The sequence below is a fragment of the Empidonax traillii genome, unplaced genomic scaffold (genome assembly GCF_003031625.1).
Source record: "Empidonax traillii isolate 1590-97213 ecotype Southwest subspecies unplaced genomic scaffold, ASM303162v1 scaffold129:size1329583, whole genome shotgun sequence".
Taxonomy (NCBI): Eukaryota; Metazoa; Chordata; class Aves; order Passeriformes; family Tyrannidae; genus Empidonax; species Empidonax traillii.
In genome coordinates, this window is record NW_020955322.1 from 896434 (window position 1) to 967696 (window position 71263).

The 71263-nt window shown below is 40.7% G+C and overlaps 2 protein-coding genes across 3 annotated transcripts in view; both read left to right on the top strand.

Moving 5' to 3' along the window:
* The window catches only part of PLSCR1 (phospholipid scramblase 1), a 15813-nt gene extending 15554 nt beyond the window's left edge, over window positions 1-259 (top strand). Inside the window, exon 9 of the mRNA XM_027883592.1 lies at window positions 249-259. The gene's annotated coding sequence lies outside the window, so the exon portion shown is untranslated. The remainder of the gene's footprint in view (window positions 1-248) is intronic.
* Window positions 260-10594: 10335 nt separating this feature from the next.
* PLOD2 (procollagen-lysine,2-oxoglutarate 5-dioxygenase 2) lies at window positions 10595-56501 on the top strand. 2 transcript variants are annotated; one of them, XM_027883589.1, is made up of 20 exons: window positions 10614-10737; window positions 25187-25278; window positions 26752-26888; window positions 32350-32513; window positions 33664-33776; window positions 35729-35792; window positions 36579-36676; window positions 38018-38119; window positions 41030-41155; window positions 42054-42175; window positions 47986-48090; window positions 48353-48478; window positions 49697-49838; window positions 51050-51112; window positions 52438-52551; window positions 52947-53012; window positions 53511-53615; window positions 54305-54451; window positions 54683-54808; window positions 55284-56501. In XM_027883589.1, exons 1-20 carry the CDS (start codon window positions 10629-10631, stop codon window positions 55437-55439), a joined length of 2277 nt encoding a protein of 758 aa, XP_027739390.1. In that variant the 5' UTR covers window positions 10614-10628; the 3' UTR covers window positions 55440-56501. The 2 variants fall into 2 exon arrangements, with proteins under 2 accessions (XP_027739389.1, XP_027739390.1); XM_027883588.1 differs by lacking the exon at window positions 51050-51112 and having other exon boundaries at window positions 10595-10737.
* The last annotated feature ends 14762 nt before the right edge of the window (window positions 56502-71263 follow it).

Consider the following 71263-nt stretch of genomic DNA (forward strand, 5'->3'; position numbering starts at 1 on the left):
TAATCTAATGCATGTTCTTTTTTGACTGTAATATGAGTGTATGTAAGAGGAATGCAGTGAGTGTGCCATTCTGGTCAGAACACCTGATTAAGTGTCTCTTCTCATGTTAAAATATAAGAACTATAATTTTTTTCTCCCAAAAGAAGAAAGAAAAGAAGCCACAAAGAATGATGAAGATGCTCCTGTTAATCTAGCAATTTTAGGTAAGGTTTTTATATTTTCATATATGATGGAATTTTCTAAATAAGATACTTGAATTAATTGTTATATTAGATTTAGTTAGACATTGCCCTGTTTAGTGGACATTTCTGTGGCTGTGGAGCAGTAACTAAGTTTCTTCCAAGTCCCATCAGTTCCATGGTAATGATGGAGTTGATCAGAAGTGCAAAAGATTGCTTTGGTTTAAAAGTTTACATATACAGCTTCCCAATGAGTTGTGGTGCAAGACTAAGCGTTTATTCCATACATTTAAAGTCTCTAGAAGGCTGGAAAGCATTTACAGGAATAATTAAAAGTAGGTTTCTGCACCACTGAAAAGGCCCAGGGATGGGATCTCGGGGCAGGTGGGGAGGACCAGGGTGTTGTCAGAGGGGCTGCAGGTCCTGTTCTCAGTGATGTGTGCTGTCCCACAGTGACTTTTCATGAGCAGGCCCCTTAGCCACAGCATACGTGGAGAAACAAAGCATATTTGCTAGTACCTGTTTTCTGAATCTTTGCTTGCTGCCAAATTCTTTCCAGTGGGTTATGGGGAGACCACGTCACAGAGAGGTGCTGCTCCCTTGCTCTCATCCACCCGTCATCTAAATTAGGTGTTTTGTAAATGTTTAATCACCCAGGTGTCAAAGCCTTTCTCTGCCCAGTCATGCTCTCTGGTTCTGGAACCCCAAAATGATGGGAATCCCAGGCTGAGGTTTGCGTGGAGTTAGAGGTGGATGGACAATGCAGAATCAAGCCTGCTCCATAATGAGGGACTGATAAATCATGTCTGTTTTCCTCTACAGTGCAAAGAGGGAAAAAAGCGAAGGGATGACCTAATTTAGGCGTTGAGATGAATGGTGTGACAGAAGAGTGTTCCTAAAAACGCACATAAAATGTAAATCCTTTTTTCCTGTGAGTGCCTGGGCAGCAGTTGACTTCTGTGACTCACTTAAGAGAAATTCCATGGGAAAAAGGTTAGGCTTTCTCTGGGATGAAAAGAACCAGAGTAAATGATACAAATGGTGATTGTAAAGCAGATCCCTGCCTAATGTCCCATCTGCACTATGTGAAAAAGCAAACTCAGGCAGTAAAGTTTTAATTGCTGCAGGAGGTTCCCTGTCTGTGAGAGGTGAACAGCACAGACCCCCAGAGACAGAGCTCAGATCTGAGGGCCAGCCTGGGAGTGCTGATGCTTTTCAGAGGAGAAAAGAGGTGCACCTTGTCAGGGGCTCTTGGCCTGCCGACTGAAAAACCACAGACACTGAACCAGTAGCTTTTCCCTCGCTCGGGTTGGTTGCTGGTCTGACGTGGAATAACCTACAGTGGAGTCCCAGCCAAAACCTCTTCCCCAAGTGGCTGCAGGGAGAAGCAGCCAGAGTGGAAAGACTGTGTGGATGGCCTACGTGCAGTTCAGTTCTGATGCAGAGAGTTTGTTTATGGAGGCTGATGTTCAGCTACACCATCGGCTGCCTCAAATAGCCCTGGAGCGCAGGGGGAAGAAAAAGCTAAAATTCTTTTTGAGAACTAGAGGATTGTTTATAGCAATTCAGCAGAAAGAAATGCATATTGATATACAGCAATCTGGGCTGCTTTTGAGCAGCCTAAGGAAGGTATGAAGAGCAGGATTAAATGGCCTACTCTCACTAAAACAACAAGAATCTTCATTCTCTCTGACTTTGATTTGGAAAAAAGATACATGAGATATCAAGGACAGACAGAGGCTGCTACTGAGATTTTACAGAATCTCAGATTTTACAGAACCTGGCTTCAGTGGTGTATGAGTTTTCTTGAATTTCTCTGATTTAAAGGGGAATTTTTTCCGCCTTTATATTGTCTTTGTTTTGCTTTGGAAATTGTGTCATAGTTCTGTCTCTGGCTTTGGTAGCTGCTTGGAGTCTGGCCCAATTTAAAGATTATATTTTTTTTTTTTTTGGAAGCAAGTGGTTTCTATTCTTTAGACTGGAAAGCTGGGAATGCTATCACTATTATCTCTTGGGGGATGAACCTTAAAACTGAGTAACATGAATAGCCTGTGGGAATAATAATACCTCACAACAGCTTTATACTGTGATTTGAGGGGTCCTGATGGCTCAGTAAATATTTAATAACAGTCTCAGCATCCTCATTCAGATTGCTAGCCCCCTACTATCCCAGGTGGTGCTCAGGAGGCTTTTGCAGGCTGTCACCACAGTGCTGTGCACAACGTGTCCGACACTCTTCTGGAGTCAATAAAACCAGATTTACTAAACTGATAGCAATAATAAAATCAAATTAATAATAATCTACTAGGATTACTTCATGTTTCCTGCTGAGGAAAAAAGTGTTTACTAAATATTTTTTTTTCTTGGAAAAACCCCCAAAGATGGGTATAATAGGGATGTGTTGTTTAGGAAGGCAAGGTTGAAAAATAAGGTTGAAAAAAACGCAACAGAGCTAAAGATAGTCATGTGTCCCTGTCATGCAGCACAGAGAGTGAGATATGCAGGGACCTGTAGGGCTTTTATACATGCACCTCTTTTCTTTGCTGTGACAACAGGATGGATTTTACCTGGCCATTTCCTAGGAGTGTCCTGGGGATGTGTGCTCTGTGCCTACCCACTTTCCTGCCTCCTTTAGGTACCCTGGAATGGAGGCTGCCTGCATGCTATATCTGAGGATACTGTTAAGCTGAGTATTGTAATTTTCGTTCTTCTAAACCCTACAGAAGTGATTTTGGCTGCAGGAAAATATACTACACATATTCTCTTGGTGGAGTGAAAAAAAGACTGAGGAGGAGGGAAAAGCTGGAGAAGACAGAGACACAGGTTTGCCAGTGGGTGTAAATTAGTCTGTGTGCCATCTTGGCCACTTTGTTAATTCTGTTTGGGATTTTATAAACAGCCATCCACAGTGCTGGAGCACTGCAGGGCTACCTGTGACTCTTGCTATTTATCCATCACACTGTTCCTCCCCACTCTGGAGGAGGTTGCTGCTCCTTCCAATACATAAAGTGAGTTTGTTTAGTTTAGTTTACTTTAAACAGGAAGGAATTTCATTCCACCACATTCCCTAATGTAGACTCAATCTGTATGTTGCCTTGAACAGCACAGGCTTTGGATTATCTGGAAGTGAAGCAGCCAGATCACCTCTGAAACTGCCCTCCTAAAGCCCAGACTGTGGGAGCAGGATGTACTGCCAAGGTCAGGCTTTGCCAGCCTTGACAAGTCAGCAGAATTATTTTAGTTAGAGACTTCATCTTCCTGAGCATCCAGACTAAAGAAGCACAGTTGCAGTCTCTGAGAGCTTATTTAAAATAAGATTCAAAGTAGCCATCCTCCTGGCTTCTGCTGAGTGATGTGCTAAAAATAATTAAATTTCCAAATCTTCTGAAAAGAGTCCTCTTGAGGATCTATTGGGAGTTCTCAGTTTAATCCAGTCATTCCATTAACAGCAGATAGGTGAGTTGTTTTGAATGCAGAGTGGATAACATTCATCAAGACTGTGCAGCTGTTCAAAGTTTGCCTCTTCTGTGCCCCTTTCCGTGGAAGTTCAGAATGGTCAAGCTCCCAGTCTCAAAAAAAGGCAGGCGTGCTTTTGCTCACTGGCCTGAAAAATACAATTGAGAAGAAGCATCTGGTGTACTGGATGTATTTCACAGTACACAGCCTGTGACCTAAAACTTTTTCATGGCATCAGTAACTCCTGGCCATTTTAGGGCTAAAGGTCTGGATTTGTTTTGCTCTCACGCTTGCCCTGTCAGTGACTGAGTGAAGGGATTAAGTCCCCAAGTGTGGGTTAACAGTTGTGAACCCTGCTCTGCAAAGAAAGTTTTCTGGTACTGATCTGAACCTAACCTCCCTTTATATCCCCTTTTACCAAAAAAAACCCTATGTGCACACACAATGCAAGATGGGAGAAAAGGACGAGGAAAAAACCCTGAAAGGTGTAAAGCTCCTAAATGTTTCTAAGTTTGAAAGCACATTCTCCTACTGATTCAGCCATGAGATTTTCTTGCTTGCTTGCTTATGCCAAGGATGCTGCTCAAAACCTCAGCTTTCCTGGTAACTGTATTTAGCTGTTCATTTAAAGATGCTATTTTTACTTGCCACACCTTGTTTTTATTGGCCTCCACCTTTTTACCCTATAAAAGGGTTTTTTTGTCAGGAGGCAAAATAGTTAGGTATTGCAAAGCCATATAATATTTTGACCAATGACTAAATTGGGAAAGATCTGTGGTTCTTAGCTTTTCCTCACCTTGCCTGTGGCTGCTCTTCCACACACTGCCTGCTGAAAAGTGGGAGCTGAAAGGCTCTGTGCAAGCAGCAAAATAATGGTCAGTGCTCCTCCTCTCTTTCTCTCTTGAATCCAGTGCTCCAGAAATGCTGCCAGAAGTTGTTTTGGGGCCATCTGGGATTCCTCATTTAGATCATACAGAAAGTATGAAATACGACTGATTTAATGGCAGTGTTGTTATAAATCAAACTAAATTACTAAAAAGACCTACCTGTCAAAATTAGGTTTTGTCAGACAGCAGTTTCTATTTACCTTATACGAGTCAGCTGGAGGAAATGAGATCATTGTGGACAGACAGAACAGACACAAAACTCCCAGAGCAGGGGCAGGAAAAGAAACTTTGACCAAAACCATTCCAGTAACAGAGAATATGGAATCTGATGTCTTCCCATAGGGGAATACTTGTGGGACGTGCTTCTCTGCTGCAGCGGTTTCCCCAAATTGCCACTCTAGAACTCTCCCCTGGTCTTCTGAAATCTCAAAAAAAGTAGGCTTTAGGTCAGCTATTGTAAAGCCCATAGTGACCTGCCCTGCTGTGTGGATCATCCACGTGTGACACACACTGTTCAGTGCCACAGGCGTGGGCAGAGGGACGCTGTTTGTTGACAGACACAAAGCTTCAAGTGCCTCCCAGCTTCAGAAAATTTCTTACAGGCATTTTTCTGCCAGTTTCTATGAATCCCACAGTAAATGTTTAAAATTAGTTTTCTTTTTGCCAGTTTTCTTGATTGTCGATTCTTTTTCTATTCTGTTCTTTTCTGCATCCCAAAATAACAAAAGCAACATTTTACATTAGTCATTATGATTAATTGCGCATTTCAGCACCTCTCATTTGAGACTCTGGGAAGCATTTTATAGTTTACTGGGTGATGGGAGTGAAATCTTTACAAGATCCACCATGATCAGCTTAGTCTGAAGATTTAATTCTTATTTTCTTTGCCTATATAGATCACATAAACATGAATGCAATGAAAGTGGAAAAAAAATGGGGATCAGATATTTGTGTCCACCAGAAACAGTGACAAAGGTCTAATGCATCTGGTTTAAGGCCAGGCCAGCAGGATTTAATCTCTTTTGCTGCTCACTGAGTTCTGCTGCACAGGATAGGCCCTTGAGGCTGGAGCAGTCGTGTCATAATGCCAAAGGATGGACCACAGGCAAAAACTTTGCACGGCTTTTCGTGAGCACTCGTGTCCTGCTGCTCCCATCTCAGGACAGGAATGCAACTCTCCTTGTAATTTCAAAGCCACTCGTTCAATCTCTTTGAGTAATTATGGGATGACAGCCGATTATACCCTGAAAATGCTTGCTAACACTATTAATCTTTTGCTCATATGGGCCATTTATAGCTGTAATTATAAATGAGTGAGTAAAATGAGGTAATTTCTGATTGGTTGGTTTGGGAAGGGAACTGTGACTGTGGCCCAAAGGGTTCACTCAGTGCTCAGCAGCAGAAGGTGCTGAGCCTCCAGCAGGCTCAGCATCCCTGAGGAGCACTCAGCACATCTTGGCAACGGGCTGGGTCACACCCACAGCAACACGACTGGGGCAGCAGCAGCTCAAAGAAATGTTCTGATTGAAATTGAGGAAAAATTAAAGGGAGGCAACCAAAGAGAAACTATTTTCAGACAGCAAGACTAGAATTTCAGTTGCATGTAGCCTGATTCTTTGGAAATAAATTGTCTATGGAAGATATCTTATTAGGGTTGGAGTACTTAAGAGGCCCTTATTACAGGTTTTTATAGACATAATAAGTCAAGCAGTGTGATGCACATTCTAATGCCATATTATTGCCAGATGGACTTTCACATTCATATCAATGTTTCTGTGAAAAAAAAAAATTCTAATTTAATTCTACTGTTTTGTTGGCTTGTGGTCAAATTCAAACCACTTCAGGCATCTAAACGAAACATATCTGAAGAAGGTTTCTTCCTATGCCTGAAAAGCAATTTTTAATTTTTTTATTACTTTATAATGTCATTTTCTATTACTGTTATATTATACTGCTGCTGGGGAAATGTTGTTAATTACTTCTGTCACGTGGCTTTCCACAGACCAATCTGGTTATTTGTCTTTTGTTTTAATTACTGTATAATGAACAATTTCATTGTTATGAGATTATAGAAGGAAGTTTATGTGACCAACACTTTTCCATCGTAGCGTTTATGGAAAAGATATTCTAGTGGGGGTCCAGAATAAAAGAATAGCTTCAGAGGCCTTAGATGCAAGATGAGGTGAGGTTTAAGGACAAGCAAAGCACAGCAGGAGCAAAGACTGTTTTTTATAAAGACAGTGAAATGAAGAGCAGTCAGAGGATGTGAAAGAGGTCCACAAGAAGTGTCTGTGGTTTAGAAGGCAAATTCCTGCAACAGGACCTCCCTCCCTTTGGCTGCAGTGGTGGGCTGGTAATGGTAACTCTCTCTGATAACTCTCTCTGTTTCCATTCCATGTGGCACCATCTACATGCATTTTGAAATATAAAATTGGTGGTGGTTTGGGGAAGATGTAAGCTGCCAACCCCATGATAATTTCCCACAGACAATCAAGGAAGAGATCTATGGATAGGCAGATATGGACAGGGAGTTACCAAGACCATAAAAGAACTCTCTAAACATCTGAGAAAGAGGCACTGAAGGAATTGAGATTAGAAACAATTCAGGAAGCTGTTGTCTTCTGCAGAGGTCCTGTAGAATTTTGCCCAAATACCTGCCAGCTGAATCCTAGATATTAGTGCTGATCAGTTGAAAATGCACAGGCTCTGAAGAAAAAAAAAAATTACAAATTTGGCAACTGATTAACAAGTTAGAAAATCACTTTTCACAGTTACTTTCAGAAGTGAGGACTTCTTGCAAAGCTGTTGTTGTTTTCCTCACTACTACTGTAGTTTTAGGACAAGAAAATTCCTTGGACTCCCACGTTCAGAACCCCAAAGCTGAAATTCTCTCCTCTCCTCCATGTCTACTTAGCCAAACTGATTCATTTCTTAGAATCATGAAGAAATGGCTTTGTTGCAGAGGAGAAGGAAAAAGGCTTGATAAAGTAAAAAGTCAAAAGAACAAATAGTGACAAGAGCAAGAATGTGGCCCTGTTTTCTGGGACAGATGTAGGAATTGTTTCTGCAGATAACCTCTGTAGCATAACAGGTATATTTGCACATTACATTACACACTGCCTGTGTTATTCTTTAAAACTATTTTGGTTTGAGGGTAAGTTCCTACTTAGCAGTTCAGGCATTTAAATGATGAGTTGCTATAACAGTAATACAGAATTGAAGCAACAGCATCAGGAGAGCTGAAGACCCTGCTAACTACCAGCTGCAGTTCATGCCTTGAAGTTGGTATTTGTGGACAAAAGTAGCATTTCCAGCCCAAGTGTCTGTGAAGGCAGGGCGAGACAGAGCCCTTGGGCACTGCACAGCTGGTGGAGCTCAGTTCTGGAGTTTCACAAACATTTTCCATCGCCCAGTGTCCGAGTGAAGCCTCTGGGGGGAGGGAGATGTCTTGACCACATCTGTCACTTTGAAAGAGCGTTTTGGGTAGCTTTTAGTTCTGTTTTCTCTCTGGGGACAAAGCTTGCATTTTCTAAGAACAGTTGAAAATGAAACTAGCCTTCAGGAGACCAAGGAAAATGACAAGAAAATGTGTAAGTTTCTAGTCCGAGTCTGGGCTTGCACTTACAGGTATGACCTGTGTTTATATCACAGTTCTCTCAACCCATCTTCCTCATACATTAGGAATCTGGCTTTTCCAGCAATTTCCTTTCCTTTCATTGTTGCACATTGACAGAGTTCTTTCACTAATTCTTTTCATTCTTCCCTGCTACTGTTTACGTGTGTATTTTGATAACAAAATGCCTCGTGGGATCTCTCTTGGCTGCTCCCTCCTCTTTATGCCTGTTGGTTTTCACCTAACAGCGCTGTTTCAGGACCTGTGTATATTCTGTGGTGAAACTAGCTGCTTGTGACAGAGGTGAGGTGCCAGGCTGATCTCAGAGCACTGTGATGTACGTGACAGTCAGCTGCTGATTTGACTCTCAGTTCTCAAGGCTGAAGCTTCATCTGCTTCCCGTCCCACCCATGGGAGCCATGACATCATCTCCATGGTATTCTGAAATGTTACCCAACGGTCCTGTCTTTTTCCTCTCAGACTTTATTGACCAAATCAGTCATTTCTTTCAGGGGTGATGGTATTAAGTGTGTTCTACATGTCTTTTCTGATTTAATCTCTTCTCGATGTGTTTCTACTTTTTTTCAGCTTTGTAATTACACTTTCTTTATATCTCCTAGTACAAGAGTTACGATTAAGCTGTTATGGATCTGAGGTGAGATTTGATCTGTTGAGGACCTCTTTTGAAATGCTTGTTGAAACATTTAACCTTAAAACTATAGCTGTGATATATTAATTATTTTTCCCATCGCCATTTTTCATAAGCAAAATTTCTTGAACTTGTTTAAAAAACACAAACCAAAGATTTAGTGTCATCCCATCATGGACATGAGCATAAATGTGGTTCTACTGTTTACATTCAAAAGATATTTGTAATCTGGCGAATTTCTGTGTGCCTGGCAGAGGAGGCAGGAGAAAGTATATCATGAGTTACTGCCCAAGAATCGGAGGATCTTTTTTGTTTCTCCGTAGTTTGCAGCTGCACCATCGTCAATTGCATGATTATATTTTCAGTTCCCAATGCTGCTTTCAGGGGCCTCTATGTTATATATATATATATATATATATATCCTTCAGACCAAAGACCCAGTCTTTTTCTTCGGTTTGCTCTCCCTCCCTCCCTGCTGTGTGTGCTGCCTCATCCAGAAAGCATGAGCTCTCCCAATTAAATGTAAAAGTATCTGGGCACATAATGCAAGCTCTGATTTCTGCCCTGGGTTCCATATGAAAGCACACAGTTCTTACAGCTGCAGTAGCCCAGGTCAAGTTTTCCCTTCTTTCCCCCTTTTTTTCTTTTCTCTGTGGCTCCAAGAAAGCACATCTGTTAAGCCCATAGACACATTTAGGATAAAAAATGAGGTGTCTTTGATGATTATATAGGTGGATCTCACATACATGACTGTTGCTTTCACCACTAATTTTTGGTTTGGATTATGCCTTTGGTCTTCAAATAGTATTTCCAAGGTGTAAATTCACACTGATTCCAACAGGCTGACATCTGTTCTAATAATTTTACATGGCTTTTAAAGATTTATGGCAGTTTTTTTGAATATACTTTGTATCACAGTGAGAGTGGAGTGGATCAGTACACCTCATTAACCATGGCTGCGCTTGCCTTCAGTGATTTTTTTGGGCGTTTCTTTAATGTTAAAAGTGTAAGAGTTTTGCGTGTTAAGACTGGACAAACAACCTGTGTCTTTATGGAAAGCTGAATGCTGAGGTGATGGAGTATTTGACAGGTGTGTCTTCCACCAGGAGAGCGGATGAGCAGCGCGGTCCCGATGCCATCAGGGCGCACATGAGAAAGGGTCGCATCGTTTCTGTTGGCTCATGGAGCGGCAGCTTCGAGTGCTCACAATCGCCCGAACAGAATTTAATTTTCAGAAATAGGTTTACGGGGACATAACAGCCAGTGAAAGCTCCGAGCAGCTGTCTGGAGAGGCAGGCGACTGGAATTGCCCCTGGCGGCCAGCACTGGCAGCCGGTCCGGCCCCGCACCCGGCTGGTACCTACGAGGGGACACAGCGCGGGCAGAGCCGGGTCTCGCTGCTCCCGCCAGCCCTGCTCCATCCCTGCAGCTTCCTCTCCATCCCTGCAGCTGCCTCTCCATCCCTGCAGCCCCCGCTCCATCCCCGCAGCTCCCACACCTCCGGCGCGGGGCCGAGGCGGGGCTTGGCCGCTCGCCCCTCCCCAGCAGCAGAAGCAGCAGCAGCAGAAGCAGCAGCACCACCACCACCACCCCCGTGCTCCGCCAGCGGCTCCTGTTGCGCCGCCGGTGCCCTCGCCGCCCCGGCCCTCCCACCGCCGTATAAAGCCCGGGGCGGGCGGCAGCGCCGCTCGTTCCTGCCCGCTGCGGAGGAGGAGGAGGAGGAGGAGGAGGAGCAGCAGCGGTTCCACGGCCCCACTGCCGCTCTCCCCGCTGGTTTTCCACGCCCGCCGCTCTCCCCGCGGTCGGGCCGGCGGCGCGGGCAGGCCGGGGGTGCGGAGGGGAAGATGGCGAGGAGCGGGGCCCGCTGGCCGCTCCTGCTCCTGCCTCTGCTGCTGCTGCTGCTGATGGCCCTGGCGCTGCGGGCGGCGGCCGAGCGGAGCCCCGGCCCCGCAGGTGAGCTGGGTGCGGGGCGGCGGTGGGGATGCGATGGCGGGGGATGCGCTGCGGGCCGGGCGGCTCCGGCGGCTTTGTGCCTCCCGGCTCGGTAACCCCTGCCAGCGAGGGAGAGCCCTCCCGGCTCGGGGGAGGCTGGGACCCGCCGCTTCCCCGGTTATTTATTTATTTCCCTCGCCCCGCACGGTAACTCGGAGCCGCTCGGCCGTGCGGGGAGCGCTCCCCAGGTTGCGAGGAGAGGAACCCCTCGGCTTGAAGGTGCCTTAACCCGCCCAGGGGGTCATAGAGAAAAAAAAAAAAAAAAGAGAAAGGATTCCTTAAAGGGAATTGAGCCTCCCAGGCTTTCGCCTTGCCCGCCCCCCCCGTTTTCCTCCCTCTGCCTGAGACAAGGTGTTGATGAACATGTTTTTCCAGGCTGGGGAAAGCAATCGCGTCAGTCGCTGTTTCTCTGAGCTGTAGCAACCGCTGATGAAGTTTCCTGCTCTGTGCTAAAGTCAGCTGGAGACTCGCTCCAGTGCCCCTTCTCGCCCCGCAGTGTCCGCCTTGCCTTTCACTTGTGTTCTCTGGTAGCTTTAACTTCAAGGGACAGGGAGGTAGAAGGAAATTTTATGTTCAGCATGTAAAATAAAGGAACGTATACAGGAAATTCCCTCAGAGGTGTCCAAGCACAGGTATTGCCCATCGATATGCCAAAACATATTTTTTGCTCTAATACTTTTTTAAGAGTCCGTAGTTCTGATTTCTATTCTAAGCGTACAAAGGTATTTCATCTCACTAGATTATTACCATATGATATCCAAAATAGTTTCATTTCTTGGCTTGTTTAGTCGGGAGTGTAATCAAGTTATTTTTAATATCTAGCTTAATTTTTCAGCGTGCTTAAGGAGGCTTCTTTATTTGAGAAGCATGTTTTGTCAGCAAGTTCTTCTATATGAAAACTGCTGACTTGGTTGATAACTAGTAAAAAGTTAAAATAGTTCAAAAAAATGGTGTTGAAGAATAGCAGACTCCACTCAATGAACTTCTCATTTCCAATTTTCTTGGTACTTTGCTACTTTTGGTCACTCAGAGGATTTATCTGAAGGCTGTGGTGTGGATGCTGTCTATCAGAGGGGTGTGAACATTACCATTCAGCCTTTCCTGCCCCTCAGAGATGCCTCCTACAGGGACAGTTCTGAGCAAAATGTTGAGCTCCTATACCTGTTTTCAGGGCAGTGATTGCAAGTCAAGCTCATTTGGAAATCAGTTATTGCACACACAGTTATATTTTCACAAACATATCTATTTAAATAATGCTTTTTTTAACTGTGCTTGAAAGTGGGATCTCAGGCTGATAGAAGCTAATAGCTGGCATGGTAAGGACTTTTCTTTAATCCTGCTGCTGTTCAAATCTGTGAAAAGCAGAGTGCCTAAGCCAGACAGCACTGTATGATTCAGCAACCCAAAAATAGACTGCTATGTCTATATCAATAGTAAAAATGATGCAGTGCAAGAAAGCACCGATAAGTTTATATATAGGTGTTCACACAGGAAGACCTTAATTCTTTTTAGTTTAAACATGAGTAGCCTGAACTGTAGAAATCTCTGCTGAGCTGAAACCACTCCGTGAGTAGTTTCTTGACCCCAGACACTTCCTGCTGTGTTACGTGTTTTTATTCCAGTTTTAACCCTTAAATGTTTTCCCCGAGTATGCGCTGTATTGCCTGAAGAGAGGAGGACCTTATGATGCCTCTAGTTCTAGAAATCTGTATTTTAATTTCTAGTCTCTTGATACTTTGTACAGTTTGGTGTAAAGCAGCAGGCGAAGACACAATTTGCATGTCGGTTTTTAACACGGTCCATTCGTGTTGCTTGCTTGAGACAGAAACTCTAACAAGAGTGTCTGGAGCTGACTGCCAAGCTGCATCTTCATTTCTTAATAAGACTATTCAAAAAGTCTTTGGAAAGAGCTGCCTGTTGCCCAGCGCTGGTTACAGTGGGAGTCAGTGTGTCCCCGTGGCAAACAGTGTTTGCAGAAACCTGTCCTGCCTTCCTTCCTTGGCCACAGGTTTGTGTTTTGGGCAGTTGCAGAGAAGGGCACTGTTGAACTCTGAAACACTGGCCCCTGTGTGGTGAAGATGCAAAGTTTCTGTGTTAAAACATCAATATTGAAATATTTCCATTGCACCACGCTTGCTGCATGCACATTGCTGATCGTGGCACACAGAAAGGCAGTGGAAATGACATTTGCCATTGCCTGAGAGGCAGGCACTGCTCTTGGCAACAGACACACGATATTCTCACCTAGTATGTTTTATCAACCAGCAGTTAGCATGGGAAAGGAGTATTGTGCCACTGAGTCTGTTCCCCAGGGCGGCTGTGGGGACTGGGCTGGAGCTGAGGTGGGGGCCGGGTTGTAACGGCGGCAGACGGGCATGTTTTGGGGTGGGTCCGCGGTGTCTGCGTGTGCTCCTGAAGTGGGAGGGGTGGGCTGGGGGGAAGAGGGCTCCAGCAGCGTGGGTGGCTTTCCAGAGAAGCCTGGCCGGGAGCTGGGGCAGCACAGCTGGCTGTGGGAGCGCTGGGAGCAGTGGGCTTTCCTCCACCTCGGCTCTGTCAGCTGCTGGTCACAAAGGCTTCCAGCAGTGACTGCTGGCTGGCCCAGCTCTGGGAAGACTCACTTGGAGATGCAGCATGTACTGTTGCCCTTTGTGTTGACTCTTTTGGGCTCAGCCAAAATAGTATCTACGAGTGATAGCCATCAATAGGACTTTCCTTCTGGGTTGCCTGTGGTGCCCAAACAAGAGATTTTGGTCATTCATTTGGCCGTCTTGACATAATTATTAGAAGTACTGACAGACTCAGCCTGCTTGGTGGAGGAAAGGCCATAAATACAACCCTCTATGCCTGCCACCTCCTCTCTGCCCAATCTTCAGTCTCTTGCTTCTTTGCTGGTGCTACTCTTGTCACCGCAGTTCCTAAAATTCCCTTTCCTGTGTTGTGGAAAAACCTCCTCTGGGTCTCTTGGGGCTGTGCCCTTTTTGTGGGGATTGTAGGAAAAAGGTGCCACCTGCCCCTGAGAGGTGAATGGTAAAAGCAGAGATGGGTGAGCCCAGAACTGACCCTGCTTCAAATGCGAAGTACCTATTTCAAAAGATGCCTTTAGCCTACAGCTTTGAAATCAGTAGTGAATGACAAATGTAGCAGTGTGTAGTGAGGGGTGGGGGTGTTTGGAAATAAGTTAAAAGTAAGAAAATATGGCTGTGGAGGTGCAAAGCAGCAAAGTTGTTCTTTCATCACATATTTTTCCTATGAAATACTCATCCTTGAAGACACCCAAAGTTTGCAGTCTGAGTTCTGTGTAGCACTTGTTTTAGAGGCTGCACAATGCCAGTATCTGTGGCAAAAGAAAAGAAAATGTAGACTTTTTTGGTCAGGCTTTTCTGTCTTTCTGTAGGCAGAGGGAATACTGAGGCTGTGGAAGCAGGCCACAGAGATGGATGTGGCATTGCTTCTCTCTCTGATATACAGGGGACTTAGTGCAACTTTGACTGTAAAATGCATTTCTAATTAAAGCAAGAAAAACAGTTGTGACTTTTATCATCGGCATTAGATGCTGTAAACTGCACTGTGAAGGTGCAGTGGGATGACTGCCATGATTATCTGAGCCAGGGGTGTTTGGTGTGAAATGTGTCCCTGGCAGGGGTCTAAACTAATATTATTTCTCAAGGTTTTCTTTATGATGGTGGCGCATTCTGGAGGGTCATTATTTATGTGCAAGTTCTTGGCTTTTTTCCTCCCTTCTGCTTACTTAAGCAAAAGTGACTCAGTCTCTTCATAGGGAAGTGTTTAGTTTGTCTGTTGAATTAACACTGTTATGTTGTGTAATCAAAAGCAGTATCTTTCCATTTGTGTAGAGCTGCCAGTCTGAATTACAAATTACTTGACATGCTGCTCAAGTGAATCTCCTTGTCATGGAGAGTAAGGATGGTTGCAATAAGGGCATTTTTGTTTCTATTTGTGTTGTCAGGGTTTTTTTATAGTTTTTGAGGGGCCAGTTGCAAACAAGTTTGAAAGTGAAGAATGTTTTTGATCCCTCTTAATTTAAGCATGAGCAGGGTTCTCTCAAGCACAAAACACAACTTGGCCAAACAGATAAGACACAATCCTGCTACTAATGTGTGGGAGTGTTGTAGCCCTAGAGAATAAACAACACTTAATTACCAAGGAATACATGCTTGCAAGCACAGCCTGACACCACGAGTGGCTTTAGGATTAATAGAACTGCTTCTGGAGTATTTCCTCAAGGTGAATTAGTTTTTAAAAATCTGGATGGTACTGGTCATGAGGAGACTAAATATGTAAAGTCACTGTTTCGTCTCAGGTATCTGTTTTCCAGGAGCTAGAATTTGTTTACAATTGGTAGTAGAAGCAAAACAAACAAATGAAAAACAAACAAAGTACAAGTGCACTAAAGAAACACTATTTGATCATCAGAGTAATCTGGTTTTTCATGTTTTCCGTGTGTGTGCATGCCTCTCTGGCTGTGAACTGGGTTGTTTAATATAATATTTTAACATTGGTTCCAATGAACACTAAGACTGCAGAAACTTAGGTACCTACTCATTGTTTAAATATTTAGATTATTGACAAATTATCCAGTTCACATATTTGAATATTTTTTTCTGTTTCTGCTTGAACCAAAATTAAAGATCCTCTGTATTACTGTATAATTTCTTTTAAGACATGGCTATTTTTGTAATGGACTACAAAGTAATTACAGACTAATTTCCTTAACAGTTTGAAGCTGAACAGTAGGACTCTGCTTTGGCTTAAAACATTACTTTTGAATTTATAGGACAGTTCTGAGGGAACTGCCTCTGTTTTGGTGTTCGGTTCACCAGCTGTTATGGTCTGTCCTTTGAAAATATTTGAGGGTTCCTTCTTGGACAAATTGCCAATCTCTTGATCCATTGTGGATCTTCTTAAAAAATAGACATGGGGAAAAGAAAAGTTGTGTGGGGAGTCCTTTTTGATGGTAGTTACTGATTCTTGTAATGAAAGAGCAAGCATGTTTTTAAAGATGCAGTATTCATAATTAATGCTAACAAACTGTAAGGGAAAAAGGACATAGGAAAAAAGGTTAAAAAAAAATAGGGTTGTCATTGAAGTGCCACTCCTCTAAGAATGATTTCAGTACCTGTGGGTCTAAGTGTTAGTGTTCTGAATGAGCCCATTGTTGAAATCAGCTGTGCAAGAACTAATCAGTATCTGATAGAATTGCTTTCCTAATTTTTTACCTTTTTAAAAAGTAAAATTAGATTGTTTAGTTTTGTAGTTCACGTGAAACTTTATTACATTAAAGTGTTTCCTTAGACTGTCTTCATAAGCAGTTTACTAATTCTGTTTTACTTTGCTGTAAAGCAGTTTTACTCTGGCTGGATCAGAACCAGGCCATAACTTTATGAGCTGAAGTTGCTGGATCAAGTGTATGACGTTAAAAGCATCTTTAAACGTGCTTCATACATGACATGTCATGGTATCCTAAGCAGGACAGAAGCTTTTAGTGCAATTTCATGATTTGAAGAACTGAGTTGTTCAGAGCAGGGCCCTGACCTATGTCCCACCAGTGTGGAGTTCAAGTTGCTTGTTTGCACAGAAAAGAGCACTTTGAAAAGTACGGGATTTCCTTCCTTTCCAGGGCAGTGTGGCCTGTGGTTGGTTCTGTTTGGAGAATTTTAGATGTCCAGTGTTTGTACTCAGGGCCAGATGTGAAGCTGTAGGGCAGCTTTTTCAGATGAACTGACTGATGGGGGTGGCAGCATCTGCTTACAACATGAACCACAGTGTGGGCACGAAGGACAGCTCTGCATCTTCAGGATGGCTCCAGCTCCAGCTGAAATTTCTCTCCTTTCTGAAAGTAAAGACTGGTCTAAGGAGAAACCGTTATTGCAAGTCCTGTCTGCTGGGTTTCATCGATGGATTGATCACCTTTCAGAAAACAGACTTTGCAATGCCTGGTGCTGTGTGTGACCGCCCCTGTTTGAACAGCTGGGTTTGCTAAACAGCAGCTCAAGAAGTAGCATGCTGTCCTCTAGATACATATTTATGAGAGAAGCAGAGAGGGCAAGGCTGCAAAAAGGCAGGAGCTGAGTAAACTTTCTCACTTAGCCAGCTGATGCTAATTGTGTCCTGCTCTCAGCTGCACACCCCATGACAGTTTATGGCAGGGCCATCCACTCAGTGCGTTCAAGCCAGACGCAGCCCGTGCCATGATTCCATCCATTCCCACTCTCAAGAAGATTTTTGTGGTTTGATTGCTATCTGGGCACCAATAAACAGCTGTAACCTGATCTGTTCCCCATTTGTCAGGAAGTTAGGCAGTTCCTTCATGCATGGCAATGATGTCATTTACAAACAGTTGATTTTAATTTTTTTCTCGTCTGGGAACTAAAAGGAACTCGTCTTATCTTTGTTTTACTACAGAAGAACTGACTCAGTGAATAGGGTTTGGTCCAAGTCCTCTGAAACTGATGGTAAAACACTTCACTGCTGCTCATATTTGGCTTTGTTCAGCTCTCAAAACAAGGAAATCTTGCATTAGAGGGAGTGCAGGCCTGAGCACTGGCCAGCGCTGCAGCCGGGACTGATGTGTGTGATTGATGAGTGCACATACAGTTCTTAATGAGCTCTTGTTGCCTGTGTATTCAGTACTACTAAATTAAGAAAGTAAGTTAAGAGCTGAGACATAATCGGCTTTCAAATGTTTCCTGAAATCAGCTGTGTATTGGGAGTGATCTTTGAAGCTGTGTGTAGGTGATGTAAATGCATATATAGAAAAACAGAGTTACAGCCTGTGGGTCACGAGTTTTTATTTGGTTGTTTTAGAACTCTTCAACATCTGATCACTTTAATGTAACCATTTTAGGTGCTGTCTCAATGCAGCATCAGAAATGATGTGATAGTAGAGAGCAGTAAGCAGCAGCTCAGCAGTGTTGCTGTTGGAGTCAGTCTCTATGGGAGAGGGAAATGTGTGTTCACACCGCTGTGTGCTGAGAATTGAAGCACGAGGGAATTTCAGGTTATAGAAAAGAAAAAGAAGAGGAAAAAAAAAATTATTGTCCTGGCCAGGGGCTGTGTGTTAGTAAGTGCTAACCTGACATAGATTCTATAAGATGAGAAAATTCAGAGCAGCTCTTGCTTAGTCTGAGTGTGTGTTTCTGCTAACCAAGCTGCTTTGTTCTTTCAAACACATGAGAACAGGACCATGTACTGTGGCTGAGGAAGTCGCAACAGTGCCAGCTATTTAAAAGTAACTGAAACCAGGAAATGATACTTTCTATATTTCTCTCCCTGGAGGGTTCCTGAAAGCTTCCTGCATTTATTGGTTCTATTCCCTGGCTTGGAACAGCGTTGGCAGCTTTGATACCACTCGCTGTTGCTCTGTAACTTCAGCGAGGTTTATAAACAACCTGGAGGAGCACAGGAAGGGTTATCCACAGATAGCCCATGCAGTGAGTGATCCTGATAACCATAAATGCCAGCTGTGGTCATAAACTGTTTGCAACAGTTTCAAGGCAGAAGTTATTCTTTTTTTTTCCTGCAGGGCCAATTTAAGGATCAGGTGGTAGCAGGGGTGATACCTGTGTTGCCTCCATTAGTTCTGCAATAATTTTATACCATCAAAATAAAGACTTCCACAAATCTGCTAAGAAGGATCTCATAAGTTTTTGGAAATCACATAAATAATGTTTGTGCTACTCTGTATTTTGCAGTAAGGCATGTATGTATGCATGTACTGAAGTGCAGGGATTAAAGAAAGGTTTGTGATACAGAGGAAGACAGACCAGACTTTCAGAAGAGTTTGGTACAGAAGGGTCTGCTTCTTCAAAATCTGGCCCTTCAGAAGTAGTTGAAGCATTGGTTCTTGCTGATCTTTGACGAGTTTTTCAAGCATATTTTGTCTCCCATCCAAGGGTATTTTTTAGCAGCAATCCAACCATGCTATTTAGTTGCAGACAATCCAGTTTTATAACATGATCATGGCTATGGTTAGTGGAACTTTGAAACCAGTCTGCCTTTCTGGGAAGCACTAAAATGTGGGATAAATGGAGGAATGCAGGACTGTCCTGTGCAGAGCGGAAGTTGACTGTGTTATATAAAGATCAGAATAAAAAAACTTCAGGACTTCCAAATAGGAAGTAGTATTGTTTATACCCCATTCATCCTTCCCTCTCTTGAAGTGTAATGCACATTTATTTATCGAGAAAAGATGGCCATGTTTGCTATTTCAGCACATTGTTGCCTTTCTAAAGAATCCTGGGGAGAAAATAAACAGCTGTTGGGTGGCTCTGTCTTTTCTCTCTTCATGCCAGAAGTTTTACTTGACCAGAAATTCTTCTGTTGGCTTACTGCTGTCTTTGACCATATGCACGTCACAAGTTCACACTGGATGGATATGTATGTTTAAAGCTTGTGTTTTTCTTGTTGTGTACTTGAGGTGTTTGTTTGCTGCTGGATTACCTTAACCAAGTATTTGTCTTTAGGTACAGCTTGTAATCATGCTTACACTGTATATGAGGGGTTTCTCCTGTCTCTGACCGTTTGACATCTTTTCATAATATGTGGATTTTCAATGGTTTTATTTGATGCAGAATCTTAAGTTTAGGCAGTAATCCTAGAATCAAATTTCATTTTGAGGAGTATAATATTGCCTTTGTGAGGGATAAGTGGAAGATCCTGTTGTGCTGAAAGATCTGGATTTTGAAAGTGCTCTTTGATATTTTAGCTGTCTTAGTGGTTCTTTGGATTTTGAACACACAGCCTAAGTCCATAGAAATAGGGAAGGGAAATTACTGTTGGTACCACTGATGACTCTGTAGCCATCTGCAGAGCTTCAACTTGTCTTGAAAGCATATAGAAAAATGGTTTTTTGTGATCTTGAGCTGTGACAAGAGGAATCCAAGCTGAAAACACTTTTTTAGTTGTGTTGAGCTTTAGTGCATTTCTCCAGTGATGCTCCTATGGGGTGTAAAGGCAAGCTAAATCCAGTCTGCGAGTTGCTGGGAGTTTGTTTTCTTTTTTATTTGTTTGTTTTTGTGGGAAACTGCATCCTGTTGGCTTCCCATATCTCCAGAGATGCAAGAGACATAGGAGGCACAATTACATAGCTTAATCAGTGGGCTTGGATGCATCCATGTGCTTCTTCCAGGTGTCTATCCCATCCACCTTCTCTTCCAGGCATCTGCTTAATCCATGCCTTAACATGACCTTTCTTTGCCAGTGTGTGTGCTTTTTTTTTCCCCTTCCTTAAATCTGTGAAGGTGTTCCTCCTATGCTTCTGGTTTCCAGGCTTTTTCTGTGATCTCCAGCAACTTATTTATTAGCTTGCTGGGAATTTTTGGTGATTTATTTTTCAATTACACATAACTTTAGACATTTAATGGGGAGATGTATACGCAATCATTACTCTGTTGAGCAGCTCTGGGTGGGATATAACGTGCAAATGAGAAAGTAGGTTGTGTTTAATGTAGATGCTGGAACGTTGATAAAAATGCATTACAAGTACAAAACATCCTTTGTTTACCATTATAAACCACAAGTTTTAAAGATAAAGATAGATTTTAATGCCATAACGTGGTACCATGCACAGATGTCCTTTGATCTTCCAGCTTGCTTCTGTTGCAGGGAAGTCCATGGTGCTTGAATCCAAGGGCTCAGTGTCAGCTTCCGTGTGGCTGCGAGCAATATCCTCCCTTTTGGCTGCTCCCAATCTACTACACTAGTGCCCACAACCCCTGGTAGAAATTATGTAGTAATCTCTGACAGTGCTCATTCAAGATAAATAAGAACCATGTGGGTGTGTGAGGAATGAGTGCAGTTCTTTGCGTGCCTCTTTGCCAGGATACGAGGAGAAAGGTCACTGCTGCTTAAAGCAGTCCTGCTTGGAAACTCCTGACCGAGACCTGGCCAGGCAATTCACTGAAGACAAAGGCTCTGATTTGTTGTTCTTATTTCTGGAAATAAATATTTAAGATGCTGCCAGGTCCCTGAAGAAAGCAGCACCAAGAAATGAGTAGAAGAGGGAGATGTTTCGATGAACCTTCACCACATTTCCTAATGGGCTGTGTGTGCTCTGTGTGCAGTGTTGTCTGTGCTAAAGGTTTCTGAATTTGCATATAAAAGTGAATTCTGTTTGTTGCTGGATATACTTTCCTTGGCCAAACACATGCTCTCTCAGGCTTGTTTTCAAAACAGAACAGCTGTTTTGTGGGTGTAACTGTTGGAAATCTGCCTGAAGAAATTGCATTCTAGTAACTTAAGCACCCGCATACCTGGCATGGAGCTCTTGGGAGATTTTTTTTTTCGTGCCTTGCTGTTGAACTTCAGTATAGGGTTTGCATTTCCTTTTTACACAAAACGACTTTACTTGTGGAAATAAATACCAAGCTTGGTAATCCCCTCCAGTGACTGCCAAGATGCCTCTGGCAGGCTGTGTGCTGGGGTAGCCCAGCCCTTCCAGGCAGCTTGTACCCTCTGTGGCATCCCAGTTCAGAGGAATGTGAGTGGGAAGGAATGTGGCCACCTGCTGTGTTCTTGTTTTCGTATATGTTTGCACTTTGGGGATGCTGTTGCTGTTGGAAGATATTCCTGAGAGTGTGTATTAATCCCCTTGTGTGTAGGAGATAGTCTGTCGAGCTCAAGCCTGCCTGTAAGAGCACACAGGAGAGCTCCTTAGGGTGGACACCTCAGGAAGGGCAGGGTTTGTGCAAAGTGGGTGGTGAAGCAGGAACTGGCTGCAGCTGGAAATCCTAGTGGGTTATTTGTGGCACTCTCACTGGGGAGTACCAGGCCAGAGTGGTAGCCTGGGGTCTGTGTCATTGCAGGCATCTTTCCATGCCACACCCGGTGTTCGTGGCACCCTGCTGGAGCCCTGGAGCTGGAGCAGTGATGCTGCAGGGGCACTGGGCTGCTGGGGACACTGGGCTGGTCACTGAATTGCTGTGTGAGAGGGCTCTGGGGCAGCCCTGAACCTCTGCACCGACAGGGCTTGTGGTGGGGCCAGACCTGCCCTGCACAGCAGGGACACTGTGGGTGGCTGCACTGAGGGAGATGCACCCAGCACATCCTGAAATGGAAACAGCACTTGGGTAAACTTGGATAAGCTCCCTCGGGAGCTGAACTTGCACTTTAACGCTCCTGTGCGATCATGGAAGTCACTTTGGGTTTGTGTTGCTGAGCACAAATGGGACAAGTGTTCTAAGAGCTTGTTGGACCTAAATGTAGTGAGCAAGGAATAGATTTTTCCAAAGTGAATGAAGTTAAAAGGTTAAAAAGAAATTATCAGAATTATTTAGTGGTCAGAAGCATTGTCTTCACTCACCTCCACTGGAAGAAACAAGTGTCTCCCATGCTAGGTTCAGTGAAAGCCTGCCAGTGAAACTGTGCAAGTTGTTACTTACATCTAAATAAAATCACAGCAGCCTACAGGAGTTAATTATTTTATTAGCTAGGGTAAAATAGTTCTGCTTTCCTCATTTGGTTAATAATACCCTCTATAATGTGCCAAGGTAACTCTCATTTCATGCACTTTGCACTGTCTCTCCATACACACTATATATAGAATACAAACATGTTTCTCTGCTCTTTGGTCAGGCATAGCTTACTTTAAAAAACCCAAACAAGCCACCACAAACTAAACAAACCCAAACAAAAAAAACACAACCCCACAAAACAACAAAGCCTAAGTAATCTATAAAGAATCTCTAATTCTAAAGGGACTTTAAATCCTGTAATTACACTTCTGCTGCACTTAAAAATTATTTAAGTACCACATGCATCTACAAGTCAGTGGTGCAACAGAGACATGAAAATAGAGCCTTTTAAACCTTTTAATCTGTAATTTGAAAAAATTGACCATAGGCAAGTATGTTAAAAAGAAAACATTTTCAGTGTGAATAATAACTTTTAAAATAGCTTTCTTTTGTACTGTGTTTGTTTGCAAACCTGACTCAGACAGCCTACTTAGATTTATTTTCATTGACTGCCAGTGCAATACAGGTTTGTTTGCTTTTTCATGTCAATATAAACTGCATTATTTGTCTGCTCAGCTTTCTTTATTTTATATAGCTGAGGTTGAAATCCCTTATGCCTTGGCACAGTATTCTCTTTCCTCCTGTTCCACAAAAGTCAAGTAACATACCAGGCCCCACAGTGATTCTTGAAATACATGAATAATGTGTATTCCATTAAGAGAGAGTAACAATATCCCATAAGGAACAGTAGATTATTTTTTGCTTGCCAGACTGTACTTGTATGTTACTTTAATACTTTTTTTTGACTCAGTGACTATGGAGGGAATCTGATGCAGCCCACGTTTTGTCATTAACATGATGTTGCCAAGCACAGATCTTTGAAATCCTTGTGGCTAGCATTCCTCAGGAAGGTGTAGGTGTGAAATATGCCTGCTCCAAACCAAATTCCATAGTTCTAGTCAGTGCTTGACTGGTCACCTAGGAAACTTTCAATAATGGAGTCTCTTGGCTTGGTGATGCAGTCTGGTATGACCAGATTTTTCCAGATCCCTGTAATTTGAAAATGTAGTACTTGAACAAAAAAAAAAAAAAAAAAAGGTCATAATTTAATCTGTTCCATAGAGGAAAACCCTATTCTCTGTTTTAGTCATAGTCTAAGATATCATGCTCTTTATTCATTCTGTGGTGGCTTCTGTAGAATTGCTTTAAATCGCATGACCTTTAGAATAAATGATTTTGGAGGTAATGAGCCATAATTGCTGCGTTTGTGTCTGTCTCTGAGTCAGTGTGGCTGTGAATGCCTTGCACTGCAATCCTCTGGGGAGGTCCTCCTGTCCTTTTGAGTCGTACTTGTGGGATTTTCTTCTCGTGCCTGCAAAAGGCTGCTAACACTTAAGTGGGATAAAGATGGAGCAATTTATCTTCCAAATCTATCTCAGCAAAATTTTTGGGTGTTCAAGTTGATTGAAGCATTTGAAGTCTTTATTTCCAGTTTCTTCTTTGCTGTGCATTGGATTGCAGGCAGGAGTTTTATTTCAGTGCAGACAGTACCAGGGGCTCCTGGGACTAATCTACAGAGTTTGGCTGCTGTGGCTATTTCAGATAGACCTGAATTTCATTGCAACAAGGGCTTTTATGTTTCCCTAAAGGCTCTGTGCTCTGACAGGCATTTTTGCTTGACTGAGCAGAGGTACAGCTGAAGCACCCTGGTGCTTGGTTGCAGAGCATCACATGAGTCATTTGCAGGGTGCATTTCTTCTGCAAAGTGGGAAGTGGATTATCATCTCCTGTGTTAATTTTGCTGCTGTCCCATAGAACAAAATGGCAAGCAGTGAATGATTTTAATACTTAGGATGATGTCTGAGGTGTCTGAGGGCAGCTAAGCCTGCGGTGGTGGACAAGGCTGAAGGGTTAATTGGAATGTTTTCCGTAGTAGCCACTTCTAGCACATGTTGCCAGGCTGATGAAGGTAAATCTGGAGGTTTTTTGAGAAAGTGAAGCAGCAACAAGCACTGTGTCTGGAATGCTCATTGTAGGTGATGGATTTTATTTCCCTGTAAGGGTTGATCTCATGGGCTCTGCTCAGAGGGCAGCTGCTGCTTGCTGAACTGGGGAACTGCAGTGTTCTCTGGCATCCTGGCTGGTCTGATTAAATACTTGATTTTGGACAGGGGTCCTGTCCTCCTCATAGCTTTGAATTACATTGTTTGGTTATTCACCATAATGCATAGGGTTCTAAATGTTTAATACTTTAACTGGGGAGCTGTTCAGTGGGATTTTGTGACCCTGTTGGAACTGTGTTAAAAGCTCTGGAATGTGAGGAGGAAGTGGGTTGTACGGTCATTTGCCTGCATGCAGTAAGAGGGCAAAATTACTGCTGCTATAATGTACATGGGCTCTGAATAAAAAAACCAGCCAAGCAAGCCCCTGCCCTTTTGTCTCTGCCCAAGGACTTAAAAGCACTAAATGCTGTTCTGTGGGGGACTGATTTCCATGGCTGGTTTTTTTGTCTTGTTTTCATGAAGAATGGACACTGGCTTTCAGGGGAGTTACTGAGGTTGGGTGAAGTTCTCTGGCATCATTCAGTCCTGGGGTAAGAGGTCACAGGATTAGCTCAGACTGAAAACTAGTAAGTTATTTTTGCTTTGAAGATTCCTTCCTATCCAGTAGTCCTACTAGCATTGTTTTTGCCTTGAACTAGTTATTTACAGAGTAGACAGGTTTATTTGCTTCCTTCTCCCGAGGGGAATTTTAAATACAGCACCCTTGTCCATAGCAGTTCTTGTTTGGTGATGTCTCAAGCCCATAATATGACAGTGTATTTGCCTCCTCTATTTGAATGAGGTACAGGCAGGTAATAAAGCTGTTCCATGCATTTTTTTCTTATAAGCTGTGCCCTGAAAACCTATTAATGTGTGTTCCTTATTTTTCTCCCTCAGATAAACTGCTGGTCTTTACTGTAGCAACTAAGGAGACCGACGGCTTTCACCGCTTCATGAGAACTGCAAAGCACTTCAACTACACAGTGAAGGTACTGCCTTTGGTTTTGTGCCAAATATTCACACTGTGCATGCTGTAGAACAGAACCAGGAAAGAGGAACTCACCTTGTCTGAGCTTCCTTCTGTGTTGGGACAAAGTCAAATAACTGCAGAGCTTGTGGGCAGGAAGGGCACTTGCTGCTCTCTCTGTTGCTTACCTGCTGGTCCCCCTCTGAAGCATCACAGCAGGGAGATGCTTCCCCTGCCTTAGGAGCTGCTTTACAGATCTGTAGCCCTCGTGGTCAGCATCCTCAGTCACTCACAGGTTCTGTCATGGTTTATCACAGAGCCTTGTTTTTCAGAGTGGTTACCTTTGTTTGTGTGAATACTGCTGGAAGCTGTGCTGCACTCACAGGGCTCTGGATCTCTCTCCTCAAGAAAGGCTGGATCACTGCTGCAAGGAAGGAGGGAGGGGCACAACTGAAAATTTCACTGTTTCCCAGGAACCTACAATTCTGAGAGGACAGTGCATTTCTGTGATTCTTACCAGCCCTTTCTGCCTCACTCCACGCCCCCATATGTCATGTTCTTAGGCTGGCCTCTGCATGACCTTGGGAACAGGGAGGGCACCAACCTTCTAAACTTTCTCCACAAATTGGTTGTGCCAAGAGAAAATCCAGGAATTCATATGATGTTATGAAATTTTTCAGCTTACTTACCACAGTGCCTGCACTATAAATAGGAAATTATTTGGGCCTCTGAAGTTTGACTTCTACCACTGAATTTCAAGGACTGAGAGAACCTTTCTGAGTATGATAAAGCTGTACTAAAGTACCTGGGAAGCCTGAGCTCTGGATACATCTCTTAGCTTTGTAGCTTTGTTTGAAACATTACAAAATGTAGTTCTTCCAGCTTTTATACGTTCCAAAAACACTATGTTCAAATCCCATAAAGAGTTTATTTTTTTCCTTTTTTTGATGGGTAATCTGCTATAGTACTTGGCTTGGGGGGAATTTTTTGTTTAGCTGATTTTTAGCAGTGAGCTGTATAGTGGGGAACCTGTCCCTCCTTTTTTTTTGTGCAAAAAGTCTGGAGCTTGCAATTTGAATTAATTATACCCTGATCCACCAAAGTCTCTTGAGCCTCCTGTTCCTGAAGTGATTGTATTGAATTTTAAAGCTCTCATTCAGAATGTTTTTCTAATAGAAATGTTGGTACAATTCTTACCTTTTTTTTTTTTTTTTTTTTCTTTTTGAAGGAGACCCATTGGAATAAATGGCAGTAATAGGCAATTGCTCGATTCTTATTTGGTTAAGAAATGTCTCTCTCATGTTTTTGCAGTGATGTCATTGTGCTGAATGCTGCTTCAGACATGGAAAACTTACCATGCTGGAAATGCTGGCTTGCTATGCCTTAATGTGTTGCTTTTGCTTTAGCATCTGTTTTTAATAAGGGCCCTCTTTAAAAAAAAGCCTCATGGTTTTGGGTACTAGCAAAAAGTGCTTTTCTTTTTTTCTTATTCCAGGTTCTTGGAAAAGGTGAAGAGTGGAAAGGGGGAGAGCTGCCCAACTCTATTGGTGGAGGGCAGAAGGTTCGACTGCTGAAGGAAGGCATAGAACGCTACGCTGATCAGGAGGACTTGGTTGTATTGTTTGTTGAGTGGTGAGCAAACCTGTCTTCTTGTCTCTATATTTTAGTCTGGGCAGGCTTGCAAAAGCAGCTGCTGTGACATGCTGAAAGCTGCACGCTGCTTTTCCTCCTCGTTGCTTTAGTTGAGAGAGTTTGCTTCTATTTTCCTTCATTCATAAAAATAGTAGATTGCTTGTGGAGCAATCATTACTTTTTTAACAGATTTACAGATGTAAGAGTTGTTCATAGTTCTGCTGCCTCAAGGGGGTAAAAAAATGTTATTGAGAGCTGACAGGCTTTTAGGCAAGTGTTTGTCCTCTCCCTGTTCAGCTGTGGTGAGAGCAGGATGTGGCTGCAGGCTGCGAGTGGGAATGGGAGGGGGAGCCAAAGCAGCTCCAGAAAAAAAGAGGCCAGCAGGGACTAGAGGCGTAATCTTGTTCCATAAAGTTATAGTGATATGGAGGAAGCTGGAAAATGGGTCCATTTAACATTTAACAGGAGAACTTCTTTTATATGTTAGAGACTTGGTGCCAGTTGTACCCCTGGTGCCTGTCCTGTCTGGGTGATAGAGGGATGGAGAGACAGTCCTGCTGTCTGCAGGTGCCAGATTATAGCTCATAGCACAGCTATGCTTGAACATCCTCCCTGGAGGCCAGAGAGTTCTCCCTGTCACAGAAAACATGGAGCTCAAACGTGTTCAAATCACACTCTTTCCATCGCTTCCCTCTGCTTTTTCTTCTCCTCTCCCTCCTCTTATTTTGCTCCTGTGACAACAGCATGCTCACAGTAGCTAAGAATCCAACTTACAGCAACTACCAAGCTCTTCCACACTAAAGTTAACCAGAGCAGGGTCACAGCTTTAATCTCTGCAAAGGAGGCACGGAACCAAGCCTTGAAGGAGGGGAAAGAAGCTCTGCAGACAGGCAGCCTTGGAGAGGCTCAGCTTGGAGAGGTGCACGCATAGGTTCACACTGCTGTTACCCAGTCATGTTGGAATGTCTGCTCCAGAATTGTCTTTCAGCTTTTAACTTGTTCTATTTATTTATTTATTCAAATCTGACAGCAGAAGAAGTTTAGGGACACTTTTTCAAGGTAGAGTTCTGGTAGGATTTATACAGCAGGCATCATCATAAGACAGAAAGTGGTTGGGCAGTAGCTTTTTATGGAAAGTTAATTTGTTGTTTTGCTGAAGTTATCACTTCAGGAAAGCTGGAGTAGCCTACTAAACTGGTAGCAAATTCAAAGATGTTACTCATTTTTTTGTTCTGATTTTACCTCTTGTGATGAGTTGAAGATGGACTAGAAAGCCAGAAATCTAAATCATCTTCAGCAATTTATAAATAAGCATTATAAGGGACACTGATGCTGAAGATTTTCTTTGTATGCCTAGTTGACTGTAAAGGGAACGCAGTTTGGAGGTAGTTTGCATATCTAGTAAAATATGCAAGTTTGCTATCAGAGTGCCATCAGGGTATGGCTCAAATTTCTCTCCAACATAATTTATTCTCCTGAGGGGCAGGCTGTCTGCTGGCTTGCAGGAGAGAATACAGAGGACCATGTGTGTCAAAGTGCAGAGGCAATAATCTTTCTTGCCATGAAAAATCGCAGGATTTAAGGCCTCACAAATTCTTGAGGTCCATAATCCCAAGTACATATTTATTTAAAACTGGTGGAACTGTTTCCAGATAGTAGAAAAAAAATAGTTTGCTGATTCTAGCATTATATTTTAATTCTAATGAGCTTTTTCGTTTCCAGAAATCCTGGTTTGCAGTTTAAATGTTGATCAATGTAGCAGTAAGTCTGGAACAGACAAGTGTCATGAACTTCCTTTCTTCTTCAAATGTTTCTTATTATATGCATTGTGAAGCATTTGGAATATTAATCTTGGGGGTGGGGAAAGGAAATGTCTGGTTTGCTTGCTGTAACTAGACAAATAATTTCTAGGGAACTGTTTACTTAACAAGCTTAGTTTCTTGTTTTTTTTTTTTTTTTTTTTTTTAATTTTTAAGGAGTTTGTTAAATAGCTCAGAATGCTGGAAATAGTTTGAGCTTGTTTTGTGGACAGTTCATGTCTAGGTGTAGATAGAAAAGTGTCTGCAGAGGGAACCTCATTTAAATGAGGCTTTTTTTTTTTTTTTTTTTTTTTTTTTTTTTTTTTTTTTTTTTTTTTTTTTTTTTTTTTTTTTTTTTTTTTTTTTTTTTTTTTTTTTTTTTTTTTTTTTTTTTTTTTTGCTTGAGCTAACTGCTGGTTTATTTTGGACCATTTCAGATTGAACTGGCTAATGGCCAGTATAGACTGGATAAATTGGTTGATGCTGTGACTGTTCATCCAGAACTCCCACAGCCGTCTCTTTGTATCGTGGCAGAGTTTTGAAGCCTCTCGGTTTGCTCTTTGTTTTGTTGTTTTGTTTTGTGGTTGTTTTTCTAACATTTGTTAAAATGTTATGTTTTAACAGTTTAAGGGATAAACACATCTCAAAATGCTTAAGGTGTGATCCTGGTGGGGATAGAGTGTAGATGACAGAATAGCTGTGTAGCTGCACAATGCAGCTAAGATGGATGGGACAGGGGACCAGAATTGCTGGTCACCAGTGGGCCCTCTCTCATTTGTATTTTGAGCTCTCAACCTGCAGCTCCAGCATTAACAAGTTCTCATTGTTATAAAAGCTGTGGATGCAAAAATTGCATGGGCAGTGTTGGAGGCCCCGAGTCACTGCTGCTGTTTTTGTGTTTTTGGGTGCATTGCCAGCTTGCTTTGCTGCTGCAAAGGAGGAGGACACACAGGGAGATTCCACCCCCAAGCCACTGCCATCTGGGGGCCTCAGGAAAGGGGATTGGGTTGTGGAAACTTTCTGGGTTCTTTTTTTCCTCTTGCTTTCTACTTAATCAGAAGGAATTATGAAGAATAAATAAGAGGATCTGAGCTTTCCCTGCTTGCCAAGGAAGCCTGCTTTTTCCCGCATGTATCCACACTCTTCCCTCTCAAATTTTGAAGTCCTGTGTAAAGCAAGCCACGTGCATCACCCGTAATAACAGTATAAACTGTCAAGGATAGTCCTGGGACCTCTTTTATGATGGTCTTTGTGGTGCAGACTGGAGAGAAGAGTGGGAGCCTCATGAAGCAGCTGATGAGGACACTGGCAGCAAGGGGCAGAAGGCTGGTCCTGCCTGGGAAGAGGTGTGGTGGCAGTAAATCACCTCTTGATAAAACAGAGAGCCTTGCACATTAATGGAAAATGTGGGTTCATGCTGGATTACTGCTCCTGCATGGTATCCACTGCAGTTTAGCAGCTCAGTGCTGTGCTTTGGATTATAAACTGTACCGTATTAAGTAGCATATCCCTTTCACAAACAGAGCCTGTGGCTGGCCCAGCGTGTTGCTCAACTTTGGCTTTCTTTTCCAGAATGACAGTCCTAGGAAGCAATGTTCCAGGCTTCTTTGGTTCCTTCCTGCAGCTGTAAGTCATAGCAGCAGCAGCACTGGCCTGATCAAAGAGGAGAAGCACAGCCTGCCATAAGCTATTAAGCTGAAGCCTCAGACAAATCTCTTTTTGTCTGCCTTCGACTCGTCTCCTGTTTCTTGCATGTTCTACAGGCTCATTCTGGCATTCAGTCAGGCTACAGAAATCGAATGGAAAAGAGAGTGAAGTGTATTCCTGTAGACTTGGGCAGAAACAGGCATTTTTTGCAAAACTGGGGAAACTCCAAAATGTACAATATTTCTTTCCTGCATTCTTCTGCCAAAGTTACAGAAAAACATAACAGTGAGAGTTTTCAGAAACCCACTTACTTATATAGACTACATAACACACTTCCTCTCCAGGGTTCATACTTTGCTTTGTGGTGAAAATCTTTTGCATTTGTAAGCCAGCTGTTGTTGCTTCTCTTAGGCCAATTGCATGAATCCCTCTTTGAAATAAAGACATTTTGAACAACTTCAGAACTGTAATAAAGGAGTACCATAAGTCAGTAATGGTTCATCAGCTGGCACTATTGCTGTGTGATAATACATTGCAATGCAGAAAGTTCTGTGCACTGCGAGCTAAAAGCTCCTGCAGCTAAAAGACTTTGCAAGAAAAAAAGTCTTGGTCAAGGTTAGACCTTGATTTTTGGCAGCTGTGCCATTCCTTTGCCCATTATCAGGGCTGATGATTTTTGTTACTAAGGTACCTTAGTGTGTGGAATAAGAATATACCTGTATTCAGATGAGGAAACTTTGAGGCTGAGATGCTGCCATTAAATTAAACTATCATCCTTCTTCATCCAGAGACTAACCTGGGACGTGATTCCAATTTCACTGGGTCGTTCTTCGTGCTGTGTAAAGTGAACCTTGCAGTGGGAGGCACTGGCACAGGTTACCAGAGAAATTGTGGATGTTCCATCCGTGGCAGTGCTGGATGGGCCTTTGAGTAAACTGGGCTAGTGTGTGGCATCTCTGCTCCTGGTGGGGGGATTGGAAAGAGATGATCTGTAAGGTCCCTTCCCACCCAAACCATTCTATGAATAATGCTTTTATATGTGGATCTCAAGTAAAAAAAGGAACTAAATTCTCTGAATATTTTAATAATTTGTATGTATTTTGAGGTTTTGGTTTGGGTTCTGTGTGTGGTTTTGTTTGGTTGGTTTGGTTGGCTGTGCTCCACCCCTCCCTCCGAGGCATTGGTTTAGATATGGTTCAACAACAAGAAACCACTAAGCCTGTGATACCACAATCTCACATGAGCTGTGCCAGCCCCATGCAGATTCTGTCTGTTTTGGGGTCGTGCTGACCCTTTGCTGTGGGTAACTGCTGAAGATGAGCCCTCCACCTTTAGGTCTTTGTCCTCCAGAGGAACTGAGACTCAAATCTGATCAACACATAAGGGCAGGTGAAGTTTTTCATAAATACATTTAAAGCCTTTTAAGGTCTTCAGCACATTAAAGAGGCTTAGAGAGAAGTCTGTGTATTGTCAGGATGCAACATAGTTTATGTGCAACTAGACTTTACTGAGATCTAAATTCATTCTGAATAATGCTTTTCTGAAGAGTCAGTCCTATTGTGTTTTGGAACAAGGTCATCTAGAGTTTCCCAGTGAAAGTCACCTAAGTCATCTTTCAGTCCTATTTTCATCTGTTTTGATTTTTTTTTTTTTGAGTTGCTGTTCTTAAAAACATAAACAGTTTTCTAAAGGGATTTTTTTTCTCTCTCTCAAAATAGCTGAAATAGGAAAATCGATTTCAGGCAGACAAAATCTGAAAGAAAAAGAATGTCCAAAATGTGAGAGGTTAGAAAGCAGAAGGGGAAACTGTATTGGATAAATAGTGTTGATTGAAATTTTTCTCCTAGAAAGGTATAAATTTTTTTACATGGTGGTAAAACATGATCTAATTCATTTTTCAGAATAAAAGGGCTGTTTGATTTTTAAAATTTGAATAGTCCCAATAATTTTTTGTTTTTAACACAGAAGCATTAAAATTAAACTAATCTAATGGATGTATTTTCTTTCCTTTTCAGCTATGATGTTATCTTTGCTGGGGGCCCTGAAGAGCTCCTAAAGAAATTTCAGGAAACTAATCATAAAGTGGTGTTTGCAGCAGATGGACTAATTTGGCCAGACAAAAGGCTAGCTGACAAGTACCCTGTTGTCCGGAGTGGGAAACGATTCCTGAACTCAGGAGGCAAGTGTGATCCCCTTGTGAACACATTAAACTCTTGAACTTGAGCATGACTCACTTCTGTTATCTGTTTTATGTATTTGTATGTGGAACTGTTCCTGGATTCCCCAAGTATAAAACTGAGGACTGAGTTTGCTGTCCTCTTCTCCCCCTCTCCTTCCCGCTTGCATAGCTGCCCTTCTTTGCTCAAGCACAGTTTTCCTTTGCATTTGCACAGTTTGCTTGGCAATAACTTCTGAAAAGCAGGTAAATAAAGTGACAGCTTAGCAAGCAATTGTGCATTGCAAGGAAATGCTGTGCAAGGATGACCCAATTGCTTCAGGAACAATGCAGTGTTCAAGCCCAGCCAGAGCAGCACAGTTATTGTTTGTAGGTGCAGTTTAGCTGGGTCAGAATTTCCTGCCTGGGCTGCCTTGTTCCTGTGGATCTCTGCATGCAGGGGAGATGTGCCCAGCCTGTCAGCATAGCTTACACAGCTCAGTCCAAAGGAGGGGGAGTTACTCCTGTTAAATTCAATGACAGGTTAATTATGGAATCCTCATTTAAATGCCAGTTTTGGTAATAATTTTGCAGTTGATTAATACCTGCACTGACACTGCTACTCTATAACTGCTGCAGAGCACAGTAGGTACATGGAGTTGGGCAGTATGCAGGTCTGGGAGTGTCCCTGTTTCTTTGCCTCCTCCTTTACCTCACCTATCTGCTCTGTCTTTTTTTTTTTTTTTTTTTTTTTGGTTTGGTTTAAAAATAATATATATTGGTTTTGAGTTGAATTCTTTTCATATTTCTGGCAGTATTATTCAGGCATCTCTGCCAGTAAGAAGTGATTGATTAATATCAAACTTTATCCACAGATGGGCTTCTTGGGAAAAGTGGTAGTCTGATCTCTTTGGTGTTCTCAGGACCATCTTAAACAGATCTGTTTTAATTTTTCCCTTAAAATACCTTTAGAATAAAAGTAACCATTAATTATGAGCTCTTTGAAATGGAACTGTTACATGTCACAGGAAGAAAACTGGATTCTGAGCCAAATTGCATGAATTTCATACTTTTCCTTTGCTGGCACCAGTCAGAATGAAGTCCCTGACCGATGGACAGCATTGGCAGGGGAGTGCTTTTTCTGGAAATAACTTCTGTGTGTGTGATGTTGCAGGATTTATTGGTTATGCCCCATCTATAAATCGTATCGTGCAGCAATGGAATCTGCAGGATAACGATGATGACCAGCTGTTTTACACCAAAATCTACGTTGACCCATTGGCAAGGGTAGGTAGTGAATGGCTTCCTCATTTCTTTCTGCTTGAAATAACACTGCTCCTCCCAAAAGATAAAAAGAGAAGGAAGAGATAAAAAGAAAAGGAATACTGTCTCTTTATTCCAGAGTGCCATATTGACAGTTGTGTTTGCTCTCCTGAGGTTCCTGCTGCAGGAATGATGAACAGGCTCCCCAAGGGTCATGACTTGGTCTATTATTTGAGGCTGTCTTCAGATCCAGGCAGGTTGTGCTTCACTGTTAGAAATAATAGTTCTGAGGTATATGATCAGACACATTCATCTCAATGAGGGTCCCAGCTACTTGGCAGTTTGATGGCCAGGGAATGTGGCATTTTTCCAGGGTGTCACTGAACTACTTGCTGAACCAGTGTTTTATACTTTGGCTTGCTGCCATTTCAGATCCTGCCTTCAGCTTTTTGTGCAAATATGTTCACTAAAGCTGCATCGTAAATTTTTGCTGAAGACCTCTTCGTGCCCTGGCTTAGCACAGTTCTCTGCTGAGTAGCAGCATTAAAGTCGCTGCTGCTGGAAAAAGAGGGCTAAGGAAAGTTAACAGTGTATTGATGCAAAAAGACTTTTAGAAGCTGATAAAGCAGAATTTTGAAAATGATTTTGGTAATTTGTATGCTCAAGGCAGATGCAAAGTTTTTGAAATATATACATGTTTTTTCTGGCATAACTTAATGGAAAATCATGTCTATTTGGATGCAGGTTCAGAAATAGAATAGAATATTGCTGTTGGAAGGGACCTACAGTGACCATCTAGTCCAACTGGCTGACCAGTCCAGGACTGACCAAAAGCTAAAGCAAGTTGTTAAGGTCTTTGTCCAACTTCCTATTAAATGCTTGACAGGCTGGGGGCATTGACAACCTCTCTAGAGAGCCTGATCCAGGATTTTCCCACCCTCTTCATTAAGAAATGCTTCCTGATGTCCAGCCTGAAGCTCCTCTGGCTCAGCTTTGAACCATTCCCAACAGCTCAGCCCCTCAATCTCCCCGTCCCCTCCTCAGGAAGCTGCAGAGAGCAGTGAGGTGACCCCTCAGCCCCCTCCTCCAAACTGGACAAACCTGAACTCCTCAGCTGCTCCTCACAGGATGTTCCTTCCAGCCTTTAACGTCTGAACTGATTTCGTGGGAGTGAAGTCAGATACCAGGCGTGCCATTGCAAAGACAGGGTGTAGAGACATTAAAGCTGACTCTGCACCCAAGTCAGAAGGAATGTAATTAGTTGTCCAAGCAGATTGTCTTCCAGACAAAAGCTGTGTATCTCTGTTCCAGGCACTGCTGCACTGTGATTCCAAATGCCTGCATGGCGCTTGCTGTGCTTTGCCACTGCTGATTGTGGGGTGATGCCCAGTGCTGTAGAGTGTGTGAGAACAGTTTGGAAGATCCAAACAAAGCATGTTATCTGTATAAGGGCTTTTAACTGTGTTTTAAAGGTTATCTGCTTTGATCAGCTTTATAAAAACGGTAAAACGTGGTACTCAAAGTAAGATTTGAGGTAGGCAGGATTAATAATACAGCAACAGAAACGTGTTTTAAAACCACTAGTGTTTTCTATTCTGACATGATACTTAAATTTGACTTTTGTGGTTTTGAGACTGTGAAACACAGTGTGTTTTGTTGCTTGGGCAAGACTTTATAATTTTCTTAAGACAGAAATTTTCTTTGGCTTATGCTGCTGAAGTGCTGTTTCTTTGGAGAGTTATGACCTTTATCCTTCAAGTTGAAAGTGTCTGCATATATAAAACTTGTTGTTATATAGCTGCACAGCTCTGGAATTCAAAAAAAGTAACAATATAAAATAAAGAGTTGTATTTAAGAGGTGAACATGTAGCCTAGTTTTTCCCTGATTACTTGCTGCCACTGTGGTATAATTGCAACATTACTGTAAAAATATTGGCTTTTTGAATGCCTCAACATCTCTGGTGCTTTTATTTCAGGAACGCATTAACATCACTTTGGACCACAAATGTACAATTTTCCAGACCCTAAATGGAGCTGTTGGTAAGTGTATGATTTGCACATGGTGTGTTTTATTAACTGTTATTAACACTTTCTCTGCTTAACCATGAATGTAGTTCCCTAAACATATGCTTGTTTGAAGGAAATATTTGGATGGGTAGACCTGATTAGCAGATTAGTTACAGGGCTTTTCAGTTGAATATTAATTCATTAATTGATTTCTCATGTTGATAAAATATTTGATTTAAAATGGAAAAATAGTTTTTGTAATAAATAAGGTTAGCAGTAAATACAGAATTATGAACAATTTTCACAAACTTTCACAAACCTAATTACAGGAGTAAGATAGGTAATTAAAGTTGCATTTTAGATGTTCTCAAGCAAGTGGCTATACATAATGAAATGCAATGTGGAATAATGTAGAAGTTCCTTTATTCAAATGTCATGAATTTAAATAGAAAAATGCATCTGTGCAGACTTCCTTTCTTGCATTTAACCTCCAATTATGGAATAACTTTTTATGGTCAGATCACATCTGAAATAACTATGATTTCTCTATAAATAGCATTTGTGGTACATTGGAATTATTTTTTAAGCAAATTTTATTCCAATACTGAAGGCTGCTGCTGAGGTTTGATGTCACCTTATTTAGGATTAAGATCTTAGAATTCAAGATTTAATTAAAAAAATAAAATTAAAAAAAACCCACTTCTGAATAAGTAACACTGATGAAAGCAACAGCAAGGTATATTGTATCAGATCGACTTTAGAACTCTGAGATTTTAGCTTTTATTTATGAACTTATTACTGTATGGGTTTGATTTACAGATGAAGTCCTTTTGAAATTTGAAGAAGGCAGAGTAAGAGCAAGGAATTCAGTGTATGACACGCTACCAGTCACCATTCATGGAAATGGCCCAACTAAGGTGAGTGGCAGTTTGGTTTTTATTTTCTTGCAATTTTAAATATAAGCAAAAAACCCCAAACAATCCCACCAGTGGTAGAAGTGCCTGAAGCAGTCAAAGGAACCACCACTACACATTTCCATTTAATATTATTAGGAATTGCAAGGATAAACCCCCCTTCTAATAGCTCTCTGCTATTATTCTGCCATTGTTCTGCTCCCAAATTCATTGCAGCATGGGATATTAGGAGAGAGTGAGCTTATGTTCATTTATTCACTAACACAAAACAGTCCTTGAAGCTGGTGATGAATGTCTGCCTGGTTATTAAATTGTAATCAGAAGAAGAGATTTTCATGGGGAGGATAATTTAACCAGGAGTGACAGTCTGGGATACAAAACAGTAACACATCCATTCCTACCAGAGACCTGAGTGTGTGTATACATATATTAAAAAAATATATAGAATATAGGCCAAAAAAATTATTCTCTATGTTTGTGGCTGGTTTTTGTTGTTGTCCAGTGTCAGTAAGCACTGCCTGCCATGTGCCCATGGCTTGTGAGCTTTGGGTTCATTATCTGTTTGGCTTGTAATTACTAGTGGTGAAATACATGACCAGTTTCTTCCATATTGCTACAGTTATTTTTGCCTCAATTCAATCCTGAAGTTATCTGTCATCACTGGCTTTGCTGACACATTGCCAAAGGGAAGTTCTGTATTTTATAGCTGGGCACACAGTTGAGGATGGAACTTCTTATACTAATCCATGAGTTACATTACACTCAGCAAAACTCAATCTCTGCATGCAGTGATGTGGTTTCAAAAACAAAGAGGAAACTCTCACTATGCATCACTTTGTCAGCGTGGTTAGATTCTTCTCTTTTAAACTTAGAATTGAATTAAGAGGACAATAGTATACTAGGAATGGAAAAAGTTTTCATTAGTTAGTAAAGAAACTAGTGTGAAAGTAATTCCCAGAATTTATTCCACACAGTTAAAAGTTTTTTGTTTATAAGATACTCCTGTTTCATATTTAATCTCTCCAATTTGCAGGTTAGTAAACAGCATTGGTTAGGGACACTTTTTGAAATGGATACCAAATTATCCCCATCATGAAATACTTACATTTTTTACCCCAAGTGCAATGTCATTTTTATGCAATATTCATTTTTGTAGACTTTGTGGTACATATATAATCTGTTTTGTAAATGAAAAGAGTAAGAAAAAGTTTATGCCACCTATTTTTGTGTGTTTGTTTCTTGTCAGTTACCTTTAGTTACAAGAGATTAAAGAATAAGCCCGAATCTGCAGATCACCATTTGCATACGTGTTTCATTCATCTGAATTGCTTATTTATTTACCAGATTCACTTGAATTATTTGGGAAACTACATTCCTAATGCTTGGACACGGGAAACTGGCTGCAGTGTTTGTGATTTAGACTTACTGGACCTGTCAACAGTAACGGTAAGAACACTCCTGTCTGGAACAAACCGATTTCTGAATACAGATCTTTATCTTCATTGCTGGGATTGTAATAACTTTCAGATTTTTAAAATACTTTTAAATTTTATTTTCGTTTTTAAGATACAACATTTGAATGTTGATCTAATGAAACAGTGTTTGCACTCACATCATAACATTTACTCGAGGAAAACAAGTTGCCTAAGTTTTTTCTGATGGTGCTGGTAATTGAAACGTGGTTGAGGGAGCAGTTAAACCCAGTAACGGGGAGCGGCTTGCAGTGATTTACTGGACAACTTCCTATGGTTTCTGTACATCTCCTTGGAATGTGCCTTTACTGCAATGCATTCTTTGGACTCCATACCTCACTTACTCTGCCAGTAGAAATAACAAGACGTTTCTTGGCCCTGGTGGAAGTGTTTACTTCAGGCATTTCGAAGTACAGGCAGTATTTCATTTTCTGAATGTGCTTTCTGTTCAGGCCTGCCTGGTTGCTACTCGACAAGAAATCCTCAGTGAAAAGAGCAGTTACCACTCTAATAATTTTTCCCACATTGTTTTGTTTAACTTTCTGCATTTATACACTCGTATCTTCTGAGGATTTTGCTTGTTTTTTTGGAGTTATGTTCGAAGGAGCTGAAAGCTTCATGTGCAGAGTCTTTTGCTCTGTCCTTGTGCCCTGCAGAGGAACAGGATCCCCTGGGCAGTGATCATGGCTGAGGTGTGGAAACACTCAGTGACTGCTTTCATCTGGCAGTGTCAGCAGCTTGTGCCACCCCCAAGTCAGTTATCTCTTCAGGTAAAAGCAGGGTAATGGAAAATAAGTTGAAGAAGGCACCTGGACAAAAATGTAAATTTTTGCCACTTTTCTTAAGGTGTTGTGTTTTTTCTTTTTTTCTTTTTTTCTTTTTTCTTTTTTTTTTTTCCCTAAAACCTAAACTAAACTGGACAACAAACCTAATCTCCCTAGAACTGCTTCTTAAGTCCTAAACCTTGCAACTGCTATGAAGGCTTCCCGGTGCATCTGGAAAGGATGACCTCACTCATCCTCTCACTTCACTGGCAACTTCTGTGTCAAGAGATGTGGGACTTTGCTCTGTGTAGTTGTACTGAGACATGGTCCTGTATTTCTTCCAAAAATTGTCACGTGCTCAACTACTGCTTGTGAAAAAGTAAACTTTAAAAGTCAAATGTATGACCTCAGAGAAGATCTGTCAGTGAAAATGTAACCTCCTGGTGCAGACTGTGTGTTTCCAATGTATTTTTGCTGAGGCACAAATGGGAAGAACCAAACCCTCTGACTTAATATACTCAAAATACTTGTAATGTAGATTCAAATTATGCAGTGACAACTCTGTGGTAAACCAAGGCATACATTGATGAACTCTGCTTTGAGAAGATGCAGTTTACAGGAATTTTTGCTCTTAATTTTTTAAATGCTGGTTTGCTTTGGTCTCACTTTTAGTGCAGAGCCAAGGGGTTCACCCTTCAGTGTGCTGAAGCAGTGTCAGTAATTCCTCACTCCCCATAGATCCTTGCAGGTCCAGCCTGAGCCTGTTTCCCTTTGTCCTAGAGAATAAGAGGAGAATGATAAAATACAGTTATTGCAGCTGTTGTGGCACTGGCAGCACGTGAGTGAGCTCAGCTTGGTCCCATGGCACGTTCCATCCTGGCCATCAGCAGCACCAGTTCCTGTGACGCCACTCTGTTTCAAAACACATCAACATATGTCTCCATCGATTATTTGGAAGTTATTAGGATCTCCCTGTGAGTGTTACTAGGTTTGCAGATGAAGCTGAGAGTGGAGATAGTCAGAGTAGGCACTGGTGCCTGCTGTTTCTGATCTGGTGCCTTGGCCAGGACGTTTCTGGATTTCTGATGTAGACACTGACCCTGTAAAAGCTCGGCATGTGGTGATGGTTTATCCAGGCACTCTCCAAGTGGGTGTTGGAAAGCTAAGGAAAGCTAACTGGCAGCCTTTTATACTCAGATAAGGTTTCTCTCTGAGCCTTGTAGTGGATTAGACGTTTATAATAATTGTCTGGGTTTGAGATGGAAATAATTTTTGTTAAATCAATGTATTTCTTTGTGTAGGAGTTGAGGCCTCTGAAGGTTAAATTTCTTTGTCTTGCATAATGTAATACTATACTTTAGGAATACACAAAGCACAAAGGTGCTGTCAGTGTTTGGTTTAGTGGTTATGATCTCTATCGAGCACAGGAATTCCACGCCAGGAATTAATACCACTGTTCAAAAGATGTGAATTCACATTAAAGTAAGGTGGATAAAGGTTCAATATCTTTGGATGTGAGGAGAGAATCTCTAATTAGTTTATCAAAGGTCTTCCTGAAATCAGTGAGTTGGGAAGTAATGCAAAGCCCAGTTAAAGTGATCAGGGAGGAATAGTGCATATACATTTACAGAACAGTACTGCAGTTTTCATCTTACAGGACAAATGACTAAAATATTTTGTGGTATTTATTCTTTACCTATTTTTAAAAAAACTAGTCTTCCTTAAATTTTCTTGTAAATGTAACTTAGGTACATATGTGTATTATTTTCCAAAAATGAGTTTGCCATGCCATTCTCGGTATATTTCCTTAACTGCTTCTTTTGGTGTTTTAGTATTCTTTTAAAGTAAGAATTTTAAAAACAATAACACATTATTTTCTGCTTCCAGTTTGTTATTGAATTCAGAGAATTTTCTAGCAATATTAAATCCATTATTTTTGCTTTTTGTGAAGCCAGTGAAAATAAACAGGGCACATAGCACTTTTGAGCCAAATGGTTTTGATTGCTTGAAAGCTGTGTGGACTAAATTTACTACAACGTGACATTAGTTGCTCTTTAATATAACTAATCTTAGAAAGGAGGCAAATCTTATTGGTTATGTCAAAATATCATTTTTTTTAGGAATATCCAAGAGTAAAAATTGGTGTTTTCATTGAACAACCAACTCCTTTCCTACCTAAATTTTTAGACAGACTGTTGACTCTGGACTACCCACGGGAGGCACTCAGTATCTTCGTCCACAATAATGTGAGTATGACAATACTGCTGTGCAAAACTTCAGTGTTGGAAATTATGTGATGAGTCAAAGTGCGTGAGGGAGCACATGGAAATGTGTGCAATTCTTTTGGAGGAAACTGGGCTGGGAGAGAAATGGGAGTAAAACACAATTGTACCCCTTTTCACTGTGTGTGCATTACTGTTGATGTGATAGCATGAAGGGGATAAGTAATAGAAATAGAGCTTATCTTTAAAGCCTTCAGTGTGCTTTCCTGAGGGGATGATAAGGGTGTAAATGTGACATGCACAGAGGAATTGGGGGCTATTTTGTTGCTTCAGCCAGAAGTCCTATGGTATTTGAAATGAATATAAAGACTGAATAGCTTTTTATTATAATGGGAGGAAAAACCCTACCCAGTATTTTAATTACTCCAAAGTCAGGCATAATGGGTAGAAGCTGCAGTGCAGGTGCTGTTTTGGAAGTATTGCATGCAGCTGAGCTCTTGTAAATGGAGGTAGGGTAAACAGAAATTAAAGAAACAATCAGTGTGACTGTGACTACATTTTAAAGAAACAGTGACTGTGCCTGCACACTTTGGTACAGGTGGCAGCTCCCTCTCTAAAGTGACTTGGACTGGCGTGAAAAACTCCTGTGTGAGGTTGTAGGATGGGTTTTAAAGATTGTAACATAAATACCCTGAAAAATATTGCATAAACAGTCTGTGAATCTTGCATCATTGTACAACTTTGATTGATGTTGCTGATGTGTTGGATTATTTTGCTAAAATTTTGGACAGAAGAGCTTTATTTTAAATGTTTGGCATCTGTTTCTGTAGGGCAGAATACAATGTGTTCTTGGACACTTATGTTTATGATTTCATAGCAGTGTACTCTACATCTGCTATAAACAATGTTAACATGATTACAGGAGGTTTACCACGAAAAGCACATCAAGAAATTCTGGGAAAAAGCCAAGAATCTTATCAAAAGTATAAAAATTGTTGGACCTGAAGAAAATCTGAGTCAAGCAGAAGCCCGAAACATGGGAATGTGAGTTCTGATTTATAAATATGTTCTATTGATGCATACCACTAGCATGTTTTCATCTTGCATGGATGTTATTTTGCATCTTAACCATTAACAACTTTACATCTTCAGATATGAAAGTGGGAGCTTTTTTTGGTAGAAAAGGTCTAAACATAAGATATGAACTGTTGAGTGTTTTATGGTTTTGTCTAATATAAAAAGCTTTTAGTCATTACGAAAACATCTCTCTGGTTTGGACTACTTAATAGTCTCATCTTCTGATGGAGGCATAGACAATGCATAAACAATAGTATTTGTTTTATTTTTGTTTTTTATTCAAAACATTTCCAAGCTAACTTAGTTTTCATGGAAGAGAAGTACCTATTGCACTGGATATGCTTTTAGTAACCATACTTTGGTTGTTCTAGTCCCTGCTCTTTTTCTTAAGTGACATTATATTTAAGTAAACATAGAGTTAAGGCTTGATCTGGGTGTAAAGGGATGGAATTCCCTGTCCAAAGGTCTCTCCCAGGACATCAGCCACATTACAGAGTTTTACAGGCCAGGATCCCACCGAGATCAGGGTCCCAGGGGGCCCCTGAGCAGCTTCATCCTATGCTAATTCTTTCTCTTCTGCCAAATCCTCCGTGAGTGTCAGAGCAGAGAAGTTATTTTCAAAGGGCCATTTTCTGTTCGGAGCTTAAGAGCAAAGCACAGGCTGTTCATGGCATCAGCTGAAAGAATGAAGGTCTAGTCTTGAGTTTCTGTGGTGTTCTTGGAAATTTGTTTAAATGGGGGTTTGTTGTGCTGGAGCCTCTTGGGATCTGGCTGAGATCCAAGGCGCTCCCCTCGCCTTTCGAGGAATGCTGCAGATGGCCAGTGTCAGTCTACACAGCCAGGCACTGGTTTATAGATCATTCTTTTCTTTATTTCTAATAGTCTCTAAAGCAAATGTGCCATGTCTGCAAACTCTTTTTAGTGTATATTATGTGTAACTGAGGTGGAGATTCTGGAGTTGCCTTTTCCTCTTTGTTGCTATATTGACAAAATAAAGCAGAATCTTCAGTGTAGTCACTATCTATAGTCTTACTAAATCTCACCCAAAGATCTTTGAACCTGCCATCTTTTGATAGAATCTACCTAGTTATAATGTGAAAGAGCTTTTGGTGTGTGGTCTTTGCTTGATCTATGGATAAAAATAGTAATTTAAGTGCATATTTAGCATGCTAAATAAATAAAAATGCTATCCATTTAGGTTGAACTCAGTGATCTCAGAGGTCTTTTATTTATTTAGTCTTCTGTTCAGTTTTCTGAATATTTTCCCTGAATGTACATCACTCAAAACACTAGCATTTCCATGTGTGGTTTTTGTAGTTGTTTTATTTTTGTTGTTGTTTGTCTGGTTTTTGGTTTTGTTTGTTTGTTTGGTAGCCTTTGTCCACAAGGTATAGTTCTTACAGTTCGTTCTTTTTTTTCTTTAAGGAAAAAAATCTGTGATTTTTGCCTTGGTTGCAGATGAGATTTCAGCCAGCTGAAATGACAGAATTTGTTATGACAGAAAACATAAAATAGCAATTAAATATGTTCAAGCAATAACAGAAAGTCAGGAAATATGGGAATTTATCTCATGCATTTCTGAGGCTTTATTTATAAATAGTGTTTTACTTTCCATGATAGTTTTCCTCCAGTACTTAGTCTTCAGGGTTTTTCTTTTGGGGGTGTTCATTCTTTTTTTCTCCTCCCTCAAAAACATTAGTAACAGAACTGCCTAGAGTTTTTCCTTAAATTTAAAAAAAAAAAAAATTCTTTTACCTCAGCTTTTAGTGGTAATGTGCACATTGTAATGAAAGTTTACATTGAAAGCTTTCCAAAGTTTCAGGAAGAATAAACCAGAATCAGAGTTCATTGACAACACTGTGTTGAATTTTGAGCTAAATTTGGGATTTCCTCTGTGTTTCTTGAAGGAGGATATTAAATCATTGTCTCTGAGCTCCCATTTGGATTTGCTAAACAAAGGGATGGACACAGGAGAACCCCCTTCCAGCCCTTTGAGTAGGGCAAGCATCTTGGCTGTGGTTGAAGTGAGAGCAGGGATTAAATCTTTGGCTCCGAGATTCACGTGTTTTCCATTAGACACTTGGATTTTCTGGAGCTGCTTCTCCAAAACACTTCAGCAGTTCTGGGTTTCGGCCTCAGGTGGAGGAGGAATATTCTGAATTTTGATTGTTGCAGAAAAACAACTTTTCCACCTGTTCCTGATTTCTGTAGCTCCCAGGTGTGGTGACCGTGGTAACAATACTTAACCATGAGAGGCCAAAGCAAACATTAGTGCTGTTTTCTGGCTGCATTTGTGTTTTTTTAGTGATGGTTGATAAGGGTTTCTTAATACTGTTCTGGTTGCCTGGAGAGATGCAAAATGTAACCCTAAATGGCAGGTGATGTCTTTCAGTGGGTGTTGAAGTCTTGTATCTGGAACACCTTTTCTTTCAGGGGTCTGTCAGATGGTTTAAGTGCTCTCGCTTTGGGCTTTTAGTCCACATTTGGAATTGTATTTTCAAAATGAGGGGTGTAAAAACAGTAACTTGATTAACTGCAAGTTCAAAATATGTCAAAAAAGAAGGTGGCTCAGTGGCAAAGAAATTGGGTAGACAATATGTCTCACTGCTATAAACAACTAATTCTTTGGAATATCTCAGTGGAAAGTATGAGGAAGGGAACAGTGACACTTTCCCATTTTCAGATGAGGTCACTGTTCCAGATGGGTTTGTGGTTTGTAAATGAAGTCAAACATCACTCTGATTGCAAAATGCTTTAAACTGATCTGCTGAGCTTTACTTTGCACTCCCAGCTAAAAAATCTTGGCCGCCTTCCAAATTTTCGTTAATCACTACATTGAAATTACTCTGTGTACGAGAACACAGCTTTCTTTTCAACATTTGGTCTTAGTTTAGAGCAGGTGGAGTGTAAATCAAGTAGTTTGAAAAGTTTTAGCCATTGAATTTGGGTAAAAAAGTATATTACAATACCTATGAGCATTGCTAGAAAGCACCTTGCACTTGTTCCTTGCAGTGACCTGCATATACATAACAAATAGTTTCACAAATGATCTGGGGTTTCTGCACCTGGAGAGGTTAACATAAACTGTAGAACGTAACACTTTAAAGCATGAGAATATTCAGGATTGCATTTATTTCCTTGAGAAAGCTACTTGGCAACACTGAAAGCCTAAAGAGAAGACGCCTGAATTTCTTGAGAGTATGCTTGCTTTATCAGTGTTGACTGAAACTTTTATCACTGTCTTAGTAGTGTTTTAGAGATATTTTTTTTTTTTTAATGAGCTTAAAGCACAAAAGAATCACCAAATGGCAAAACTTGATGTTTTAAAGCACGATTCTCCCAGCATTTTCAGTTACAGGTCATCACGTCAAGTGTGAAGAATAAGTTTTGCCATTTGGTGATCCAGTCTTCAATGTTGTAGAGAAAGAAATAGGAGGAAAAAAAAAGTCAGGATGGTAACTTTGACATTTCTGGACTATTTAAGACAGTAATGCTTTGAAAGAGTTCCCAATGAATGAATGAATGTGACTTAGACTAAAGCTTTTTAGTATTTTGTGGTTTGGATTACTGTGTCAATGAAGAACAGGAGGATTTCTAACACTAAGCACATGAGACCAATTGTAATAGAATTCTCCAGTCCTGGATTTAAAGGGAATGGGGACGCAAAAAAAAAAAAAAAAAAGGCAAAAGTTGAAGGATAATTAACTTTGCTATTACTTAATTAACTTTCCAGTTATGTTTACCTACAACTAACTATACATCTTTTCCACTTAATCACATATTTGTAATTAAAAACAATAATTCCATTCATATTTTTCTTAGCAGCAAATAGTTAATGTGCTTCTGCAGGTGTGCTGGCCAGTGTTGTGGCTGGAACCCTGGACTGGCATCAAGTCTGTTGGTCCCTTAGGTTTATTTTCCTCATTAGAATAATGACAAAGGAGCTGAATGTTTTTGGAAGAAAATTAAAATCTAGTGCCAAGTGCAATATAAAAGTCAGGTTACTATTAGTAATTGTAATTAAGCAAGTGATAAAACTACATCTAAATTGCATTCAGTAGTTATAAAGCTTTGAACAGAATAGGTTAGTAATGGACAATGTCATAAAGACGGAATTGTAGGACCATGTTATGGCCAAAATAAAACCTGATGGTTTCCACTGGGGCAATTATGTGTGAAAGTGCTGATTAAGGAATTTCTGTCATAAAAATGGATGCATAAAATAGAGGAAAGTCTCTAATTTTTGCCTCAAATGACAGAGTGAAGATTTAAACTGAGGGTGTTGTCCAAACACAGTGATTTCAGCAGTAGGGGGAAGACCATTCCTGACATTTAGTATCTCAAAAATTTATCTCAAATCATTATCACATCTTTAGCGATCAGACCTGAAGAGAAAGGATGGCTTAAATTTACGGAATAAAAAAGCTCTGCCTTCTGTGATTCTAACCAGGTTACACCTCTTCAGTCCTTTGTGCAGGAGAAAGTTTGAACAAAAAGACCCAAGAGGTGTTGATAAGCAGTAGTTCTTGTGGAACATTCAGTGCTGGGCAGTGGCAGGGAGGGAAGAAGAGCAGGCAGGAAGCTGTGCCAGCCCTTGTCTTGACTGGTATGTAACCTGTCACATCTGGTGTTTATCAGGTCTCCTGAAGTGACAGAGATCTTTTCCTTTGCAGAAAACGGTCACAATCAATCAAATCAAGTGGAATTTAAACTAAAGCAGTATTTATAGATATTTTAAAAGAAGAATATAAAATAATTTTACTGTTTCAAGCTGTTATGATGGAATTAAAACAGGGAAAATACATAAAATCAATGCTACCACCTGCATGATAGGAAGCTGCTGCTGTAGTATTGACTCGAGGAAATTGTTCCACTTTCTCTAAAAATCATATTTGATTTGCTGTAATCTCCTGCTGTTCTGATGGCATAGGAAAGCTAAATTCACTATAGCAGGTATAGCCTAGCAAGTGTACCCTGACAGAAACACAGAAATGTGGTCTGTGTATCCTTTATGTTTACAGTAGAATGTGTTTTCTGCCTGGTGGCAGCTTTCTCTTGAAGGCCTGGGAATCTGTACAGATAGTTTATTCTTCTGAGATCAAAACAGTAACACAGAAATAGTGTGTGGACAAATTCAATTACTTTTTCTAATTTCCACGCACTGCCTGTGCAGTTTGTTTATATTTCTCTTTAGCAAGCCTGTTGTTCTTGTAAGTCACAAAAAAAGACAAAGAAAAGGTCTTTAAATTTGCATTTCTTTATACTTTTTGTCTTACACCCTCCATAAGGTTTTAATTACTATTCAGATCAGCAGATCACATCTGTAGAATCTTTTTTCAAAGATAATATTGCAACCACATGCAGTTACTTGCTAGAGGAGCTTACTCATACTTCACTACGTCACTATTAAGTGACTGTACCAATACCCAGCTGTATAAATTACTGGCATGATTCCCCACCCCATTTTCCATTAGGACCCTGTATAGGAGGTATTACTGAACTTGGTAAAGGTTAGAGGTCACTTAGTGTATTAAAAGAAAATTATAAGGCATCTGATCCATGTATTTAACTTTTCTTTCAGTAATCACTCTACTGTAACTTAAACACACCTTTCTTTACAATACTGTGCTGCAGAGGGCTTTTAATGCAATGAATTAGTAGAGTTGTTGTGGTTTGGGTTTTTTTATCTGTTTGTTTTGGTTTTTGTGATTTTTTTTTAAATTTTTTTTTCTGAACACATTGGAGTTAATAATTCTCTTTTTTTTTGGTCTTTTCAGGGACCTTTGTCGCCAGGATAAAGCCTGTGACTATTACTTAAGCATAGATGCAGACGTTGTGCTGACAAACCCAAAAACTTTAAGAATACTGATAGAACAGAACAGGTGTAGTATATTTCTTATTTTGTAGAATTTCCTTTGGGTTGAAAGGATTGTCTGGGGCCCATCCAGAGAAAAGAAGATCCCCTCTGTTCCCGTAGAGTCAGATCCTCTTTGCTTACCTGTGGTATTTCATTGCCGTAGTTCATAACAGGCTTGGAGACCAACAATTCACAAAGCATTTTGTACCTGTCAGGCAGCAATTCCTGATGTGAATTTCCAATGCTTCAGAGGCTGATATTTTCTTATTCGACCTGTCACTTCACAGGAAGATAATTGCTCCGCTCGTGACTCGCCATGGGAAGCTGTGGTCCAATTTCTGGGGTGCTTTGAGCCCGGATGGTTACTATGCCCGGTCAGAAGATTATGTTGATATTGTCCAGGGGAACAGAGTGTAAGTAGCTGTGAGCTGATTGTTAAAGTCAAGGCACCCAGTGTGGTTATTAGCAGCATATTGCATGAAAATGTAAGGATATGGCATAATTCCTGAAGGTCTTAGGTTAGTGATATTGTATTGTATTTTTGATTTCATAGAAATACACTTGTTACTTCCCATTCAGCTTGGGGAAAAAAAAAAAAAAAAGGCAAAATGCTTAACCTAATGAGCTGGTGCTAGTACTGGATACAGTAATTTCCAGTACTGGTCTGTTTGTGTCTGATTACTCTAACAGTGCACAATGCAGGGAAAGGCAGGACAAACAAACAGCAACCCCAAAATTCTGTGTCCCTGGAACCTCAGCCAAAAGGACTGATTGTCGCATTCATCAAATGACTTTGTCATCTCTTTGGGACAGATGCTTAACCCATGGGACAACTGTAATTTCTTTGTGTGTTTCATCCTGCATGTTATGCCAGATATATCTTAAGGAGCATTTCAGCAAAACTTCGGTCAAGGATAAACTTTTGGGTTTATCCTTCCCCTAAATGAATGTGATGTAAGTTGTTCCAAGCTTGACTTTCCCATGTGGTGATGCCTTTTCATTGCTCTGGAGGAACAGAAAGGTCAGAAACAGATTGACTGCTTGAACAGGACTGGCTTGTTTTCAGCTGTACTGGAAGATGTGCTGGTGGTGCTGAGAGGGAGGAAATCTGCAGAGTGAGCATTCTGAAAGCAAAGCTTTTGTGTTGATATTGGCCCAGCTCACATAAATACACAGCCTGCTGTGGTCCAGGGGTATTTGTGTGAGGAGGTCAGACCAGCTGTGTGAAGTCTCAGTGAAGTCTTTAAACTCATTTAAAAATCTGGTTTGGAATTACTTTCTCCATCTGGCAGTGTAGAATAATATTTTAAGGGAGTTTGACTGATTGCTTTAACTATGGAAACATGAAGTACATTTGCAGTTAAAACTCTATAGAGAATTTGACCTCTCTATATTTTTATAACAATGCTTCATGAAAAACTGAATTACTGCCTACGCCTATGTTTGAGATGTCCAGATGTAGTTTTTCAAATGTCTTGGGAACTTTTCAGCTTCTTCTCCTTGCAAATTGCTTAGTCTTGTCAGCAGATACAGAGATCCTGATTTAATAGAATAGGCAACAAATTAGGTTTTCATCACTTTAAACTATTTGTATGTGTTGGGTTTGTTTTTGTTTGTTTTTTTTTCAACAGAGGAGTATGGAATATCCCTTACATGGCTAATATATACTTAATTAAGGGAGAAACTCTCAGGTCAGAGATGAAAGAAAAGAACTACTTCCTGCGTGATAAGCTGGATCCTGACATGGCACTCTGCAGGAATGCCAGGGAAATGGTAAGGAGTATCTACAACAGCTGGCCTTCAAATACACACACAGCTCATGTCCTGCTGCACCTCACTGCTTGATTGACTGAGCTTGGATATTGTATTTTAATCCTAATTTAAAGTACTGGCCAATTTTTGTGAGATAGAACACTTCAGGTTTATTTCTTTAAATTGTGGAGAACAGAGGCTTTTGCAAAGCCAGTGCACTGATGGACTGACTGCATGATGGTTTCTAGTTAAATTCCCTGGAAATTTCTGTTGAGGTTAAAATACCTTTCTCCTTGGCACAACCTCAACAGATGAAAGAGGGCTCAACTCCTCTGCTGTGTTTTATTTAAAACTTACCACTGCATTTGGACCATCTCTTTTATGCACATTTTTATACAGTGTGGAACTTATTGCAGACTAAGTTGGAATATTTTGCAAGTTTTTTTATCTAAGTAGGTATATATTTAAAATAATGGTGAGCAATGTTATATGAAAAGCCTAAATCATTTATCAAATGGTAGGAATCTTCTTAAGGAGCATGAATTACTCATTAAGTTTTCTAGATAGATAAAAACTGTATCAGAAATGTGTTACTTGCATTAAGCTGTAAGTACTGAGAGAAAACGTATTTGTACTGTAAAGTTATGAATATGTAAATCCACATTTCTACTGATATTTACACTAGTTTCAGCACAGAAACAAATAAGACCTAAACCAGACCTATTTCCAGACACTATAGCATTGAAAAATAATTTTGCTGAATTGAACAAGAAAAGTTGGCAAGTATTGATTTTTTTTTTATTCCCTCATAACAAGGCATGAACTCCTTTGTTTGTACTGATTCCTCAGAACGTTCCTGTCCAACCCTGCTGTATTCAAACCTCCTCAGCATCAATTATTGCCAACTTGTGCTTTCCATGTGCTCATTAAACTAATCTGACTGGCTTCTCAGAAAATGGCTTTCTCTTTTCCTCTTTCTCGGTCTGGGCTGTAGGATGGTTTGGTATGTGCTTGGTTTTTGTACTGGCAGCAGATAAGAAGGGGCTGGTGGAAACAGCTTGGACACGTGTCTGGAGAGCTTTGCTTGGAGATGCATGTTGTCTGTGAAGGCATATCAGCTACAGAGCAAAGGCTGCTGTTTACCTGATGTAACTGTGGAAACCTACTGTTAGTCAGAAAAAGAGAAAGATTGTGTATCAGAAAACTGATGTGATGATTCTCCTTCATTTTAGACTTTACAAAGGGAAAAAGACTCCCCTTCTTCGGAAACATTCCATATGCTCAGACCCCCAAAGGTTTTGCTTTATTTTTTTTATTAATGAGTTATTATGACATGCAGTATTATTCTACCACAGGAAGACACTTCTCTTCTGTCCACTCACTCTGATGAAATACTGCTCTAGCTTTCTCTCCAGTCTTCTAAGGCTCAAGTTTTTGCCAGGGGCAGGTTCTTCATGACCAGCTCAAAGCATCTTAGAGAGGTTCATTGTTTCCTCAGGGAGGTTTCTTAGTGCTTCTGAGGTCAAGGTGTGCTGACACTGCCTCTGGAGCTAAAACTGATTCAGCAGTCTCAGGAAGGAGTAGAGCTCCAATCACCCATGTCTGCCAAGGCCCCCTCACTGTTACTTTAAGCTGTGTTTCTTGACCCAGGCCCTCCTTATTCTCCTTGCTGCAGCTATTTGATGATTTGGTAAGCGCCCAAAACTGGGCATGTTTAACATAATCATTATCTCTCTAACAGTTTAACTCTTTTTCAGACAAAAACAGAGACAGAAATACTAAAGTGCCCAAATCTTGGTGTCTTTATCCGCTGCAAATCCAAAAGTCACAAACATTTCAGAAATGAAGTTTTAGTCTGAAAAACTGTAAACTAAAATAGTCCCACAGAACCTCAGTTTCTTTTTAAAAATACTATTTTCTACTACTACTTCTAATCAAGAGAGTTCTATTAATATCTTATGTTAATAGCTTGATAATTAAGCTGTGTCTTACCACACTTCACATCTTGCACATAATTCTGTGACCAGACTTCAGAGTGCTCAGCTGTTTCGTATGCTGATCTGAATATTCTTGTGTGCTGTATTTGCCAATATCTTTTTATTTCAGGCCAATTCACCAGGCGGATCAGGTAGTGAATACTCTGAAATAAGTTTCTTGTTCTGACTTTCAAGAGCCCTTCGACTGCTAGCTTATCCTTTCAGTTTTTAATTGGAAACAAACCCTAGATGTTGGTTTTCTCGTGTGAGCATTTTCAGTTCGAGAACAGATGCTTCCAGTGTGTCTGCTTAGGTTTTCTGGAAAACAAATCAACCAACCGCTTCTCTGTTTTTTCCTTTCTGTAGCTGTACGTGGTTTTGTGTTCTCAACAATATATGTTTCAGTTTAATGTTTTTAGAAAATAATACAACTGAATGCTGGTAAAGAAAATATTATGAACAGTAGTTTGTGATTAGAGTCAACCATTTGAAAATTAGGATGCTAAATGATCAGCACGTATAATGTGTGTGTACAAGTGTGTGATGTGTTTTATGGAAGTGCAGTCATAAACAGACTTGTTAAAAAGTTGGTGTTTGCTAAGATGGACAGTTTTGCTAATGGATGCTTTCTCTACTTGGCATAGGGTGTTTTCATGTACATTACCAACAGACATGAATTTGGAAGACTTCTTTCTACAGCCAATTACAATACCTCCCACTACAACAATGACCTCTGGCAGATATTTGAAAATCCCGTGGTATGCATTTAATTAGTGACTAGTTATTTTATTTTTAAAAAAAGTAAAGTTTATGTATTGTAAAGGGCTTAGGTTTGAAAGACTTTATGCAGAGAGCATTTGTCTACTATGCACCAAATATTGATTATGTGCTAAAAGGTGTTCTCTGTGGCCCATCTAAGCAAATGACAATATAGCAGTAAGTTAACTGATGATGAGAGTAAGGAGTTGGAGATATGGCCCTGATGTAACAGGTTTCGTGAGTTTTGACATAAGAACCAAATTTTTTATGGGTATAAGAAATTGTTTAATTGTTTCAATGCTTTCAGTAGAGCAAATAAATAAATTAGAAGCTATTTGTTGTCACTTAAATTTATTTGTTTTGTTGTAATGTTTTAAAATTATATGTTTTTTAGGACTGGAAGGAAACTTATATAAATCCAAACTACTCAAAGATCTTCACTGATAATATAGTAGAACAGGTGGGTATAAGTACTTTTCTGACAATTTGTGGGACTGATTGATAGTAAATTGGCGCATGGTAACTATTCCCATGCAAATGCTGTTTTGGTCTGTGAATGAACAGGGTTTTTTATGTTTTGGATCAGAAATGAATGTTTGCCATGGTGGTCCATTTGGCCCAGGCTTCTTGCTTTCAGGCAGCTGATCTGGGCAGAGCACTTGTGTTGGATGATGAGTTCTGTGACAATTAGGGACAGTGACTTAATGAGCTTTGCTTCCTTAAGGAGCTGTGATAAATTGTTTTTGTGTTTAAAACAATGTTAAAGTTTAAACTGTTCCTCATAATGGCTTGCAGTGTAGAGGGTCAGGGTTGTTATTTAGAGCCACAAGGCACAGGATGGGTGGGTACACTGGCACAGCTGGTAGTGCTGGCTCATGGCTTGTGAGGTAGCTCGTAGTCTTTGCTCTTGTGAGAATGCACTTGTGGATCAGTTTTTTAAGTTTTATTTTCTTTGTAGCCATGCCCAGATGTGTTTTGGTTTCCCATATTTTCTGATGCTGCCTGTGACGAGCTGGTAGAAGAAATGGAACATTTTGGACAATGGTCTGGTGGAAAACACCAGGTAAGCGTCAGCCTATATAAACAAGACCTTAATGAGTGAGTACCTTTACAATAGTGAGTCACAGTGTACTGCAACAAAAAATATTCCAACAATTGCCAGTGACCTGAAACCTCTGCTTTGTGGTATGAAATGCTTAGTTTTGTCTACCATGAGATATTGTGCCAGTGTTTTCAGAAAATTCAAGGTATTTATTAACTACCATTAAAATGAGGGGATTTTATTTGACTAATTCACAGATGTGGTACCATGGAAATGAGAATAATTGTAGTCACAATTTACTGAAGGTAGGAGCCTCCAGGAAGGATTTTACCATACTTTTATCTTCAAGTTATTTCAACGTTTATTGCCATTTCAAGTTGAGGCCTGTGCTCTCTTAATGTGATACAACTTCAGTTCCATCTGCAGCTCAGTAAATTAAACCACTGCCCCAAGAAGCCCTTTTACTTACAGGCAACACATCCAGATATTGACTCATCCTTTAAAAAATGTCCAGTTTCTCCTTGTTAATATCTCAGGATATTTCTATGGCAGTTAGCTATGGAATTTACTGTTTAGCAAGCTAACATATGCTTACTGAAATATTGTTTTGTTGCAGTGCTGTGATTCTGCAGGTTTCAAATAAATATTTGCAGAAATGTCAGGAACATTCCATGCTCGTATTTCATGGCTGTTTGGGGTGTTTTCCTTAGGACAGCCGCATTTCTGGAGGGTATGAAAATGTCCCAACTGATGATATCCACATGAAGCAAATTGGGCTGGATAATGAATGGCTGCATTTCATAAGGGAGTTCATTGCACCAGTAACCCTGAAAGTGTTTGCTGGCTATTATACCAAGGTATGGGAATAAAGCTTTTGCAGATAATTATTCCATGGCATGACTGAATTTAAGAATGTTACTGAATTACCCTAATTTGTTTTGCTGGGGAGTTTATATATGTCATAGCAGTAGTTATAAACGAATGTTGCTGATTTTTTTTTTTTTTAACTAATCTTAAAAAAATCCCAGGAATCCTGTATGTGACTTGGCAGTTCACAACCCGAAGTCTGACTGTGTATTTTATTTCAGGGGTATGCTTTACTGAACTTTGTTGTGAAATACAGCCCTGACAGACAGAGGTCCCTCAGACCTCATCATGATTCCTCCACATTCACAATCAACATCGCTCTCAACAAAGTAGGAGAGGACTTTCAAGTAAGTTCACAACTTAGTTAAAAAATGTTAAAAAATGTTGTCCTTTGAGTGTCCAGTATTATTGTCAAACTAGTGCCCAAATGCATACTCTTAGAGACCCAGATGAAAAGGAAAAGATGCACATCACAAATTGGGATAAATAATGCCTTGGTGTTTTTTGACAAGTACTAAATCTGCTCAATTGCAGGATTCAGTCAGGCTGAATTGATCAAACTGGCTTCAGAGGGTGGGAGAGAAGGGGTTTAAAGAAAAACTTTGGAGATGTTAACCATTTCATTTTTAATATTTCTGAATTGAATGTTCTAAAGATGGTGTCATTTAAATAACCTTGTTATCGGATAGTAAAAGAAAGAAAAATAACTGCCTACTAATAACAGTAAAATATTTGAAGTCATGGATATATAAAACAGAACTTACTCTATTAAAACACAAGATAAATATTTAGGGTTTTGTTCTGTTTGTGTTTTTACTACAGGGAGGTGGATGTAAATTTCTTAGGTACAACTGCTCCATTGAGTCTCCCAGGAAAGGATGGAGTTTCATGCACCCAGGAAGACTTACACATTTACATGAAGGACTTCCTATCTTGAACGGCACAAGATACATTGCAGTATCATTTATTGATCCTTAATTTTATTTTTTTTTTTTTTTTGCCCTCTTCAACAGCAGTGTTCTTTACACAAACATTTATTTATAGATTTCTTCTGGAGGATGGTGATAAAAGAAACTTTTAAGTTCCTGTTCCTACACAACAAAGGTACTTTGGGCTAAAAGAGTGAAAAACGGAAAATGTTCTGATATTGTCGAAGATTTCTCGATATCTGCTCTGAGCCTTCAGTCACAAATAAACGTGTCCTGCTTGTTTTTCCATTCTGCTGTCCTAAAGAGTAGGTGAGGAGGGAAAATGGAAAAGCATAGTGAATCCTTTTCTTCGCTGGAAGAAAACCAAACCCAAACAACTCTAGGTGTAAAATCATCGGATAAAATGATCCTGGTTTTCATTTAGTAAAGTGACACAGCTAAAGTTTGTGTGGTCTGTATGTTTGGTGCCAACCAGTGAGAAATTGCAACATAAAAACAAAATGAAGTGCATCTTGTTTACAGTTGTTTCGGATAAGCAATAATTGCATAAGCCAGTCTATACTGAAGGGAAAATATCTCCGTAGCCTGTTTCCTGAATTCATTTTCAATACTGAAATGTACACTTTAGAAGAAAAAAATAAATTGATTGCAGAGATGGAACAAGGATTAAATCATTTACCCAAGGAAAAAAATGCTTTATCATTTGTTTTGAGAACTCATCATGTTGAAAACTTAACTTTTCTTCAGCAAGTGACCTTCATTTAAAGTGAGTTATTTTTCTAAGTGTGTAATTGCACCCAATTGATACTGGAAATTTGATGTTTATTTTCAGAACGCTGGTAAATTGTAATAATAGGATGTTTTCTAGAGACAATTTTCTACTCTTAAAATTACTTGAATTTTGTATCAGGAGGATGAAACGGTGGCAGTCTCTCTTTTAAAGCTAAGGGTATGAACTTGACATTTATTTTAAAGAAATTGGTTTAAAATATTCCTACTGTATCTACTGTTTGTAATTTAAAGAAACTTGAAGCTGTCTCAAAGTCTACCGTGCCAAAATGCACAACATGTTGGAAAAACTTGTGAAAAATAAAGGGTAATTTTAAATTAATGCAGCAGCTGTTACTTGACTGTATTAGATAGTTTCTTTGCATTTGCCATGGTTTCACAGAAACTAGATTTATGGACAAGTATTTTCTAATGATCTGTAGCTACATTTAAATGGGAGGTTTCTCTAAGTGTAGGATTTGGTTTATTTAGTACTGAAATTATTTCTTATGTGTGTTGGTGCCCGTGTACCAAGCCCTGCATTACATTTTCAGAACGACCCCAGCAGGAGTGATAATTCTTGGGTTTGTTTTATGCAGAGGCTATTTGATGATCTAAACAGTGTTCACTTTTTGCCTGTGAATCTTTGAAGAAGCTTTATGTCACATTTCCCAAACAGAAACTTTATTTGCAGCTGACAGGGCTGGGAGAGGGTTTCAAAGCTTTTTCTTTTACTCAAAATAAGCATGTCTGCTTATTTCTGTGCTCTGCATTTTTCTGTACTTAAAGTTATGCTGAAGCAAATACATCAGAGTGAGGTAACCTCAATAATGTAGTCAAGTGGGCTGGCTTGGAAAGGAATGGCTTTTGATGGGAAGTTCTTTGCTTTCTTTTAATTTCTCTTTACACTGTCAACTTTTCTTCTTTTCAGGCTAATATTTGGAGATTGATATCCCTCAACTTTATTTCCAGGCATGGAACAGCTGTCTTAGTGTCTCTCTCTCTCTTATCTGTGCTTAGGCAATCCTTACAGATAACAAAACCTCCAAGCCTTCAGAATGAAAGCAGCCTTTGTTAATCATCTTTTTCTGAGAATTTGCCCGTGATCTCTTGGGCTGACTTAGAATGATATTTTTACCCCTGGATCAGCTACAGTCAGTTTGTTGTTATGAGGAACTTCCTTGGAAAAAACTCACAAAAATGCAGTCCTGTAACACAGGGGGAGTTCTTTTGCAGATTCACCTCCCCCCTCCAAATTTTGTTTTAATTATGTATTTTATATTCTCGGTCACGTTTTATTTTTGTAGTGCATATTTCCCCCTCAAACATATGAATGGCTTTACTTACTGTTAAATTTGTTTGCAGCTATTAATTCACTGTCGCATGGTGACGCATAATGCAATGTTTGCTGTGCTGCACATTTGATGGAAACATGAAAATGTGTTTGCCATGCTCAAGTTACTAAGATTCTCATTTTTTCTTTTAATGGAGTATTTGCAAAAGCTGGCAGCTGCCTTTCAGGTGGACAGCAACAGGTATGGAAGTGTTCTCATTGACTTCTGAGGAGCTGACACAAAGAAGTTTATTCTGAACAGTTCACCTGAATTAGTTCCAAAAGCTGTGCTATACTGTTGAGTACACAAGCTGACACAGGCTAAACAGAATTGTCACTACGAAAATATGCTTTTTAAGTTTCATTGCTTTTAAAAGCACTTAGATTCTTATGTCTCCTTGACAAAGTTTTTTCAGGGTGTGGAAGATACTTGCATTAGTAGGAAAGCAGCAACCCTAATTCCAGCACTGTATGAGAAACCTTGGGAGTACAGGGACATAAGGGTGCTCTGCAGCAGATGAAACATTTGTAAAATATTTTGTCCATTCTGCTTCCCCCTGGCTTTACTTTTCACTGTTAAGTACTTGAAGGGACTGTGGTGTGGGTTAGAGAGCAGTTTATAGGCAGTAGGTTTCTTAAGTCTTCTTTTGGTTAAAAGTACTGAGTGTAGCTTGGTTTTATTTCATATTTGTGAACTATTCCAGCTGTTCTTCTAAAAAATGTTCAAGGCATTTAGTAGTATTTTCCACACGTTGAACAATTCCAATATGTATTTGTCACTTCATTTTTTTTTGTTGTTTTTCCCAAAGGATTACTGTTTCACTCTTACTGTGAATGGGTAGGAGTAAGGCTATTACAAGCCCTAGAAGAAGATAGATTTTTTTTTTCAATGAGGCAATAATAATGAAATCTGTTTGATTGTGTGTATTTCTTCATAATGCCTTTTCCCCCATATCTGCTGGATTCGTGGAATAAATGGTAATTCAATGCAGGGCTTCCACAGCAGTTTCTCAGCATGGATGAAGTAAAGAGACAGAAAAGTCTAGAAAGGACCTCTGTGATTCTTTCCTTCCCTGTGCATGTATCTACTTTTGCTTTTGTTTTTCTGCTTGAAAGAATTGGTTCAGATTTTTCTTTTCAGCTACTACAACGAGATTTTTGAAGAACTTCAGTTTTGTTGGATTTATTTCTGACATGGCCTCAGTGGATTCAGTTCTGGAACGAGTAAGTATTTTTTTGAATCTTTGCTTTCATGAATCCTCACTTTCTTGCATGGCAGAGTAGGCTGCTCTGCTATTTTTGTGAGTGAAAGGGAACACGTTACCTGTCTCAGCAGCCCTCTGTGACTGAGGTGTCAGATAAATGACTTACTGTTTCTAGCTATGGGATGTTTTTGGTTCCATAGCAGAGTATGAGTTGGTGGGCACAGCTCTCATAAAATACATTTGTAGAGTTGATACTGGTAGTTCTTAGAGATGGGATTTGCACTGACAGAGTTAACTGTAGAGTTGTAAGAATAAGTAATTGATTTGACTGCCAGGATTTTGTTGTCCCTAGTTGGTGGAAGTGTCACTTCAAACAGCTTTCCAACATGGTTTCCCAAATACTTACTCCTCTTAATATAAAAAGTTATTTGGAATCTAATGAAGCAGATGGCCTTGCTCAACAGTACTGAAGACCCTTGGTCCAAACTTGAAATACAATTGGAAAGAGAAGCTTTTATCTTCAGCAAAATATTTAGCCATTTCCCTCCTTTTTTTCTTTCTTTCTCTAATTATTTTCCCATTTGACATATGAGTGAGATCTGTATAAATGCATACAGGACGATGGCTGTCTTTTAGGGTATTTTAGGGCTGGGCAAAGGGGAAATGAGGAAGGAATGGGTGACAGTTCAGAATTCACCCCATGCAGTTGGTTCCTTCTGCAGCTGCTGGTGCAGAGCTGTGTGCTGTGTTCCCATGGCACTTCAGTCCTAAACTCACAGGAGGAGATCTGAGAAGCTGTTGAGATCCTGGCACGATCCTAAGGCTGTTAAATGCAGGATCATCTTTTCCTCTTGGTAACATGCTGCTTCTGGAAAGTTAGTTTTCTGGATTGAGCTTCCCTTCAGAAAAGCTGCTTTGGCCGTGTTGAAGCAATGCCCCTCAGGATTATTTTGCACAAGGATCAAATGTAAGATCAGCTCTCTGATAAAAACATATTGGTCTTAAGTTATTTAATGGAGTATGGCAGCAGTTCCAAAGAAGGATTTCAGTCAGCACGATTACAGCCTTTACTGGCATCAGTGCAGCTGCAGAAGTAGCAAAGAGCCTGGCCAGGGAGGAGGGATTGGCTGTGGTGCAGGGGGTGCTTTGGGGCGATGCCACGGCCCTTGGGTAGTGGGGAAAACTGCCATTTCTTGAAAAAACCCACCTGTTTTTGGGTCCTGAATGTTGATTCCTTTGCTCTTGCCTACTCCACTTACTACTGGGTTGTGGTTGTCGAATGTCTCAGAGTGCCTCAGCTTGGCAAGGGAAGTGTATAGCCATACAGTAACAAATTCAGTCAGGAACTGGTCTTCTGGCATCAAACCAGAATGTTTCTATTTCCAAGAATTTTGCTTAGTTTGAAAGGAGTTGCTTGGCTGCTAATGACTCTGCACCACTTTGTTTCTGTGCTCTGTTGAGGGTGGGGAACAGAGAGAGGAGGATTTGCATTTCCACAGGTTCAGCTGCAGTGGCAGATCATGTGAGCAGTCCTGCCAGCCTGGGAGATGGTTTACTCTACTTAATACCTTAAGACATCAAGACCTACCCTTCAGAGTGGGCTTGACTAACACTTCAGGCTTTAAGCTTTCTCAGACATGAGTTGCTAATCTCTTACAGTGCACATCCCCTGCAGTGGATGTGTGAAGAGAAAGTTTGCAACCTTGCTGTTTTCCACTTTTTTTTTTCTTTTTTTTAAGTGCAGTAGTGTTCAGGTTTACCTTGAAACATATTCTTCTAAGCTTAAAAAGTCATATAGCAGCAGAACTAGCAGAATAACTGCTCAGGTCTTGGTTCCTTCAACCAGCTTGCTGACTGATAACAGTTGTTATTCTTCTGTAAGGAGTAGTTCTGTCCAACTGGTGGTGTTAATATTTGAATGATAGGTCTTTCTTCATCCCCTTGTGTTTGCAGGTAGGGTGGAGAGATGGAGTTGGTGAGGGTACCTGAGAGCTGCATCCTGTTCCACTCCCACAGTAAATACACTGCTTACAGACAGTTAGGGTTTGCTGCCATTGCTTGATCCAACTCAGTTGCCCCAGGATGTGTATAAAGTGCTTGGAGAAAATGGACTGTGTTTTGGAAGGATGAAACCCTCAGATGTTTTAGTTCCTAAGTTGCAGCAAGTGTCTGAGCTTAGGAGAAACAATGATTTGGGGGTTGACTTGCTTTTTCCTCAGACTGGGGACTTAGGCATGGTGGTATTTAGGCATCTCTGTAAGAAGTGCCTTCTAGGGAAAGTTACTCTGGTGTGTAGTGAACACAAACTTATGAGAACTCGAGGCAGCAATTATTAAGCATAAGCTACTAAAAGCTAGTTTTCATCTTTAGCAGTACTGGGAGAATGTGAGACGTGGGTGGGTGCACAGTGTAACAATGAATGTCTGGCCCAGCCAAATTTAGAGACTCATCATCTCTGAATCACTTTTGTACACTGTGATTCACTAGGGAGCTATTTCAAGCATTTGGTCATTCTTTAAAACACGTAGTATGTAAAGTAGGACAGGTCTTGGTGCATAAAATGGTGTTTTGCCTTAAAATTTCTAGATCCAGCTGTCTCAGACTTTTCTTTGCTGTGCCATCATCAATTGTAGAGTGGAGGTTTTGATAGCATTACCTGAAAAAATAGGAAGTTCTCAGTTCTTGTACTTCAATCCCATGCATTAATGTGCATGAGAGCATTTTGCTGCATAAGCTCTGAACTTCTGGTTCTCTTAGACTCTTTGCCTGTGCCCCCATCCCTGATGAGCACATTTCTTTCCATCCAAACCATGCCCCCTTCATGTCTCATGTGTTTGCCAGATGTCAGCTTTCCATCAGGTGGCCAATGGCTCTTGCATAAATGCAGGCAGGAGCAAGGAAGGCAGAGACAAGGGATCTTTATTTGGAAGTGTTCTTGAAGTGTAAATTTTTAAACTGTTTCTTCTGTGGCAATGAAAGATGCCTTAGGATCAGAACTAGGGAGCTATTATATCTCAGGGGTACAGCTGAGCTAGGCTCTGTAAAGCAGCACAGGTTACATTTCCTGATTTTTTTTTCCCTTATAGTTTATACAGCCAGTGGGATGAGATGGATACAGAGGGCTCCAGCCAAGAGCAGTTTCTCGGATCCCACAGGCAAGTCCTTCCTGCTGACCTGTGGCATCACCAGTGGCTGCTGGAGGACGTGACCACTGCCATGTTTCACTGTTGGGGTGTGTATTTGGGGAGGGCTTTTTAGGCTTCATCTCATTATTCATCTGTGTGTGTGTATTGGCATAAACCCATGGTTGATTTTTTTCCATAGCCTAGCTGTAGCTTGGCCCTTGTTCTGCAAATAGGATTTTTTTTCTTTGTGCAGCTCAGACTTGAAAAATACTATTCCCTTATTCTGAAAATTACAGTACACAGGAGAGTGCACAGCCAGGGCTTGATTTTCTTCTCTAAATGTCATTGACACAAATGGAATATGGATATGAACTTTGCATGAACTAATTGATCCATATTAGTTGTTTGAATAGCAGAAGGATGAATGAGATATATTTCAGCTTGAACACAGACTACAGGAAATGCTGCACATTTTTCATCATTAGGTAGACATAATCTACCTGAAATTATACAGGCAGGAAAAGCTGAATGGACATCCCAGTAGGTTTCCAAAATAGCTGTGCAGGTGTTCTTGAAATGTTGTTTGAGCAAATAAATGGATCTGTTCTTGGCAAGTTGTTCCCATTTTTATTTACTTTTAGTCTGAAGGGGACAAAAGCACATTATAAAGCCATAGCAGCATTCAAATGCTGGAAATCAGAAGCTTGGAAAAAAATAAAAATAAATTGAGATTATTTTGCAGAGGAGGGGAAAACTTTGCAGCCATTAAAACAACAAAAATATTCCCTACATGGAGTATTTTATGACCAGAACCCTGAGATGGCACTTGAGGAATGTCATCAAAAACTGTAGCCTGGAGACCTATTTCTTTTTTTTTTTTTTTTTTTTAACCATTTTAACTGTCTTAAAGATCTCCTGTTGCAGACTTTATTCCTAAAGGGTCTTTTCTTCATGTACAACCAAAAATGAGAGATATCATTGAAGCATCTGTATTCAAAAATACAGCCAAACTTCCAACCCAGCCAGCATTCCCCAGCTGAGAGACTCCCACGTGCAGCTCCAATACCTACCCAGCCTCAGGCTTGGCATTAAAATCCTGTGGCAACTAATTTCTGCAAAGCTAGCAGGAAAAAATTAGGCAAGTAAAGGGACAGGTGTGTTTTTGACAGATTTGATGCAGGAGCTGACACTGGGCAATGAAGGGAGCTGATACAGTTCTTGAGCAGTGGAAATCACTAGAACTGTAGAAATGTGTTAACACAGGAGGAGTGAACACTTCTTTCTTTCAGAGGAATAGATAAAATACATAATCTGAGTGTTCAAATATAAAGAAATTCCCGTTGACAAAGTGTAGGAGATCTGCAGTAAGCAAATCTTATTCCTTTTGCTGGAAATACCCTTACAGAATTATTAGATTTCTTCAGATAATGGAGTGAAATATGCACAAAGTAAAACTTCAGCTCTTATCTAATGCAAAAGGCTCATAAGGCTGAAAAATATTTCCTTGCTTCACAAGGAAACTTTAGAGAAAGATACCCTTGAATTTACTGTAAGTAACTCATACATAAATTCTGCTTCTGTATAGTTATTTTATAAATATTCCCATCTGTTTCTGCTCTTTTGTTTTTGATGTGTTTATCTTCAAACTGAAGATTTTATGTGCAGCATGCTGTATTGTAGCGCTGCTTCTTTACTTCAAAGATAAGCCAAGGAAGCTCTTTTGGACTGAACATCTTCCAGAAAATATTTGCTCATGATAAAAACTCACAGCAAACTTTACTAGATTTTTATCTTCCCTCTTTTAAATGTCTAAGAAGTGATGAGTGTTTGTTGCTAATGAGAAGAATGTTTTTCCTTTCGCTACTGAAGCTTGCAGATAAAAAAAAAAAATTACTAAAGAAAACTGGTTGGGGATTCAGTTTTGTTTTTTTACAGGGGAAGAGATAAAAGTTTGTGATCTTCATTTTTTGGGTTTGGTTCTGTTTTTTTTTTCTTTAATAATGGAACCATGTAATTGTATATGAAGTAATACTATAAGTCTAAATGTGCAGGAATTGAGTATAGAAAACGTGCAAGGCAGTGGAACTGAGTAAACTAGTGACAGCACTGCATGCAAAAAATAACATTAATTTTAGTGACTTATTTCAGTCCACCTGCCAAGCTGTAATGGACAGTGAAATGTATTGATCATATCAGAAGTTAGCAGGTCCTCTTATTTTCTTCTTTAAGGAGCTGAATTCCCAGTAAGATCTCTGCTGTCATTTGTCACATTTGGCCAGCTGAAACAATGGGAATTATTTAGAAGGCAACTAATTGGAACTCCGAGGTTTCCCCACCCCAACTTAAGTCTACTCCTTGTTTCCTTGCCATCAGCTTTTAGATAAATTTGATTTATTATTTTTTGACTTTGCTGTGCTGCCTTCTGTGTGTGTTGCTTGAGGGAGTGTCTCATGGTACAGGCAGAGTGCTAAGACATGGCATTTCTCCATCCTTTGGGCCAACTTCTTTCTTGAATCCAGTATTTTCCTAAATGCCTGTGGTCCACTGGTAAAGCGATTACAGAGGTGCCTGCAGTCCTTCCTCACCACGTTGTGAAACATTTCACTGCTTCTCTTGGATTCCTGGAAATTGGTTGTAGATACAGAGCTGCTTTCTGTATTCCCACCTGGCTTTAGTTCAGCATGTTGGTAGCCCTCTGTATGAGGTGAACCTTGATAAAGGGAATATTCTCCTTTTCAGCTAGCTTTCCAACTGCCTGAGTTTCAAATTGTGAATGTTTTTCTTTGTAGAGGGGTGGTGTGGGAAGGGAGAAAACACTCCAACAGCACAGCCACTGCCATTGGCAATAAAAGTGCTACTTAAATGTGAGGCATGGTTTCTTCATGGTATGCTTCTCTGGGCTCCAGTTCCTCTCTGTCTCCATCCCTCCTTCAGTTCAGAAATAAATATATTCAAACCAAATGCCTAAGAAAAACTTTCCTTTCCTTTTAGGACCAGCAATAGGTTCAGGGCTGTGTGAAGACTATCATAGTGCACTAACAGCTTTGCACAGTGACAATTTTGCATTTATTTATCATTCACGACATTATTTGAAGGTGTGTTTTGACTCTTTGACCTGAACTGCTGCCCTCTGCAAGTTGGAGTGAATTATGCTTTGGTTAAATGATAACACACAAAGCTCAAAAAAGGCCCTCTGAATATTTCACGTTGCTTTCTATGCTCCTTTTCTTGAGAAGCCAGGGCAGAAGGCTGTTAAAATTCTCAAATTCACTAAACTTAAACCAAGAATAATAGCAGCATGAAAAAAATGCTTGTAATTTAGGAGTGAGTTTTGGATAGGCCTACAATAGCCTTCTGTCTGCTAAGCTTCTGGTCACTTATTCTGCTGTCTTGGGTATGTATGGGATAAATATCCCACAAGAACATGATTTAATTAATTTGGTGGTTACCTAAGACTGTTCACAAGAATAATCTTTAATACTCATAAATAAAGAGCTAAGTAACAGTAATTTTAACACAATTAAAATAGCAGTATGCATGAACAATAGTGAGATCTGTTTTCAGGTCACGCTTGCAAATTGCTGAATTTCTGCACATCTGACTTAAGATTCTTCTTGGAAATTACCTTTCTCTTTCTCAATTTCATTTCATGTGCATTCTATAAACTCTCTTCTGTAATTTACTGAGGAGGTCGAAGTATTTAACCTAGTTAATAAAAGTATGAGCAAACAGACAGTGGAAAGAAAAAATGCTTTGGCTTATGTATTTACTTTTTCCCTCGTGAGTAGCAGTTGAAGATAAAATAGTACCTTTATACTCATCTGCCATCCTGCAGCCAAAATTGGATTTTACAAGTGCCTGTTAAAAAGCAGATTGGGGTGTGGATAATAGAAATTAGGATAGAAATAATAGCTGCAAAAAGACTTCAACAGAACACTTAAGGTACGTTTATAGAATTCAAGTCTAGCAATATCGTCATATTTGGACATGCATACCCAAAAAAAAAGAATAATACTTGCCTACCCACATTTTTAGGTAGTGGTTGCAATTTATAACCTGGGAGAGGATGAAATAGTGTCTGGTAATAGAGCTGTACTTGTGTAGCCTTTCATCTAAATGCGTCAGAGTATTTTGGAAGTGGATGGGAAAACTGTGGCTCAGAAGAACTGATTTGTTCATACCATTTGGCAGCAAATCTGGGAAGAGGCTGCAGAATCTCAGTTTTCAGCCTTGGCTTTGACCTCTGCCTGGGTTGCCAGGAGAGTGTCCTGATTCATCGAGTCCTTCCCGGCAGCCCCGCTCGGGTCTGGGGGCGGCGGGACAGGGACAGGGACAGGGACAGAGACAGGGGGTGTGAGGAGGGACTGCTCCACATTCCAGACACAGCTCTCTGCCATGTGTAGAGCAAAAAAAGAAGACACAACTTTCCCAACGAGCTGATGTCTGACCAGCCTCCTGTACCTGGCACCCAGCACTCACTGTGCATTCTAATGAAGCGCTGCCTCTGCCTGTGTTGTTTGAATGTTAATGTGTAAGGGTTGTCTTAATGCATAACCATGAGGAGTAACTTATTTATTGCTTTCCTAGGTGTTGGATGGATGTGCCACTTCAGCACAGTGCACATGATAAGTATGAAGTCACCTGTAGAGGTGTGACCCCCTTTTCAAGCCTTTCTGCTAATTATTTGGATGAGAGAAAATAACAGTAACCTCCCAGAAGTAAAACTCCATCATGTTTCTTTGAAATTACTTACTGTTCCTGGTATTGAAACACTAATTTTATTTTTTTGGTGGTGCTCTTTTTTTGGTTGCTTATCTTTGGTATCTTCAGTCCTTACAAAACACTATCAAATATTTCAAGTGACCGCTGACATATATGTTTATTTGTACCTTTTTAAAGCCAGGCCAGAAAAATAATATAGAATTTAAAACTATATTTAAAAAAAAATTTTACACAGAACTATTTCTTGAAGTTTCTTAGCAAGAGGTAGCTGGATAGAGCCATTTTTATCAGCTCTAACTCAATGCATTTGCCTACTCATTTTAGTCAAGTTGGAAAAATTTAAATGGAAACTCTTTTTGTACTTCAGTGAGTTTATTAACTGGTTGTGTGGTTTGTAGGCTGCAGAGGGATAGGCATAAAGGAAAAATGATGTACATTTTATACATTAAAACTGTAAATTGCTTGGGCTATTATGTTTTATAAATATTCATTGTTAACAATAATTTGATTTCTTTTACCAGCTCTAGACTAGATCTTGAGCTGCTGACTGATAGATGTGAAATCTTTGAGCTATCTTCTAAGTTCTCTGTTGGCAAAGTTCAGTTGTTTCCATGTAATTTTATTGTCAAAGGAAGTCATTATTGGGAGAAGAGGCAATTTTTTAGTGAGTAAAGCCAGTCTGAGTTTTTGGATTGGCTTTTGAATTTGTGGGTGTGGCAGATTGGAGAACAGAACTGTGGAATTTTTTTCTAAGTACAAAGTATTCACTCCCTCTTCTACGTGAGCTGAAAAATTGGACTTTTGAAACACATGGAGCCTTTTCATCCTGCAGGATTTCCTTTCTACCTGCAGTGAATGGGAAGAGCGTTTTGAAAGTACTAAGTAGAAAAGGAAGAAATTCCAAAACTAGCCTTAAAAACGAATCCAGAAAAGAATCCTCATCTTGTTTGCTGGTTACTTAAGGTTTTTCTCTTTCTAAATGCATTAAAAACTAAAGGAGCACAAAGGGTCAAGAACAATCTTTCCTATAAGAATGGAAAATGTAGCAACTGTCTTTAATTACAGTGGGGCTTCTGTGGTTGCTTGCACTGAGTCAGGTTAAAGCAGACTTGCAGGACAAGGGGAGAAGAACAACTTTCTTTACAAAAGACATGCATGAAGGTACACTGAGTTGCTGCTGTGCCACGTGTCAGCACTGTTCACAAATACCATGGTGCTGGTACCCACGGTGTCCTGCTGGGTGCCCTGGTGATGCTGCAGCACTCCTCAGCCCCAGCTGGGCCAGTCATGCTGTGTTTGTACTGAGAGCTCATCCTTGGCCAGGACTGAGCAGATGGTTTTGCAAGTCAGCAGCAGTGCTGGAGAGGCCGGGGTTTCATCACATCAGTGGAAAGTTTTGAGTTGCAGAGTGGGTTCAGTGTGTGCTGGGCTGCTGGGCAGTCACTGGGAGACCTGTTTGTTTTCATGGCTCTGCTTTCCCTCGACAGCTGTCCCTGCTGCAGGAACACAGCAGGAGGAGGAGGTGTGGATGGGAGAGATGAGGCTGCTGCGCCACTGCCAGGGATCTGCTTCCTCCATCACCCGCTCAGCCTCACTGAGCTCGGCTGACACGTCTGGGAAGCAACAACAGAAATGTCCTGTTGCCATTTTTAGCCCTGACTGACATTTATAGCAGCAGGCACAGAAGAAGTTTCTCATCTCTGAGTGAATGAAGCCTCTAAATCAAGAGTTGTATGGCTGCTAATAAAGCAGCTGCCTACTCACTGGATCTCGCCTTCTTGCAGATTCTTCACATCTCTGGTCAGGTTTCATTTCCTAGATGTATGGAAAGTGTATATCCATCGAGGAAGGTGCTATTCAGGACAAATAAATGAGTGTAATTTATTTTATTCGAATTGTCATTTGGATGAAGGCACTTTCAGAAATGGCTTTTTAACTGGAAGACTGTTTCAGAGCTGAAGTGATTCAGAGGAAGAATAAAGTCTGTGAAACTCACTTCAAGCAGGGCTGAAAAGAGGCAGTAATTTGTCTCTTGCTCCATGATATAATTTGACAGTGCTTTCAGCTGCAGAACCAGGTCTTCTAGAAGCAGACAACAGATTTTTCTGTGTCCTGAGTTGGTGAGGGGAGTTGGCTCATCTATTTACAGCCTGTGAGGAGGAAGTTCAGCTGGAAGGCATGTGCCAGAGCTGGTTCCTGAGGGCAGAGCCCACGAGTCCTGCCTGCTGCTGCCAGGCTGTGGGCTCTCCCTACCCTGGCAGGAGTCTCAGCCTCCTGCAGGGAGATGTTGGGAGCTGGGAAATGCAAACCAGGCCACGGGTGCTCTTGGCAAAATGCACCTCCTTCTCTTTTCATAAGACAGTAAACCCTGGGTTTTACTGCCCCTCATTTTCTCCCTCTCAGAACAGAGTAGATATTTGTCCTTAATCTCTATCCATCTCCTAATATTTGGAATTCTGCCCTGAAGGTGTGTTACGTGTAAGAACTGGACAGGGAATAAGGAGGAATGTTTCTGTTAAAGTGGCTGCAGGAGAGACAAAAGAAGCTGTGTGGGTTTGGGGTTTTTTTTGTTTGGTTGGTTGGTTGGTTTTTTCCCCTCCTCAGAAACAAGATCCAGCAAAATTACCTTTTCAGGAAATGCACAGATTTGCTTTTAATATTTCTTTCTGCTTCAACATATTTTCTTTGCCAGCTGCTCTCTGGGATTCAGTTAAATTCATTGAGTCAGCAGCCACCATAGCCTAAGCACTACTGTAAAAGTTTCCAGGGACTTTGATTAATTTGACTTCTTGTGCTATCCTGATGCTTAATCAATGGATCAATTGTGGCAAGAAAGATTTCAGAAATTCTACTTTGTTTGCCAGCTCATGGCAATTTCTGATTTAAACTTGATGGTTGTTAAGGGAAAATCATGGCTCTTACAGGCTCTATTGGACAGATGTATATGAATGCTGATTATGCTATTTATTGTGTAGATCTCAACTGACTGCATGCTAATCAGCAGCTAAAATGCTAGTCTGGAGTTGCTTTTCTAGCAGTTTCTACTTTCCCCATTCCCCCGCCACGTCTCTACTTTCTCTCCTAGTCTTTTATTCTGCACAGATGCTCTGTTGATGGTCTTTGAACACAGGCAGGGAAAAGCCCCTTGTCATAAATATTTTCCTTTTTTTTCCCCCCCCTCTTTGGCAGTGAGGCATTTGGCCACGTCTCCGTGTTCTCTTCCTACCAGGATTGCTTCCAGATGTTTTCCTGGTGCTTTTCTCTTGTTTGCGTTCGGGTTGTCGCTTATCATTAGCACTCTGTTTTCAGGAGGGAAGCCTTTGACTTGGTAGCAAGCAGACATGAACCCAAGCCACATTGTCTGACCTCAGTTTCCTCAATTTGAGGTTATGTTTGGATTTAAAAAGTTGGTTTGGCCCATAGCAGCAGTCAAACCCAACCACAAAGTGCATTTCTGAATCCAGAGGTGGATTTTACCAGTGAGTCAAGACTACACAACTCATTGCTTCATGCTGACTACGTGTAGAGTCGAATTCTGTTGCTCAGAATTCAACCCCTTTGTTTGTTTGTTGGTAAGAATGCTGTGGACAACTTGCATCTTCAGAGGAATTAAATAACCTGGAAGTCTCTGCTTGAGGTGCTTTTGCTCCTGAGGGCCACAATTATGGCAGGACAGAGGATGGTCTCGCTTTAGAGGCTGGAGGTGAGACCATCTCTCCCCGGAGTTTGCACTGACCCTGGCACAGACCTGGGCTGTGCTGCTCTGATAAGAGGAATTGTTGCTCAGTATCTGCTTGCAGCTGCCTCAAACACCTTTTCCTTCCCTTAACTCTGGGCAGTTCCTGGGGGAGTCTGGAGGGAGTCAGCCTTTGCTGGAGTGACAGAGGTGACAATGCTGGGGGCTTTGCAGAAAGAATTACTCGTTCCCAATGTAAATGGCAGAACAAGCCCTCTTCCTCTGTGCTCCTCAGCAGCTCTCACTGTTCATGAATCAACCTCAGTAAAAGGAGTATGGTCTTTTCTCACAGCTAATTCTATCCTGTCTCCTGGCTGTTGCTTCTGGCATGAAGAAATCAAATATTCCCCTCCCAGTTTTTAAGTGGTGTCTGTGTTTTGCGAGTCACTGGGTTTGGAGCATTTCCTACCTCTTAGGGGTGGGGAATTTGTCTCTTTGTCCCATCCTTAGGAAGGGGGAAAGTAGCTGGAGACCAACCTAACTACACACTATCCCAGATCAATTCAGCCACAGGTTGAAATACAGATGGGCCCCAAATTCAGTCTGGTACAGAAATGGGGACCTGCAGTCCCCAAGTGACAAAAAACATGGGCAGTGTCACACAGGTGACAAACACCTAACTATCATAACAAGGCACCCCAACCTAGTCAAGGGAGAGGCTTTCCTCAAATTTTAAGCAAAAATGGTTTATGCTTGGGAGTACTCAAGATTAAAGCCCCCAAATTTTAGGCAAAGGATGTAAAAAAAAAAAAAATCCATCTGCCATTAAAACTTGCTGAAAAAAGTGAAGAGCAGGGTTTTGGTTTTTTTTTGTTCCAGCAGACTTCATATATCACCACCCCTTCCTCAGCTGGAAGAAAGCATAAATAACATCTTGTAAGCTGTGGTTGATTTGGCAAGATGTGGATGTTTATTCCTATGGAATAATTTCCTATGCAGCAGACTTGTTCCAAAAGTAGTCCAGAAGGGATTTTATCTGGAGAA

What these genes read in the sequence shown, in the direction of transcription:
- PLOD2 (XM_027883589.1), top strand. Translation starts at nt 10,629, where the DNA reads ATGGCGAGGAGCGGGGCCCGCTGGCCGCTCCTGCTCCTGCCTCTGCTG. An exon ending in ACTTCAACTACACAGTGAAG is followed by an intron (nt 25,279 to 26,751) that starts GTACTGCCTTTG and finishes TTCTTATTCCAG; the next exon opens with GTTCTTGGAAAAGGTGAAGA. An exon ending in ATATGCTCAGACCCCCAAAG is followed by an intron (nt 51,113 to 52,437) that starts GTTTTGCTTTAT and finishes TACTTGGCATAG; the next exon opens with GGTGTTTTCATGTACATTAC.